Source organism: Harpia harpyja, unplaced genomic scaffold, assembly GCF_026419915.1.
Source record: "Harpia harpyja isolate bHarHar1 unplaced genomic scaffold, bHarHar1 primary haplotype scaffold_66, whole genome shotgun sequence".
Taxonomy (NCBI): Eukaryota; Metazoa; Chordata; class Aves; order Accipitriformes; family Accipitridae; genus Harpia; species Harpia harpyja.
Window position 1 is genome coordinate 48,813 of NW_026293417.1, and position 70,288 is coordinate 119,100.

The 70,288-nt window shown below is 53.5% G+C and overlaps 1 pseudogene; it reads right to left on the reverse strand.

Moving 5' to 3' along the window:
* Positions 1-8,301: 8,301 nt before the first annotated feature.
* Positions 8,302-33,134, reverse strand: LOC128138620 (olfactory receptor 14A16-like; annotated as a pseudogene).
* Positions 33,135-70,288: the final 37,154 nt, after the last annotated feature.

Sequence of the window (70,288 nt, forward strand, 5' to 3'; positions counted from 1 at the left end):
TCTTCCAATCCCCCCCGTTCTCGTCCTCTGCAGCCCTCTTCCTTCTGCTCCCACCAACCACCTCGCTTGAAGTCCCTGTGTCCCCTCCACTTGAATCCCTTTACCCCTCACTTGCATCCCACGCAGGCCTGCCCCTTCAGCACCCCCAGCCCAGTCCCTTGGGGTCCACTAATTCCCCCCAGTGCACCGTCTGGGGGCCCCCCCCCCACCCTCACCCCCATCTTCTTTGGAGGCCCTGAATTCCCCACACTATCCTTGTCTCCATCCCCACCCCTAGTCCCTGCATGAACAGGTATCCCAGGAGAAACTTGGAGGAATGGGGCTGGGGGGAGCAGAAGGGATTTTCCCGCTCACACCAGGGGGAAGCCATGGTCCTGGGGGTGCTGGGGACACCTGTGCCCCACCTACAGCCCCATCAAGGTCCAATCCAGACCACTCCTTTGCTCTCCTTCCCTAGGCACTCCTGGAAGCAAGTGGAGATGTTAACCCGGTAAGTAGTGGGGAGGACTTGGAGGGCATCCAGTCTGGGGAACTGGAGGGCACTTTGGTGCTCCCATCCCTTGCTGGGACCGGGGACATCCCAGTGAGCTTTCATGGTCTCTCTACAGGAGTCGTCAGTCGGATTTGGGAACAAGGTTCACTGAACTGAACTAGACGACTTCTGCTGGCCCCAGACCTTCTCCCTCTATGGCCACAACACTCCGGGGCATCCCAGTGTGCCCCAGTACACCCCACTGCAACCCCAGAGAACACCCCTGCACCACAGTGCTTTCCCAGGGAGGGCCCCTTCCCCAGGGCCCCCATCACATTCCCATCCATCCCAGTACACCCCAGTACACAGCCACATACCCAGGTGGGCCCCCTCCCCAGGACCCCCACTGCTTTCTGTGCACCACCATACAAGCTCATGTACCCCATTTCTCCCCGGAGTCACCTTCCCCAAGGATCCCATTGCTTTCCCTGCCTCCCAGTACACTCCAGTGCACCCAGCATGTCCCTAACCCTCCCTTTCTCCCCAGCGTGTTCTGACCGAGGAGGAGGTAAGACTTCTTCTTCTGCGCCAGAAACGCGCGCCTGTAGCTGCTGATGTCCGGGTGAGCAACATCAGGGTGTCTGCAGCCCAACGAAGGATCCTGGGCCCTGGGGGATCCCTGAGCCCTCTGGGGTGGGCAGACCTTGGGTACGGCAGAGGGAAACAGAGGGGACTGTCCCTGATGCGTGTCCCAGGGTGAGCCGGACAGAGCTGCCCCCATGCCTGTCCTTGCATGCAGTAGGGCTCTATGGAGCCAGAAGGTCACTGTGCAGGCCAGGCAGGGGGTCTGTGCCATACAGACCGCCCAGGATCACTGTGAGGGCTGGGCAGGCTTCTGGGAGATATAGGGGCATCCTGGGGTAGGGGGCTCTGGGTGCCATCTGGATCTCAGGTGAGCCAAGTCCTGTCCTGGGTATACTGAGGGCTCCAGTTCCCTTCTCCTTCCCCAGGTCTCTGCAGAGAGAGGCGGTGGGGACAAGGCTCCTCCCATGTCCCAGCGGACACTGGGGGTCACAATTTGGGCTCTGTCTTGCAGGTCTTCGAGTGATGGTGACAGCCCTGTCCTGTCCCCCTCCAGTGGCATGAGGAGATGATCATCCCTGGATGACCCCACCTGATCCCCTGGGAGCCCTGGGCCATTTCCCTCTCATGATCAATAAACCCCTTCAGCAAAGCTACGCTCTGCGTGTGTGTGTGCGCCTGCGTCCAGGTCCCGTCTCCTTGGCCAGCGCCCGGGTGCCTGGGTCCTCTCTGGCTGCACCACCACGATGAGCAGAGCAGCTGAGGGAGCGCGGGCACCTGGGGTGTCCCCTTCCCACCCACCATGTGCCCCCAGATAAGGGCAACCTGAAGTGTCCCCTCAGGAGGCTGGGAGAGGCGAGGGGCAGCCGGTGCCAGCCCTTGGGGCAGCCGGTGTTTTGGAGGCACAGCGGGAAAGAGGTTCTTACCAGGGCTCTAGTGAGCACCATCCCCCAGGCAGCACAGTTTGGTGTCGGGGCAGGAGAGGATCATGAGCAGGCAGCCCGGACCCCTGGGTCCTCTGCCCTGCTCTGGGAGGGGTGGTGGTTCCCTGCCTCACGGACTCAGCAGTCCTGGCTTCACAGGAGGTTTCAGAACCTCATGCTGGAGCCAAGTGCCTTCCTGGACCCCCAGCCCACACCCTTCTCTGGGGCACAGTCCCCATCACAGGCCAGGAAGGCAGGTCATTGTGAGAGACTGTTATCTGGAGCCATTTGTCTCCAAGATTGTTTGCTGTGAGAGACTGAACTGTGGACTAGTTATCTGGAGCCATTTGTCTCTGGGATGGCTTGTTTAAGCAGGACACTCCTCTGGCCCATAAGGACGATTACCAGGCCACTGAGGCATCCAGGGGAGGAGGCAGGCTGGAGCCGGTGAAGCATGCAGGAATGTGCAGACTACCATTGTCATGGAAGCCTTAGTCTTTGAGAAAATGTCAATCACCCAAAGATCATGTGATAGATGAAACCTGCAGCACGCGAACAGTACGTATGTGCATGCATTAGACTATGCCTTATAAAAAAACGTGGAGACAAGCCATGGTGTGCACCCATCACCAAAGAATTGAAGACTGAGGACCAACAGGACGCTGCTGGATCCATGGTGGTGACTATTCTTGCAACTCTATCCCGACTGATTGCTTCATTTCTGCTTTTTTCTTTCAGTCTATCCTATTGCTACTATTTTCTACTTTTGATAATAAAAGCTGTTTTGGGTATCCAGCATTTGACCTCGTTTGTGTCTTAATCTCACTCTTGGGATCATATCGAAACCTTCCCCGCCATTGGATCGGGACAGTCGTGAGCATCAGATGCTCGACGGACCTCCCCTCGTCCCCCGCCTTGCATGGCCCAGCTTTGCAGGACTTTGTGTTCATGATGTCGTGGCTGTGGTTTCGTCTTTCCAGGCACACACTGAATTACCACTGACTTTTACATTTGGAATTTTTCCCTCACCCCACTGCATGTGATGGTCTTAAGGGTCTTTTCCAACCTCAAAGATTCCTTGATTCTCTGATTCTATGATTTCCCGTCTTCAGCAGGGTCAGCTGCAGGGGAATATTTCTCAGGGGGCTGGGGGGACCTGAGAGTCCCCAGGGCAGCAGAATGCAAGCGGGGCTGATAGGCAGCACCACCCTGTGGCTTGTCCCTGGGCTGTGGGGTTGGGGCAGGAGCTGTCAGCTGGGAAACCAATAGAAAAAGGGGAAGCCAGGAACCCAAATTTATCAAGACACAGGCCTGGCAGAGCAACCATGGAGACAACAGAAGAAAGCAAACTTCACTGCTAGGAGTAGTTGATGGGCCATCGAGAAACCACAGGCACCACTTCCAGGAGGATCAGCCTGGACTCTGCAAGGCTGTGAACCAGGGGGACGCTGGACTGGGAGGGATGCGGGAATCCGTAGAGCTGTGCAAACCCATGAGGGACATGCAGGGGAAGGTGGAGCAGGGAGGAATAAAGATGGGGGTTGGCAGAAAAGGATACAAAAGGGGCCAGTCCCGTGTAAAATAACATCCAGTCTGAACCTTCCAAGCTGCACTTTGTGCAGGTTTCCTTTTCTTCCCACTTCACCAAGAAAAGCTCCATCATCTCTGAAGCCACCCTTCAAGTAGGTGCACTCTACTACTAGAGTGCCCTGAGCCTCCACTTCACCAGGCTAAAGAAGCCCAAGTCCCTCAGCCTCTCCAAAGAGGTTCCAATGCCCATCTTGGCAGATGTCCTCTGGGACCACTCCAGTTCTTCCCCACTCCTCCAGACCGGGCAACCCCACACCCAGACACACTAGTCCAGATGTGGCCACACCAGTGCCGAGGCCAGAGGGATGAGAACAGCCTTGCCTGGGTGGCCACGCTCCTCCTAATACAGCCCTGTATGTAGTTGGCCTTATTCACTGTTTGTAGTGTTTGCTCTCTCAAATGGCATTTTAAATGATACTGCACTGAGGCTGCGTGCCTTTCTTACTGGGGACGTAACAAACCAGAACCTCCAGGTACAGAACTACAACCAAGGCACGTGCCTGCTGCTGGCTATCAGATTCTCAGGCAGAAGCGATGTCATAGTCGACATGCCAGCCATGTGTCTGCTGATGGCCAATGACCCCAAGAGAGTGGAGATTCCAATGACCTCACACTCACCTTCATGGCCATGTGCCTCCTGCTGGCCTATGAGCTTCTCAGACATAATTGGTGTCAGAATGATAGCCTAACCCATCAGCCTTCTTGTGGCATGTCAACTGACCAGACAGAAGTAACCTCACCATGATCTTCCAAGCCACATGCCTGCTGCTGTCCCGTCACGTACTCAGGCAGAAGAGGTGTGAGAACCCATATCCGAGACCTTGTCCTGGACGGGCCTACCAGGTACTTAGGGAAAGGGATTCTCACAAGCAACGTGCTTTTGCTGGCTTGGAAGATGTGAGCATAAAAGCAGATATCCCAGTCATGAGTTGAGGGCTGACCTATCAGCCCCTTCAGAAAGAAGTGACCTCACAGTCCCTTTCCCAGCCATGTTGCTGCTGCTGGACTATCAACTCCAAGGACAGAAGGGACCTCGCAGCCACCTTCCCAGCTTTGTGCCTCCTGCTGTCCCATGAGATCCTGAGGTACAGCTGACCTCACCATAGCATTCCCACCCATCTCCTCCTTGTGGCCTATGAGCTCATCAGATACAGGTCACCTCACATTCCTCTCCCAACGCCCTGCAACTGTTCTGGGACCTCACGATCCCTGCCCCAGTCCCAAGGGACCAGACAGCTAGCTTAAAGTTGAGGAAAAGTGACCAAGATGAGGGCAGTAAGAGTGTGGGAAAGAGAGCTTCAGGGATTTGTTGTTCAGGTTGGAGTTTAGGGATTAGAGCTCACCTTGCAGGGTTGGGGTTTAGGCAAAGGCTTAGGGAGAGAGTTTGGTGTTCTGCTGAGGTTCCCTGGCTAGCATTTAAGGTGTGGGCTAGCAAGGTGGGTTAGGGTCTTGTTTAGGGCTGGGGTGAGGGCTAGGATTAAGGCCAACATGTTAATAGTAGGGGTAGAGGCTAGGGGTCAGGCTGAGCAATGAGGTAAGTGTGAGGGAAAGGGGTTATGGGTTTGGGATTTGGCTTAGATATAAGCTTTGAGGTTAGCAATAGCCTAAGCTCAGCTAGGTTAGTAACAGTGGATTACTGTCAGGGGGAGGAGGAGTATTTAGGGGTAGGGTTAGGCTTAAGTTTACTAGTTAGAGATAGTGTAAGGGCTTAACAGGAATGTTTTCACAGCAATGTCCCCTTAACCCATTTTACCTCTTCAAAATCTTTCCTGTCTGTTGGTCCAGCCCTCTTTCCTCCCGCAAATCTCCTATTTCTTTTGACCAGGCTCCTCCTGACCTCCCCAAATGTGTCATCTTGTTGACGGTGGCTTCCTGATGACCTTCATGACCTCAGAGTATCTCTCTCCCTGCTGCTGCTGACCAGTCAGGAGTGACCTCACAGCCACCATCCAAGGGGACATACTGTCTGCTGTGCTTGAGAGGCCTCTTCACAGCCTACCCAGCAGCACTGGAGGAAGGTGATGCCCTGCACCACCCCAGAGCTTCCCTGCCTGCAAACCCACTCGTACATCCGAAGGATTCCTGCATCACTTTTCCCACATGGGTGCTTCAGTTCCCACAGGGCAGCTTGGATGCCATGGCCACCTCTGTGCAGGCAACTGAACCAAGACCAGAATGTAAATTTTAGAAAAATGTTGAAGCCTATGCAGAAAAGGAAATCTATGTAATAGCAAAAAAAGTCTTAACTTCCAGCTTTTAATGATCTTTTATGAAATTTTGCTGATCATGGAGGGATGCTGCTAGTATCTGGCCCCTCAGAGGACTTTGTACCACTGATGGAATTTGATCCTGATCGTCCAGCCAACTTCCCATGCACTACATCATCCACATCTTCAGTCCAGATGTCAACAATCCGCTCTAAGGAGACTACGGGAAACCACTTCCAAGGACTTGCAGAAGTCCAGGTACACAGCATGCCCTTCTTTCCCCTCTCACATGGGTTCAGCAATCCTTTTCTTGTCCTTCAAGCGATGGAGATGGCTGAAAGAGCATTTTCCCTGTCACCTTGCTACGGACTGAGGTGAAGGTGGACGACCTGTAACACTCCCAATCCTCCTTCTTGCCCTTCTTGAAGATGGGTTTGAGATTTGCCTTTTCTGAGGATCTTGGAACCTCCCTGATCTCTCTGCCCCTTCCAAGATGTTTGAGAGAGGCCTCGTGATGATACCAGCCAGCTCCACCAGCACCTCTCTGCTGCATCGGTGTCCTGGTTTCAGCTGGGATAGAGTTAACTGTCTTCCTAGTAGCTGGTACAGTGCTATGTTTTGAGTTCAGTATGTGAAGAATGTTGATAACACTGATGTTTTCAGTTGTGGCTCAGTAGTGTTTATACTAATGTCAAGGATTTTTCAGCTTCTCATGCCCAGCCAGCGAGAAAGCTGGAGGGGCACAAGAAGTTGGCACAGGACACAGCCAGGGCACCTGACCCAAACTGGCCAACGGGGTATTCCATACCATGTGACGTCCCATCCAGTTTCGGAACGGGGAAGTGGGGGGGGGCAGGGATTCGCCGCTCGGGGACTGGCTGGGTGTCGGTCGGCGGGTGGTGAGCAATTGCACTGCGCGTCATTTGTACATTCCAACCCTTTCATTATTATTGTTGTCATTTTATTAGTGTGATCATTACCATTATTAGTTTCTTCTTTTCTGTTCTATTAAACCGTTCTTATCTCAACCCACGGGTTTTGCTTCTTTTTCCTGATTTTCTCCCCCATCCCACTGGGTGGGGGGGAGTGAGTGAGCGGCTGCGTGGTGTTTAGTTGCTGGCTGGGGTTAAACCACGACAATCGGACACCAAAAGCCGTCTTCATATCCCACACTTGCAGGTTAGTGCCCAGGACACTGCACATGCCAGTCCGGGTCCTCTGGGCTGGTTCAAAAGAGAACCAGAAGCGATCTCTTCCTGCAGGCCCACAGCTCCCATGGGGTCTCCGTTCAGCTCACAGCTTCCCTGAACATTTTTCTCAGTGTCCCCCTCCCTCAACCTTTCTAGTCCACAGGCTGTAGATAAGAGGATTGAACAGGGATGTGAGGATGATATAGATAAGGGGCTTTGTCAACCGATTTCAGGAGGGCTCTTCTGGGCATCACACACCCAAGGATGAGGGCATCATACCAAACAGTGACACTAGTGAGGCGGGAGAATCAGGTGGAGAAGTCCTTCTGCCTGCCTGCCCCGGATGGGAGATGTTCCTCAGGGTGGCAGCTCTGATGCACACAGGATGACCATGTGAACAGGAAGGGGAGGGTGGGATCTAAAAAGCAGGTCATGACAGCAAAGAGCACGAGTGTCACAGTGTCAGTGTGTGAAAGCTCCAGCAATTGGGTGAAATCACAGAAGAAGTGGTCCACTCCACTGGGGCCACAGAACTGTATCTGGGACATGACTGAAATGATTACTGTAGATGACAGAAATCCCCCTAGCAAAGGAGACAGACCTGGCAGTTCCTGAGTCCTGCAGAGAGCAGGGTGTGTCACGCAGCCCAGTACTGATCGTAGGATGTAGTCACCAGCAGTAAACACTCTGTACTTGCAAAAGCTGCAGGAAACAACTCTAAAACCATGATGAGCAGAGATGCTGCTGTCCCCGGTCATGAAGCTGGCCATCAGCTGGGGCAGGGTGGTGGATCTGTAGAAGATCTCCAGGGAAGACCAATGCCCCAAGAAGAAGCCCATGGGGGTGCACAGGTGTTGGTTTGCCACCGCCCGCATGATGATGAGGCTTTTCCCAAGCACAAACACCATGCAGGTCATGAGAGAGAGGAGGAAAAGATTTGTCTAAGGGCTGGGAACATTCCTCATTCCATAGGTGTGGGGGATTCCATGATGGCCCCATTGGCCTTTCTCCACAGAAGGTTTTAGGTCCTTCGTTTGCCCTCTAACTTGGTAGGGAACTTACGAGGAAGAACATTTGGTTTGGTTTTAGTTGCTTGGGTGTCAGACAGGTAAGTCACTGCGAGTACGTTTATTTTGTTTAATTGAAAAAGGGGTATAGCGCCCTGTTCACACAGTCGCTGGGTCACACTACTGAGGTAGATAATGAAGGAGAAGTGGGGTGTCCACATTTTTTTGTGGACAGCATTATCACAAATAAAAAAATCAAAAAAGGAAAAAACCTCACCCAACAACAACAACAACAAACACTAATAAAGGCTGGACCTGCAATGCGTTCCATTATGAGTCATATGCTGAAGAGGATGGACACTCTGCAGCTTCTGGAAAACTTTCAGTCATCAGTTTCCACGCTGCATCCCTGAGGTCCTGATTCCTCCTGTTGTAGATGAGGGGGTTCACAACTGGAGGCACCACTGAGTACAGAACTGCCAGCACCACGTCCAGGGATGGGGAGGAGATGGAGAGGGGCTTCAGGTAGGCAATCATGACAGTGCTTATAAAGAAGGAGACCATGGCCAGGTGAGGGAGGCACATGGAAAAGGCTTTGTGCCGTCCCTGCACAGAGGGGATCCTCAGCACAGCCCTGAAGATCTGCACATAGGACAGCACAATGAAAACAAAACACCCCCAAAAAGATGGAAGCACTAAACATGAGAAGCTGAAATTCCCTGAGGTAGGCATCTGAACAGGAGAGCTTGAGGATCTGGCGGACTTCACAGAAGAACTGGTCTACAGCATTGCCTTGGCAGAGGGGTAGTGAAAATGTATTGGCAGTGTGCAGCACAGCATGGAGAAACCCACAGCCCCAGGCAGCTGCTGCCCTGTGGACACAAGCTCTGCTGCCCAGGAGGGTCCCGTAGTGCAGGGGTTTGCAGATGGCAGCATAGCGGTCATAGGCCATGACAGTGAGAAGGGAATACTCTGCTGTTATCAAAAAGACTAACAGAAAAACCTGAGCAGCACATCCTGGGTAGGAGATGGCCCTGGTGTCCCAGAGGGAATTGGCCATGGCTTTGGGGAGAGTGGTGAAGTTGGAGCGCAAGTCAAGAAAAGAGAGGTTGAGGAGGAAATAGTACATGGGGGTGTGGAGGCAGTGGTTACAGGCTACGGCAGTGATGATGAGGCCGTTTCCCAGAAGGGCAGCCAGGTGGATGCCCAGGAAGAGCCAGAAGTGCAAGAGCTGCAGGTCCCACGTGTCTGCAAGCGCCAGGAGGAGGAACTCAGTGATGGAACTGCAGTTGGAAATTATGTTCCTCTGGGCATGGGGGACTGCCCAAGAGGCAAAAGACAGTTGTGGGATACTTGGAAAGTAATGGGCACATCGTGAACAATCCAGACACAATGGAACTGATTAATTTGTGAGCTAAGGACGCTTTGCAGGCACCAGGCTTCAAGGACGCTTTGCTTGTGGACACATATTTAGCTAACGGTTGCAAGAGCATTCCAGATGCTTTAGAAGGCCTTGAACAAAATAAACAAGAAGGCAAAAAAAGAAAGATGCCAATTAGAAGAACACAGACGCGCATTCAACGATAAAGGGAACTCGGCACAAAGAACCTCAATTCGGCAGCTTATCTTGACCAATTAGACTGAGACAAGTTTCGCATGTTTTAGTTAATATAACCACTTATGTCTTATGTTTATGCGCGTGTACAGTGTTAATATAACCAATCACTAGGTGTAACTAGGTGTGTAGACAGCACATGCTAACGAAACTTTAATTAGCTTATGCTTGAAGGGGAAGTAGAATGAGCATATCGACCGAGCTATTTTGGCACTAAAGGGACATCTGCTTGATCATATTGATTGTGTGCAGTGTCCGTGACTTCCGTGTCAACACTGGCCTCCTTACGCGTGCGGGAGGGGTAGACCTGGCTTCCATGCCCGCACGGGCATTGTAGATATTGCCTTCCTGCCCGCGCGGGCGGGGTAGACATGGCCGCCCTACCCGAGCGGGTGGGGTAGACCTGATCTCCTTGCCGGTGCTGGCGGCGTAGACCTGGCCTCCTATCCACGCGGACAGGGTAGAGCTGTCCTCCCTACTCGTGCATGCAGGGTAGACCTGGCCTCCCTACAGCTCTGGCAGGGTAGACCTGGCCTCTCTGTCCACGCAAGATGGGTAGACCTTGCCTCCCTATCCGCGCGGGCGGGGTAGACATGGCCTCGCTACCAGTGCGGGAGAGGTAGACCTGGCCTCCCTACCCACGCGGGCGGGGTAGACCTGGCCTCCCTACTCGTGCATGCAGGGTAGACATGGCCTCCCTACCCGAACAGGCAGGGTAGATGGTGCCTCCCTACTCACGTGGGCGGGGTAGACCTGGCCTCCCTACCTGTTCTGGCAGGGTAGACCTGGCCTCAGTGCCCGCGCGGACAAGGTAGATCTGGCCTCCATACTCGCGAGGGCGGGGTAGACCTGACTTCCCTGCTGGCGTCGGCGGAGTAGACCTGGCCTCCCTGTTCGCGCGGGTTGGGTAGATGAGGCCTCCCTACCCGCGTGGGTGGGGTAGACCTGGCCTCCCTACCCACGCGGGCGAGGTAGACCTGTCCTCCCTAACATAGTGGGCGTGGTAGACCTGGCCTCCCTACCCGCGCGGGAGGGGTAGACCTGGCCTCCTGGCACACGCAGGCCGGGTAGACCTGGCCTTTCTGCCAGCACCAGCGGGGTACACCTGGCCTCCCTACCGGCACCAGCACGGTAGACCTGGCCACCCTACCCACGCAGGCGGGGTACACTTGGCCTCTGTTTCTGCGTGGGCGGGGTAGACATCGCCTCCTTATTTGCATGGGCGGGGTAGACGTGGCCTCCCTACCCGCTTGGGCGGGGTAGACCTGGCCTCCCTAACGTCGTGGGCGCGGTACACCTGGCCTCTTTACCCACGCGGGTGGGGTACACCTGGACTCCTTATGCACGTAGGCGGGGTAGACCTGGCTTCCCTACCCACGCGGGCGGGGTAGACATTGCCCCATTGTTGGCGCCGTCAGGGTAGACCTGGCCTCTATATCCGCGCAGGCGTTGTAGACATGCCCTCCCCTCCCGTACGGGTGGGGTAGACCTGCCCTCCCTGTCCACGCGGGCAGGGTAGACATGGCTTCCCTACCCACACGGGCGGGGTAGAAATGGCCTCGCTGCCCTCCCGGGCATGGTAGACCTTCCCTACCTGACTACGAGGGCGGGGTAGACCTGGCCTACTTACCCTCGCAGGCGGAGTAGACCTGGCCTCCCTACCGGCGCCGGCGTGGAAGATCTGGCCTCCCTACCGGCGCGGGCGGTTAAGGACTAGCCTCCATACCCACATGGGCGGGGTAGAATTGACGTCCGTGCTGGCGCCAGCGGGGTAGACCTGGCGTCCCTACCCTCGCGGGCTGGGTAGACCTGGCCTCCCTGCTTGCGTGGGCGGGGTAGACTTGGCCTTCCTACCCGCGTGGGCGAGGAAGACCTGGCTTCCCTACCCGTGCAGGCGGGGTAGACCTGGCGTAACTGCCGGCGCCGGTGGGGTAGACCTGGCATCCCTATTGGCGCCGGCGAGGTAGACCTGGCCTCCCTACCCTCGCGGGCAGGTTAGACTTGGCGTCCCTGCTGGCACTGGCTAGGTAGATATTGCGTCCCTACCCACGCGGGCGGGGTAGACCTGGCCTCACTACCGGCACGGGACAAGTAGACCTGGCTTCCCTACCCGCACAGGAGGGGTAGAGCTGGCCGCACTACCCGCTAGGGCGGGGTTGACCAGGCCTCTCTACCAGCGCGGGCGGGGTAGACCTGGCCTCCATACCCGCGCGGGCCGGGTAGAACTGGCCTCCCTACCCGCACCGGCAGGGTAGACCTGGCCTCCCTACCGGCGCAAGCGGGTTACACCTGGCCTCCATAACCACGCGGGCTGGGTAGACTTGGCCTCCCTGCCCGCGCGGAAGGGGTAGACCTGCCCTCCCTGCCCGTTTAGGCGGGGTAGACCTGGCCTCCCTACCCACACGGGCAGGGTAGAACTGACCTCCCTACGCGCGCGGGCTGGGTAGACCTGGCGTCCCTTGGGTTGCTAGCAAGGTAGACCTGGCGTCCCTTCCCGCGAGGGCGGGATAGACCTGGCCTCCCTGCCTGCACCGGCGGGTTAGACCTGCCCTCCCTGCCCGTGCATGCGTGGTAGATCTGGCCTCCCTGCCTACGCGGGTGGCGTAGACCTGGTTTCCCTACCCACACGGGCGAGGAAGACCTGGCTTCCATACCCGCGCGGGCGGGTAGACCTGGCGTCCTTTCCGGTGCCGGCGAGGCAGACCTGGCCTCCCTACCCGTGCGGGTGGGATAGACATGGCCTCCCTACCCGCGCGTGGGATAGACTTGGCTGCCATACATTCGCCAGTGGGGTAGAACTGGCCTCCTTATCTGCTTAGTGGAGATAGAGCTGGCCTCGCCACCTGTGCGGGCGCGGTAGACCTGTCCTCCCTGCTGGCGCCTGAGCAGTAGACCTGACCTACCTGCCTGCGCCGCTGCTGTCGGGGGAGACCTGGCCTCCCTGCCGGCGCCGGCAGGATAGACCTGGTCTCCCTGCCCACTCTGGTGGGGTAGACCTGGCCTCCCTGCCACCGCAGGCCGGGTAGACCTGGCCTCCCTGACGGCGCTTGGGGGGTAGACCTGGCCTCCCTGCAGGCGCCGGCGGGCAAGACCTAGCCTCCCTGCCGGCGTGGGACGGGTAGACCCGGCCTCCTGTCCGGAGCTGGCGTGGTAGACCTGGCCTCCCTGCTGGCCCCTGCGTGGTAGACCTGGCCTCGCTGCCAGCATGGGCTGGGTAGACCTGGGCTCACTGCCGGTGTCAGCCGGGTAGACCTAGCCTCCCTGCTGTTGCCGGCGGGGTAGACCTGGCCTCCCTGCCGACGCGGGCCAGGTAGACCCGGCCTCCCTGTAGGCGCGAGGGTTAGACCTGGCCTTCCTGCTGGGCCCGGCAGGGTACACCTGGCCTCCCTACCCACGCCGGAGTGGTAGACCTGGTCTCTGTACCCACAGTGGCTGGTGGACCTGGCTTCCCTACCCGTGCGGGAGGGTTAGACCGGCCTCCCTGCCGGCGTCGGCAGGGTAGACATGGCCCCTCTGCTTGCGCGGGGCAGGTAGACCTGGCCTCTCTGCCGCGTCGGGCCGGGTAGACCTGGCCTCCCTGCCAGTGCCTGCGGGGTAGACCTGGCCTCCCCTGCGGTGCCGGAGGGGTAGAACTGGCTTCCCTGCCGGTGCCGGCCGGGTAGACCATACCTCCCTGTCGCCGTGGGCTGGGTAGACCTGGCCTCCCTGCCGGTGCCGGCTGGGTAGACCTGGACTCTCTGCAGGCGCGGGCCGGGTTGACCTGGCGTCCCTGCCGGCGCCGGCAGGGTAGAACTGCCATACCTTCCGGTACCGGTGAGGTAGATCTGGCCTCCTTGCCGGCTCCGGCGAGTTAGACATGGCATCTCTGCTGGCGCGGGGCGGGCAGACCTGGCTTCTCTGCCGCCGCGGGCTGTGTAGACCTGTCCACCCTGCCAACGCTGGCGGGGTAAACCTGGCCTCCCTTCTGCCGCGGGCCGGGAAGACCTGGTCTCCCTGCCGGCGTCGGAGGGGTAGATCTGGCTTCCCTGCTGGTGCCGGAGGCGTAGACCTGGCCTCCCTGTCTTCGTGAGCCAGGTAGACCTGGCTTCCCTGCTGGCGTTTTTGGGTAGACCTGGCCTCCCTGCCGGCTCCGGCGGGGTCGACCTGTTATCTCTGCCGGTGGGGGCGGGGTAGACGTGGACTCTCTGGCGGCGGTGGCGGGGTAGGCCTGGCCTCCCTGCCAGCCCTGGCAAGATAGACCTGGCCCCCCTTCCGGCGTCAGCAGGGTAGACCTGGCCACGCTGCCAGTGCCGGAGGGGTAGACCTGGCCTCCCTGCCAGCGCCGGCGGGGTAGACCTGGCCACCCTGCCAGCACCGGAGGGGTAGGCCTGGCCTACCTGCCAGCGAGGGTGCTGGCGGGGTAGACCTGGCTTCCCTGCTGGCGCCGGCGGGGTAGACCTGGCCTCACTGCCGGCGCCGGCGCGATAAAACAGACCTCAATGCCGGCGCCAGCGGATTAGACCCGGCCTCCCTGCCGCCGCGGGCCGGGTAGACCTCGACTACCTGCTGCCACGGGCTGGGTAGACCTGGCCTCCCTGCTGGCGCCGGCGGAATAGACCTGGTGTCACTGCCATTTCCGTTGGCGTAGAGCTGGCCTCCCTGCCGGCGCAGGCGGAGTAGAGCTGGCCTCCATGCCGGCGCGGGCTGGGTAGACCTGGCCTCCCTGCCGGCGCGGACGTGTAGACCTGGCTTCTCAACCCACGCGGCAGGGGTATACCTGGCCTCCCTACCCACGCGGGCAGGATAGACCTGGCCTCCTTGCCGGCGCGGGCCGGGTAGACCTGGCCTCCCTGCTGGCGATGGCGGGGTAGACATGGCCTCCCTGCCTCAGCGAGCGGGGTAGACCTGGCCTCCCTGCTTCCACGGACCGGGTAGACCTGGCCTCCCTGCCGGCGCCGGCTAGGTAGACCTGGCCTCACTGCCGGCGCCGGCGGGCAAGACCTAGTCTCCCAGCTGGCATGGGCCGGGTAGACCTGGCCTCCCTGCTGCCGCGAGCGGGGTAGACATGGCCTCTCTGTCGACGCGGTCTGTGTAGACCTGGCGTCCCTGCCGGCACCGGCACGGTAGGCCTGGCCTACCTGCCAGCGAGGGTGCTGGCAGAGTAGAACTGGCCTCCCTGCTGGCGCTGGCGAGGTAGACCTGACCTCACTGCCGGCGCCAGCTGGGTAGACCTGGTCTCACTGCCATTTCCGTCGGGGTAGACCTGCCTCCTGCTGCCACAGGCGGGGTAGACCTGAGCTCCTTGCCCGCTCTGGAGGGGTACACCTGTCCTCCATACCCACGCTGGCAGGTAGACATGGCTTCCCTACCCGCGCGGGTGGGCAAGGCCTGGCCTCCCTGCCAGCGCCAGCTGGGTAGAACTGGTCTCACTGCCATTTCCATCGGGGTAGACCTGGCTTCCTGCTGGCAGCGGCGGTGTAGACCTGGCTTCCCTACCCGTGCCAGCGGGGTAGACCTGGCCTCCTTGCCCGCACGGGCATGGTAGACCTGGCCTCCCTGCCGATGCCGGCGGGGTAGACCTGGCCTCCCTGGCGGCGCCGTCTGGGTAGACATGGCCTCCCTGCCAACGCCGGCTGGGTAGACCTGTCCTCCCTGCCATCGCTGGTGGGGTAGACCTGGCATCCCTGCTGGTGCCAGCGCCGGAGGGGTAGACCTCACTGTCGACGCGGGCCGGGAAGACCTGGTCTCCCTGCCAGCGCCGGCGGGGTAGACCAGGCCTCCCTGCTGCGCCGGCAGGGTAGACCTGTCCTCCCTGCTGGCGCTGGCGGGGTAGACCTGGCATCCCTGCTGGCGCCAGCACCAGAGGGGTAGACCTGGTCTCCCTGCTGGCGCTGGCGGGGTAGACCGGGCCTCCCTGCCGGTGCCGGCGTGGTAGATCTGGCCTCCCTGCCGGCACTGGCATGGTAGAATCATAGAATCATAGAATCATTTCGGTTGGAAAAGACCTTCAAGATCATCGAGTCCAACCATTATACATGCCCTGGAGTACTCTGTCCAGTCGCTTTTTGAATACCTCCAGGGATGGTGAATCAACCACTTCCCTGGGCAGCCCTTTCCAATGTTTGACAACCCTCTCACTAAAAAAATTTTTCCTAATATCTAAGCTAAATCTCCTTTGCCTCAACTTGAGGCCATTTCCTCTTGTCCTATCTCCAGACACCTGACAGAAGAGACCAACACCCACCTCACTACAACCCCCTTTCAGGTAGTTGTAGAGAGCGATAAGGTCTCCCCTCAGCCTCCTCTTTTCTAGACTGAACAACCCCAGATCCCTCAGCCGCTCCTCATAAGACTTGTGCTCAAGGCCCCTCACCAACTTGGTTGCCATACCTGACCTTCTTTCCAAACTACTACTGCCTTTCCTGTTTTTCCACTGCCATCCGTAAATACTGTAGGACCAGCAGTAGGTAACTCTGCACACAATTCTTTTTCTTCTAGTTGTATATTTTGTAGCAAGGAAAACATTTTGTGTGCAGGAAGATGAATATCTTTCCTTCGAAATCTGCAAAAGCAATTTGTAAAGTTAGACTATTCTGTAGACACCATTGTAAATATCCTTGAGTCAAAGGAACGACAATCATGTGTGGTTCTTGTCCACAAATCTCAATAATCCGACGTCTCCCCTTTATAATTAATTCTGAAATCATTTCAATTCGAGAAAATATGGTTTTTCGGGCCTGGTGAACTAAAAAGATCCATTCTATTATTAACAAGTCTTTGTGACTTCCCTCCCATTGATATATGATCCCGAGGGGTTGTTTTTCTCGGTTTAAAATGCTAAGTTAATGTCAAGATTTTCTTTAATTCTAAAAGCCTGACTCTGGGATATTATATCTGCTATCTTTTGTAATGCTTGTTTACCTTGAGGAGTCAATTGTCGAGGTGCCGTTAAGGTAGTGTCGCCTCGTAACATTTCAAATAAAGGGGTCAGAAGCTCATTATCTATTCCCAACAGTGTTCGAACCCAATTGATTGTCCCCAGTAATTTTTGCACAGCATTCAATGTTTCAATCTTGTCTGTAATTTCCAGTTTTTGTGGAACTATAGTTTTTTCTAAAATCTTCCAGCCTAAATATTTCCATGGTTGCATTTTTTGTACCTTTTCTGGTGCTATTTTTAAACCAAAATCAGACAGTTGTGTAGTCAATTCTTTGAGCTTTTCGGATAACTCTCTTTTCCCTGCTCTCGAGATATCATCCATATAGTGATACATAATCAAGTCTGGATTTTGTTGTCTAAACCCTTTTAGAGCTTGGGATACATAGGATTGGCATATGGTTGGAGAATTTGTCATTCCTTGCGGCAGAACTACCCAATGGTAACGTTCCATGGGTTCCTGTTTGTTTATGGTGGCGATAGAAAAGGCAAATTTTTCCGCATCTTTTGGGTCTAAATATATTGTAAAGAAACAATCCTTTAAATCAATAATCAAAATGTTCCATCCTTGTGGAATCATGGTAGGCGTGGGTAATCCTAATTGAAGGGCTCCCATATTTTCCATTACTTCATTTATTTTTCTTAAATCATGCAATAGTCTCCATTTCCCAGATTTTTTTGGAATGACAAAAACTGGTGTATTCCAAGGGCTTGTGGTATTCACCAAGTGCCCTTGTTCCAATTGCTCCTATGCTAACTGTTTCAAGATGGCAACCTTAGATTCAGTCAGGGGCCATTGATCTACCCAAATCGGTTCCTCTGTTTTCCATTTCAGTTTTAGGCATGGTCGCCCGTCAATGGCCGCGCCACAAAATTGTCTCCTGTACTAAGCACACATCCCATTTGACTTAATGCATCCCTGCCTATCAGGTTCATAGGGATATTGGTTACATAAGGTTTGCTATAAGAAACTGAATTTTGACAAATCAATTGAATCATATATTTGCTTTGTCGAGATTTTGATAATCCTCCCACACCGACCAGTTTCGAATCCATCTCAGAAAGCTCCCAAGTAACAGGCCAGTCCTCCCACGACAGAACTGTTACATCTGCTCCAGTGTCCACTAATGCTTGTAATTTTATTTTTTCTGGCCTGTTCTTTGCATTTTGTAACTCTGCTGATATACTAGGTTTTGTTTTATTGATCTCCATTGACCACATAATTTGACCTTCTAATCCCGTAGATCCAAACCCTGCATTGCCACGCTGTTGATTAACCTTACATGGTACATTTGCTTTAAAAGGGACTAGCTGTGCAATTCTGCTTCCTTCCTGTATCGATACTGGTGGAGACGGCGTCCAAATCATAGCATAAATGCGGCCTGTGTAGTCCACATCAATCACCCCGGGAAGCACAAAAATTCCTTGTAATGTTATACTAGACCGTCCCAACAACAGGGCACTAAGCCCATTACCTAATGGTCCTTGTGCGTTTACTGGCACACGGTGTACCTGAGAGTTCCATAGTAGAATGGTTTCTATTGTTGAGACATCCACTCCGGCACTTCCAGCTGTTCGGGCTGGCAATTCTGCCAGACATCCTTCTTGGCGCCGTTCTGGGATCCTTTCGGAGCTGTTGGGGTCATCGCACCGCTCCTCGCACTTTTCTTATAGTTTCCCGGCGATGGGGTACCTTGAGGTGGCAGAGCTACACCTTCATTTGTGAAAGGAGATCTACATTGGTTAGCATAACGTCTCCCTTTATGACAACGAGGGCATATATTAGGCCCAGCTTCCACTTTGTTTCGCCCTTCTTTACACTGAAATTGCAAATGTCCCGGTTGTCCACATTTATAGCATTTCTTAACATTTTTTGTATCCATTCGCAAGGCTACAGCAAAAGCATTGGCCATTAATGTAGTTTTATGCTCCAAAGACCCAACTTTGTTACAGGCCTCTATCATATCTACTAGCGTCACTCTTCCTGGCATTGATTGTAGTATTTTTTTACAGTCTGCATTTGCATTTTCCACAGCCAATTTTATTATCAATGCTTCTTTGGCATCAGCATTATCTATTTGCTTTTCTATAGCATCTCGCAGACGATCAATAAAGGACAGATAAGGTTCCGTATCACCCTGCCTTATACTTGTAAATGATTGTTCTGGCTTTCCAGCTTCAGGCAAGGTTACCATTGCCTTCAGAGCTAAGGAAGCTGATTCTTGTAATACTTCCACGGGTAGCCTCACTTGCCTATTAACATCTGCAAAGTCACCAGTCCCCATCATTTGTGCAGAAGTGATCATATACCTCGGATCTCCTTCTGGGCGGTCCAAATTTCTTAGTGCCGCTAAATCACATAATTCTGCCCATTTCACCTTCCATAATAGATGCTGAGTCGGGGTTAAAATCATTGTAGCCAATTGTGTACAGTCAAAGCCCGTTAAAATTTGACCAGAAAATATATTCTCCAATAACGCCTGACTAAACGGAGCAGACAGTCCATTAGCCATTACTGTTTTCTGTACTTCTTTTATTAAATCCTAATTGAAAGGTTGCCACACGTTTGGGGCATTCTGCCTGACTGTAACTGGAAAAGCCGCAGGATTTAGACCTTCGGTTAACATTTTATCATTTATGTCCTTCCATCGCTTTTTTATAGCTTCTCCTGGGGATGTATCTGTCTCATAGGCAGGTGCAGAGGGGATAGGTCTCTGCTCGAGAGGCAGGTTACTTAAAGGTTGATCGTTGCCTCCATTAATAACATCTCCCTCGGTGTTTAATTCCTCATCACTGTCCGAATTATTCACCACCTCGCCACACACACTTCTCTATTTTTCCGGGGTATCTTCAATTGAAATTTTTACAGAAGCAGCCACCTCCTTTTCTGCTTTAAGGGCTTTCAACATTTCCAGCACCAATCTCCACGTAGCGGAGATTTTCTGAGCCTTCACGTCCCCACGCGATACAAAGTCCCAAATTACTTTTCCCATTTCTTCCCAATTTTTAACTTCAAAGACTTCTACATTCGAAGTGGGGGCACCATGGTCCTTAAGCCACTTCAGCATCATACGTAAAGTATTTGAATCATACTTAATCCCTCTCTCGGAGAGTATATGCGAAAGCATTTGTACAATTGCCCCTTCTTCCACAGACATCTGGGCACCCATTTTAATCCTCTTAGCCGCTCACCTTACTTCCAAACGAGCAGGGTGATTGATCTCCCGGGAGAAGGTTGCCCGCTCAGTCCAGCTGGCTAGACGATCGTTTGGCTAGAGTCTCCTCCGGACGCACTTCCAGCAATTCCAGCGTTTTCTTGGCCCGCAATCACGTCGGGGTCACCATCTGAGGAGATTGAAGTAGACGGACGCCTGTAATCTTGAGAGCAGACAGCAGACGACTCTTTATTGCTAAAACACACACATACTTATAGTCACATATTCTGCAAAGTCACTGTACACGCGCACAAACATAAAATATGATTGGTTATATCAACGCTGTACACGCGCATAAACATAGGACACAATTGGTTATATTAACTAAAACACGCGAAAGTTGTCTCAGTCTAATTGGTCAAGATAAACTGCCGAATTGCTTTTCTTTGTGCCAAGTTCCCTTTATCTTGGAATGTGCACCTGTGTTCTTCTAATTGGTATCTTTCTTTTTTTGCCTTCTTGTTTATTCTGTTCAAGGTCTTCTAAAGGCATCTGGAATGATCTTGCAACCGTTAGCTAAATATGTGTCCACACTACCCCACCTGCGCAAGTAGGGAGGCCAGGTCTACCCCGCCGGCACGGGTAGGGAGGCCAGGTCTACCCCGTGGGCGCCGGCAGGGAGGCCAGGTCTACCCAGCCGGCGCCGGCAAGGGAGGCCAGGTCTACCCCGCCGACGCCGGCTAGGAAGAAAATGTTTACGCAGCGGGCGCCAGCTAGGGAGGCCAGGTCTATGGCGCCGGCGCTGGCTTGGGAGGCCAGGTCTATCCCGCCGGGGCCAGCTAGGGAGGCCAGGTCTACCCCGCCGGCACCGGCTAGGGAGGCCAGGTCTACCCCGCCGGCGCCGGCTAGGGAGGCCAGGTCTATCCCGCCGGAGTCAGCTAGGAAGAAAAAGTTTACGCAGCCGGTGCCAGCTAGGGAGGCCAGGTCTAAGCTGCCGAAGTGGGCTTGGGAGGCCAGGTCTACCCCGCCGGCACGGCTAGGGAGGCCAGGTTTATCCCGCCGGCGCCGGCAGGGAGGCAAGGTCTACCCTGCCGGCGCCGGGTAGGGAGGCCACGTCTACAGCGCCGGCGCTGGCTAGGGAGGTCAGGTCTACCCCGCCACACCGGCACGGAGGCTAGGTCTACCCCGCCGGCGCCGGCAGGGAGGCCAGGTCTACACCGCCGGCACCGGCTAAGGAGGCCAGGTCTACGCCGCCGGAGCTCGCAGGGAGGCCAGGTCTATCCCGCCGTCGCCAGCTAGGAAGACAATGTCTACGCCGCCGTCGCCAGCTAGGGAGACCAGGTATACGTCGCCGGCGCCGGCTTGGGACGCTAGGTATACCCCGCCAGCGCTGGCAGGGTGGCCAGGTCTTCCCCGCCGGCACCGGCTAGGGAGGTCAGGTCTACCACGCCAGCGCCGGATAGGGACGCCAGGCCTACCCCGGAGCATCAGGTAGGGATACCACGCCTAAACCCGAGGGTCAGGTAGGAAGGGCGGGTCTAACGCCGAGCGCCAGAAGGGACATCAGGTGTCACCCGGAGTACCGCTTGGGGGTTCTGGTACTACCCCGGAGTAACGGCGGTGGTATCGGTACTACCCCGGGCTACCAGTGGTGAGTACTGGTACTAACCCGGAGTACCACTGGGGGTACCGGTACTACACCGCAGGATCAGGTACTGGACGCCAGGCCTACCCCGGAGCATCAGGAAGGGATACCAGGCCTACCCCGGAGCATCAGGAAGGGATATTCGGCCTATCTCAGAGGGTCAGGTAGGGAGGTCAGGCCTACCTCCGATCGCCTTTAGGGATAGCAACTGTTCCCCAGTCTACCGGTGGGGGTACCGGTGCTACCCCGGAGTACCGGTGACGGTACCGGTGCTACCCCGGAGTACTGGCGGGGGGTACCGTTACTACCCTGGAGTACCGGTGGGCGTACCGGTACTACACCGGATTACTAGCGCGGGTTATCGCTACCACTCCGGAGTACTAGGTGGGGGGCGGGGGTGGGGTACCGGTACTAGCCCGGAGTACCGGCAGGCAGTAGCGATGCTAGACCGGATTACCGCTGTGGGTAGAGGTACTACACCGGAGGATCAGGTATGGGATGCCAGGCCTACCCTGGACAATCACTTAAGGATACCAGGTCTACCCCGCCCGCGCTGGATAGGGAGGCCAGGTCTACACCGCCGGCGCCGGTTAGGGGGGCCAGGTCTACCCCGCCGGCGCTGGCAGGGAGGCCAGGTCAACCTCGCAGGCGCCGGCTAGGGAGGCCAGGTCTACCTCTCTGGCGCCACCTAGGGAGGCCAGGTCTACCCCGCCCGCGCCGGCTAGGGACGCCAGGCCTAACCCGGAGCATCAGGTAGGGATAGCCGGCCTATCCCAGTGGGTCAGGTAGGGAGGTCGTGCCTACCTCTGATCGCCCGTAGGGATAGCAAGTGTACCCCGGAGTACCGGTGGGGGTACCGGTGCTACACCGGAGTACCGGCGGGGGGGTACCGGTATTTCCCTGGAGTACCGGTGGGCGTACCGTTACTACGCCAGATTACCGGCGCGGGTTATCGCTACCACCCCGGAGTACCGGGCGGGGGGGGGTACAAGTACTAGCCCGGAGTACCGGCAGGTGGTACCGGTACTAGACCGGATTACCGGTGTGGGTAGAGGTACTACACTGGAGGGGTATGGGTTTGTTAAGCCTACCCTGGAATATCACGTAAGGATACCAGTCCTACCCCGCCGGCACCGTCTAGGGAGGCCAGGTCTGCCCCGCCGGCGCCAGCAGGGAGGCCAGGTCTACCCCGCCGGCGCCTGCTTGGAGGCAAGGTCTACCCTGTCGGTGCCGGGTAGGGAGTCCAGGTCTACAGCACCAGCGCTGGCTTGGGAGGGTAGGTCTACCCAGCCACGCCAGCACGAAGGCTAGGTCTACCCCACCGGCGCCGGCTACGGAGGCCAGGTGTACTCCGCCGGCGCCACCTAGGGAGGCAATGTCTACGCTGCCAACGCCGGCTAGGGAGGCCAGGTCTACCCTGCCGGCGCCGGCTAGGGAGGCCAGGTGTACCGCGCCGTCGCCGGCAGGGAGGCCAGGTCTATCCCGCCGGCGCCGGCTTGGGAGGCCAGGTCTACTCCGCCGGCGCCGGCTTGGGAGGCCAGTTGTACCCCGCCGGCGCTGGCATGGGAAGCCAGGTCTACCATGCCGGCGCCGGCTTGGGAGGCAATGTCTACCCCGCCGGTGCCAGCTAGGGATGCCAGGTCTACGCCACCGGTGCCGGACTGGGAGGCCAGGTCTACACCGCCGGCGCCGGCTTGGAGGCCAGGTTTACCACGCCGGCAAGGCTAAGGAGGCCAGGTCTACTCCACCGGCGCCGGCTAGGGAGGCCAGGTCTACCCCATCGGCGCCGGCAGGGAGGTCAGGTCTACCGTGCCGGAGCCGGCAGGGAGGCAAGGTCTACCTTGCCCGCGCTGGTAGTGAGGCCAGGTCTACCCCACCGGCGCGGGTAGGGAGTCCAGGTCTACCCTGCCCACGTGTGTAGGGAAGCCAGGTCTACCCCGCCGGCTCCAACAGGGGGGCCAGGTCTACCGCGCCCGTGTGGGTAGGGAAACCAGGTCTATCCCTCCTGTGCCGGTAGTGATGCCAGGTCTACCCCGCCCACGCGGGTAGGGCAGCCAGGTCTACGCAGCCCACGCTGGTAGGCAGGCCAGGTCTACCCCACCCGAGCGGGCAGGGAGGCCAGGTCAACCCCGCCCACGCGGGTTGGGAGGCCAAGTCTACCCCGCCCACGCGGGTAGTGAGCTCAGCTCTACCCCTCTTGCACGGACAGGGAGGCCAGGTCTACCCCGCCCGCCCGGGTAGGGAGATCTAGTCTACCTCTCCCGTGCAGGTAGTGAGGCCAGGTCTCTCCCGCCCACGCTGGTAGGCAGGGCAGGTCTACCCCGCCCGAGCGGGCAGGGAGGCCATGTCTACCCCGCCCACGTGGGTATGGAGGGCAGGTGTACCCTGCCAGCCGCGGGTAAGGAGGCCAGGTGTACCCCGCCCACGCGGGTAGGGAGGCCAGGTCTATAACGCCACTGCCGGCAGGGATGCCAGGTCTACCCCTTCCGCGCGGGTACAGAGGCCAGGTCAACCGTGCCCACGTGGGTAGGGAGGCCAGATGTACCCCGCCCACGCGGATCGTGAGGCCAGGTCTACCTCGCCCTTGTGGGTAGGGAGGTCAAGTCTACCTCTCCCATGCCCCTAGTGAGGCCAGGTCTACCCTGCCCAAAGGGGTAGGGAGGGCAGTTCTACCCAGCCGGCACCGGCAGGGAGGCGAGGTCTACCCCCCTGCTCCGGTAGGGAGGCCAAGTCTACCTCTCTCTGGCGCGCGGCGGCAGAGAGGCCAGGTCTAACCCTCCGGTGCCGGCAGGGAGGCCAGGTCTACCCCGACCGCGCCGGCAAGGAGGCCAGGTCTACCCGGCCAGCGCCGGCAGGGAGGCCAGATCTACCTCGCTAGCCCAGCAGGGAGGCGACGTCTACCCCGCCGGTGTTGCCGAAATCCAGAATAAAACTCCTTAACAGCAATGAGAAGTTAAGAAGCAGGCACTCCTTTATTACAGCACTGGGCACACGGGGGATCGCTCCACCTATCGTGTGCACCTGTCTTGTCTAACGATACAGTTAAATACACACCTGTTATACATATTCATTAAGTTTCTGGGAAATGTTATACATAATCATCAACTTTCCAGTAAATCATTAGCATATGTATATGTCTCTTCACGCAGGCGCAGCAAAGGTCTCTGGTGGTCTTCAGAAGCCCTCTGGTGGTCTTTCATAGTCTTCCTCACTTGTCCGCTTCTTGACCTCCTTTAGCTGATTCTGCGCAGTATGATTCTCATCACTATCTATATTAGTTTGCATAAAAATGTATACTATGTTCTCTTTTGAAATCCAACCTTTTCAATGATTGGTCTTTCAGTTTGTTATCAAAATGGGAAAGGTAGGGAGTTTTCAAGAAGCGAATCTTCTTGGCTTCTTAAAAGAAAATATAAGCCAACGATAATCAGCTAAAAGTACAGTACTGCACATTCTTTAAGTTCTTTATCTACTATGGTTACACCCCACAACTCTATATTCCTAATATTTCAGTTGTAATCAGATTTGATTTCTTTTAAAATGTAACAATGACAGGACTCTCGAGTCCATTCTGTGTTTCTGCAGTCAGACAGGGCAGACTCGGTGCCATCACACTCTACAGCAAACATCCAAATGGGGCCAGGTCCTGGCCCAAAGCTTGCTTCCTGTTGAGTTTCAAGAGCAGATCCACAGCCCAGCTGCTTACAAACCACTGCAGCATCACTCATGTTCCAGAAGATATCACCACACACGGTCTCCACTGGCCCTGTTGTTTCACCTCCACTCTTCCAGCACAGCGCCAGCTGCCACCCTCCAGCCTCACCTCCGCAGCTCCTTCAAACACCAACATGGGACCAGTCAGAAGAGCACCGAGTCCCAGACTCCAGGTCGGGGAGCCCCCCTTCCCACGTGGAGTCACAGGCACCGGCATGGGACCCCTCCCCCTTCCACGCTGTCCCCGGGCCGCTGTGGGAGCCCCTCCTCTCCCCACGGGCTGTGCAGGCTGGGGGTGCCCAACGCCAGCCCTGCTGGGCCATTCACCATCTCACAGCCCTTGGCACCTCCTTCCACTCCAACAGCCCCATGCCCACCTCCACACTGTGCCCCCAGGCCCTGCCCAGGGCACCATCTCCTCCCCAGCCCAGCACACCCTGCACAGCCCCGTGCCCCCAGGCCCACAGCTTCCCCTGCCCACCACCTGCCCTGGCACCACCCAAACCCACACCACACCCTGAGCTTTCCATGTCCTCAGGGAGCACCGAGACAACCCCAAGGATAACCCCAACGCATGTCCCCTCCTCGCCCTTGACATCAGCCCAGCCCCCGTGCTTGGCCAGGGCCCCTAGGAAGGAAACTTCTCTGCCACCTGTGGGTGCAGACAGCCCCATCCCCTTCTCTCTGTGGGGCACAAACTGCCTTCCTGGGGTCGGGGCTCCCCTGGAGCCTGGGGGCAGCGAGCAGCACACAAACCCTCCAGGGCACCCTAGAGATTGGCTGTGCCCGGGGGATCGCTGAGTGCTGCCATCACCAGCTGAGACACTGCGAGCCTCAGGAGTACAGCACCGGGGAACAAGGGGTGCCAAAAAGGTAACCCAGGATGAGGTGTCTATAAATGCAGCCAGGCACGGGCTGCCATAAACACAGACAGGCCCAGGGAAAGGCAGAAGGTCCATGGGCTTAAACATCTTCTGACCCTTGTCTCAGAGGAGCCTGGAAAGGAACCTCATTCCCAGAGGGATCCCCATGATCCCACTGGCCCCAGGAAGTAGGATGAGGGAACCGGCAATTACCCCTGCACATCTGCACCCAGAGGAGAAGCCACAGCACCTGAGGGAACACCAGTCCCTCTCTCCCCATCCTGAGAGTCCTGCCCTGTTGGCACAGCCCTGCTACACCCCACTCCCTGCCACGGCTCCTGGGGACTCATGGGGACAACAGCGATGGGAGAGTTATATATCTCTGCAGATGCTGACGCAGCTACAGGAGGAGCCAATTGAAGCAGCAGCACCTTTTTAGACATTATCGGGAGCCATCTCCCCTCCGACACAGCCCAGCCCTCCAATGAACTTCTCCAGCGCCATTCATGACCATATATGAGAGATGGCTCCGCTACAGGTGTCACGTCGCTGTGGTGGGGGGCCGTCACAAGACAGGGCCAGTTGTGGAGGGGCATCAGGTTTTTCACCCCCTGAACCCTGCTGTGTTGACTAGGAGCACTGAGCATCTCCTATACTGGGCACATCCAAGACCCTCAGGTGCGAGTGTCCAGCCACCCCTTTGCCATGGGAATCACAGGGCTGAGACTGCACCAGGGGTTGTGTCAGGAAGGGAAGGAAACAGCCCCTGCCCCTGCTTCAGACCCCACTCTGCTGGGAGCAGCAGCTAGGAAAGGGCCTTGGCTAGGGGAAGAGCTCCATTCCACGAGTGCCGGCTCGTTCGTCCCTCCCCGGAGAGCCCCAAGGTGGGTCCCTCGCAGAAGCCAGAGACGGAGCTGGGACACGTCTCTGTCCCAGCAGCAGACATGCAGCCCAGAGGCTCAGACATATCCCTGACTCTTGGCATGTCACTGAGGGGCCGTTATTCCCCGCGGGTGGCTCGGGACCTGCAGCCTGCAGGTGCACAAACCACAGCCCATGTGACCTCGCAGCGCTCCCCGCGCTCCGGAGGAAGTCTGTGGTTTCCTCCTGGCGCCGTGCCCAGGCACATCCCTGCGGTGCCCCCGAGCCACCCCTACCCCGACTGCTCCAGCCAGGGCTGCAGGGGCTGCTCCTTCGGCCTCGCAGACAAGGGGCCGGGCGGATCCCATCCCTCATGATGCCCCTGTGATGTATACGGCCACTCTTCACCGAGCCCCATGGCCACAGGGTGCCATTGAGGATGTGACCTCACACCCTCCCACAGCCATCGCTGTGTGCTCACGAGTTACACTGTCACACATGTGTGTGTGTGCGCCACTGTTTATGGGCTTCCACTGACAATGATTCTTCCAAAAAGCCACATTTGGGTGAGGCCTAAATATTACTTCGATGACATCAGAAGCACGCACACAAGCCATATGCCTACTCTTTGCCTAAAAGCTACTCCTGCACCAGTGAAATCCCAAGCTCATACACAAGCCATGTGCCTGCTCCTGGTCTAGCCGCCACTCAGTCACAGGTGATGTCATAACATCTACAACTCCCACGTACCTCTTCCTGGCTTATCAGGTATTCAGGCACTGCTGACATCACAAAGACGTTCACCAGCCATGTGCCAGCTCCTGGCCTATCATCTACTCAGGCACCAGTAGCCTCACAAGCACCTACACAATCTATAAGCCTGCTCCTGCCCTATTAGCGACTCAGGCCTGAGTGACCTTATAAGAACCTGTACAAACCATGGGCCTTCTCCTGGCCTATGAAGTATTCAGGCACTATGATCTCCCAACACCCTACACAAGCTTTTGGCCTTCACCTGGCCTATCAGCTACTCGGGAGTCAGTGACCTCCCAGCCACCCACACAAACCACATAGAATCATAGTATAAGGTAGGTTGGAAAGACCTTCAAGATCATCGAGTCCAACCATCATCCATGCCCACTAAACCATGTTATGGAGTACCCCGTCTACGCACTTTTTGAGTACCTCCAGAGATGGCAACTCAACCACTTCCCTGGGCAGACTATTCCAATGTCTGACAGCCCTCTCAGGAAAGAAATTTTTCCTAATATCTAACCTAAATCTCCCTTGCTGCAACTTGAGGCCATTTCCTCTCGTCCACGTTCCTGCTCCAGCCCTGTCAGCTATTCAGGAAGCAGTGACCTCACAAGAACCTACAGTCCATGGGCCTGCTCTGGGCCTATCAGCTACTCTAGCCAAGAGTGACCTCCCAAGCACATATCCCCCTATTTGCCATCTACTGGTTGTTGAGGTATTCAGTCTCCAGGGACCTCACAAGCACCTATACAAGCCATGAGCCTACTCTTGGCCTATCAGTTACTCAGGCAGCAGTGACCTCACAAGCTCATACTAACCTGTTTGCTATGTGCTCATGTTGTGCAGTGACCCCAGCCGGCAGCTAAACCCCACCCAGTCACTCACTCACTCCCCCACAGCAGGATAGGGGAGAAAACTGGGAGGGCAAAAGTGAGAGCAAAACTCATGGCTGATGAGAAACATAGTTCAGTAAGTGGAGGGGAAAAAAGGAAAGGAAACAAGGGATGGAGAAGCAATCATTCACAGCAGCAGACTGAGGCCCAGCCAGTCTCTCAGCAATGGCTACTTTGGAGAAAGTCTCCTCCCAGTTTTATTTCTCAACAAGACACCATATGGCATGGAATAGCTCTTTGGTCAGTTGGGGTCAGCTGTCCTGACTTTGTCCCCTCCTAGCCTCTTGCCCAGCCCCAGCCTCCTCGCTGGGGGGTCAGAATGAGAAACAGAGAAGGCCGTGGCATTATGCCAGCACTGATCAGCAACAGCTATTACATCAGTGCGTTATCAATGCTGGTTTAGCCACCAGCACAACACACGGCACCATACAATGAACTCCATCCCAGCCAGACCCAGGACAATCTCCACCCCTTCTTCCACACCATTTGCATCCTTCTCGGTTCCTGCAGTATTCAATGCACTTCTGTCAACCACCACCCCCCCCCCATCCTTTGACATGATATACACAGAGTGTACTGGGTTTGGCTGGTGTGGCTCAGGTGGACCTGGACAAGTCCCAGCCCACTCCTGATTTCTCCCCTCCCTCAGTCATCTGGAGTTTTTTGAAACATCCAATCAGGTCATCAACCTAAGGACAAGGCAAAACATGTAGCACCAGACCGTACCCTGCAAGAGTCTTACAGGTAGCTCTGAGATCCCCTACAACCATGGGGAAAGGGAGCTCACCAACACCACTCATCTTCTGAGTGCGATACCTCAAAATGAAATTTGCAGTTCACAGGCCCATTGGCTGCTCTTTCTCGTTCATGTGGTTCTTCCTGGGGATTCCCTTCAGGTCTTTTCCTCTTTGTCCCCATGCACATGTTCTTCTGAGGTTGGCATTTGGTCCTGGTTTTCTATTTTCACAGCTCACAAGGCCTGTGTCTTGCTGCACCGTGCAAAGCCCAGACTCTGCCCCAGTAACCCTGCATGGCCACCCTGCAGGGCTGGGCTGGGATGCGGGAGCCTGCCTTCTGTGCCCTTCTTTGCACGTGACAGGATTTGTTATGGGGGCCCCTTGGAGGCGTCCTAGAAAGGGGCCATAGTCTTTGGGCATGTTCCAGCTTGTCCATGCCCCACCACCTTCCAGGCACCCTTCCACCCTCTTGAAGTGTCCCCGCACACACACCAGACCAGCCAGGGCTCATTCTGCAGCCTGGTGAAGTGGGCGACCCCAGCCCGGCCTTTTCCTTTTGTTTCTATTCACACTTATAATTCTTCACTCCATTAGATCTTATTAAAGAAGGTTTTATCCATTTCATATCTATGCTTTTGTGGCTATATTAACTTGATTTCTATAGCTTTATAAATGTTGTCTCTCTCTATATAAATAATAAGTTGAACCTTGCCATCAAACTTACTGAACCTTGTCAAACCAGTGTTAAAACTTTGTTAAATTCCATTCAAATTATTATTTTACCTCAATACAACATACTGCTGCTGCTCTCTTTTGAATGAGGTGCATTCCGCTCTTCTGCGACACTGTGGGAGGCTAAGGTCCTTCTTGTCCACTCTCTCCTAATAGGACACCTATGAGGAAGAACCTTTTTCTTCTTTGGTCATTGCTGAAAGAAATGGTGAAGGAAGTTCAGAGAGGTGAAACATGGAGGGGTGTGCTTCTGAGTGTATTAAAAGTCCCTAGATGTGCTCTGTGCCTTCTGAAAGGGGAGAAATGCCGCCTTCTAGAGGGCAATCTCCCTGATGCTTGCGGAACCCCTTCTGACTACACAGGTGAGATGCTCCACAGGCATGCTTCTGCCATGCTGTGTATTTGAAGGCACAGGCCAGAAAGCCAAGGATGGGTATCATAGCAGACAGAGGAACTGGCAATGAGCCTTTCCAAGATGAGTTGGACGAATCTCACTGTGATAGTGGGAGTTGTTCCTGGAGTCACTGTTGCGGTAAAGGGTAAAGGAATTTGGCAGAAAATAAACCCCCTTGCGTTCCAGCTTGTCCTCAGATGTCAGAGGCACTGGGGGTGGCTAGGTTTAGTTTCTGAGTAATGTCCGATTCAGCACTATAAGCCCGGTCGCGTAACTGTCACGATGACGGAGGTACTTATAGCACACTGCACTCTCGGCTTAGCCACATTCAATGCACAAGAATTACCAGACTTAAGGAGTTTGGTTGCATTAAGGAATTATCATGACTAGATTAATGAGCAGCGCAGTTTATTAAAGTGACAGTACAGGTTGTTGTGGATTGCCGGTGATAAATACGCTGTCTGCAAAGCACGTGCAAATGTTGAATACAGTGCACGAAATCAAAAAATAAAGTGACTCTCTATATAGAGATTTCTAAGTTTCCTGGGGAAGCACTTGGTACAGCCGAGTGTTCAAATCTCACCCAGTAGGCTTCCTTATGGAAGCCTTTGGGCTATAGACTTCCTATGGGACCAGTCGACTGGTCGCAGAAGTCAGCGATGTCCTTCTGACTTGTCTATGATGGTATCTTCCCTAATGGTCTTCCTCTTTTGGGGTCTTTTTGTACGATTTTTCTTTTAGGTGGAGCTTGAGTGACTCTAGTCATACATATCTTTACTTTGATTGGTATAAAGTTCTCTTGCTTTGCTTTTAAAGGTATATGCTAGAAAAAATTCAGAGCACATGCTCCGTGGGGGGGGTGGTTGCACCTTGGAGGTGGGTAAGTTTGGGGATGGAGGTGTGTTTTGGTAGTATAATGATATTATATAAACAAAGTTCACCCAGAGGACATGATTTAGCATGTCACTACTCCAGAACTGGGCACTTATGATATAAATCAGAAGTAAGGCCATAGCGTTGACAGAACCCCCATTGTTTCACCTCCTTGCTTCAGTGGATCCAATGCAGGGACCTTCCATTCTTGTTCCAGTAGTTCCAGTTCCCTGTCCCTGCAGTGATATCATAGAGCCTGGCCGTGGTGTCTCCACTCTGCTCCACCCTCCGTGTTGTTTCTCTTAGAGTCAGCATACCAAGCTCCCCTGGTGTTGCTAACATCTAAGCTTGCAGGTTATGTTGCTGAGGGAATTATTATGGAACAGATCTCTTGCATATCCACTGCATTCCACCCTGGAGGTTTCCCTTCCCTTAAGGGGGGACACATATCAGTAAGTCACCTCCAGCAATCACTCCATAGTCACAGACAGAAATGTCAGGGCTCTGTGAGGTGTCCACATCTGAGCTGTCCTCACGCACTCCTCATACACACAGGGTGTTCAGAGACACGGGTCCTACGCTTGCACACGCACAGATGGTGCATTTCAGCAGTCATAGTGTCTCTCTGGCCTCCTCTTGACACTCCCAGAGGCTGGCAGGTGCCTCAGCCCTGCGGTGTATTGCCCTGCTCTGCACTCATCGGAGATGCCCCAAGGCATGAGGAATGGACACGGGGACCTCAGGTCAAGGAAGCACATCCCAGCGCTGCATTCTGTTGGTTTCCCAGGGGACGTTACTCTCAAAGTGAAGTGACTTCAGGACACTGACATTCATGGGATCCCCAGGAATAGCTGATGGCATTTGTGCTCACTCAGGTTCGTCTCCCCACACGCACGCGTTTTGCACGCTTACAACTCATCTGTATAATGCAAGCATGGACAACATTATCAGAATTAAAAAAAACAAAATAAAAAAAATAAATCAACACTAACATCAACAACTACAAAACATATAAATGATAGGTTGGGCCTGTAATGAATTACGTTATGAGTGATATGTAGAAGAAGATGGGCAGTATATTGCTACTAAAAAAACTTCTGGTCATCAGTTTCTGAACTGCATCCTTGAGCTCCTGCTTCCTCATGCTGTAGATGAGAGGGTTCACTGCTGGAGGCACCACCGAATACAGAACTGCCAGCATAGGTCCTGGCGTGGGGAGGAGATGGAGAGGGGCTTCAGGTAGGTAAACATGCCCGTACTGATAAACAAGGAGACCACGGCCAGGTGAAGGAGGCACATGGAAAAGGCTTTGTGCCGCCCCTGTTCAGAGGGGATCCTCAGCACGGCCCTGAAGATGTGCACGTAAGACAGCACAATGAAAACAAAACACCCAAATGCCACACAGAAACTAACCACAATAAGCCCATCCTCCCTGAGGTAAGCATCAGAACAGGAGAGCTTGAGGATCTGGGGAACTTCACAGAAGAACTGGTCCACAGCATTGCCCTTGCAGAATCATAGTGAAAATGTGTTGGCCGTGTGCAGCACAGCGTTGAGAAACCCACAGCCCCAGGCAGCTGCTGCCATGTGGACACAAGCTCTGCTGCCCAGGAGGGTCCCGTAGTGCAGGGGTTTGCAGATGGCAACATAGTGGTTATAGGCCATGACAGTCAGAAGATAAAACTCTGCTGACATCAGAATAAAAAAGAAAAAAACCTGAGAAGCACATCCTTGGTAGGAGATGGCCCTGGTGTCCCAGAGCGAGTTGGCCATGGATTTGGGGACAGTGGTGGAGATGGAGCCCAGGTCGAGGAGGGCGAGGTTGAGGAGGAAGAAGTACATGGGGGTGTGGAGGCAGTGGTCACAGGTTACAGCAGTGATGATGAGGCCATTGGCCAGGAGGGCAGCCAGGTAGATGCCCAGGAAGAGCCAGAAGTGCAAGAGCTGCAGCTCCTGTGTATCTGCAAATGCCAAGAAGAAGAACTCGCTCATGGAGCTGCCATTGGACATTTGCTGGTTCTTGAAATGGGGGTGCTGTCCTAAGAAAGAAAAGACAGGGGAGAATTTCAACAGTCTTCTCTGAGCAAAGCCACGCTATTCTTCCTAGAAATCCACCCCCACATGAATTCCAGCGCATTTCCTTTCTTTGCTTTGTGCTGGCTGAGTGTGCTTTGAGGAGCAGGACCTCTGCCTGTACACTGCCAAGTAGTCAGCTCTGCCCTGCTGGATTGTGACAGCAACCAACGTCAGATGTAATCCAACTTTAATGGAAAAGTTCAATATTTGCACTTGGGACTTGCAAGAATGTGGGCTGCAGAAGAGAGGCTTAGCATGTCTTTATGATAATTTTTCGTCTGTTTTTTTTTTTTTTCCAGCATCACAGCTGGCGAGTACTGTTTTTAGGGGTAGAAGTCCTCATTTTTGTGACTGAAAGTGTGGAGTCTTAAGACAAAACAGGCAAAAGGGCTCAGTGCTCTGTGGCTCAGCGCAGTCAAGAGAGCTGCAGTGTCCATTCGTCTTGTTCCCAGCTGCCCTGCGCTTTCACTTTGCTACCTCGAGGATGACTGTGAGACAAGGCGAGTCAAAAGAATCTCAATAGACATAATAAAGGGGGATGAGAGATGATGTTTAGCGCTTACATTGTTGAAATTAGCTGAGGCAGAGACACTCTTTGATAAGAAGAGCTGGCCCGAAGAACTAGCCAATGAGGTAGAGATAGTTCCTGATAAGAAGCAGGAGCAGGCCCCAAGAATCAGCTAAGACTGGTCTTGCAGCTTGGGTGAATACCAAGAAACCACTGAGCCTGCACAAGAAAAGAGGTTACTAGCGGTGACAGAGTCATCTATTTTCATCTCTGTGACCACCAGACGATCACCATAAAGAGGCACTGCGCAAGGGCAGTTGAGAGGAGACTATGGAAATGACCTCTCGGAGCGAATTTTAATATGAAGCGGGGATAGGTCATGCATATGTATAGGCGTATTGTGAATATGTAACACTTGACTGTATAAACTTGAGACAAACTGCCGAGTCGGGCGTGCACGACTTTGGTGGCACTACCCCCCGTGCTGCCCAGCGCTGAATGAACATACCTACTTTACAGTCTCACTGATTGTGGAATCTGTTTCCGCACGTCAAGGTAGGGAGGCCAGGTGTAGCCCACACGCGTGGGTAGGGAGGCCAGGTCTACCCAGCCCACATTGGTAGAGAGACCAGGTCAACCCTGCCCTTGCAAGTAGGGAGGTCAGGTCTACCCTGGCATGGTTAAGGACACCAGGCCTACCCTGGAGCATCAGGTAGGGATAGCAGTCCAACCCCAGAGGTTCAGGAGGGGAGGTTGGATCTTCCCCCACAAACCTGGAGGGACAGCAGGTGTACCCTGGAGTACCGGTACGACTGCGCAGGATGAGGTAGGGATCCAGGCCTACCCAATAGCATCAGGTAGGGATGCCAGGCCTCCCACAGAGGGTTAGGTAGGGACAGCGGGTCTACCCCACGCGCGTCCATAGGGACAGGAGGTGTACCCTGGAGAACGAGTAGGGGTACCCATATTACTCTGGAGTACCAGTAGGGGTAACGGTACTACTGGGCAGGGTCAAAAAAAGGATGCCAGGCCTAACCGGAAGAATCAAGTAGGGATAGCAGGGCGAGCCAAGAGCATCAAGTAGGGAGGGCGAGTCTGGCCCACTGGCTCCGGCAGAGAGGCCAGGTCTTGCCCGCCGCTGCCAGCAGGGAGGCCAGGTCTACCCAGCCGGCGCCAACAGGGAGGCCAGGTCTACCCTGCCGCAGACAGCAGGGAAGCCAAGCCTACCCGTCCGGCGCAGGCAGGGAGGCCAGGTCTACCCAGCTCACGCCGGCAGGCAGGCCAGCTGTAACACGCCGGCGCCGGCAAGGAGGCCAGGTCTACCCGGCCCACACCGGCAGGGAGGCAAGGTCTACACGGCCCGCCCGGGCAGGGAGGCCAGGTCTACCCAGCCCGCGAAGGCAGGGTGGCCAATTCTACCGCCCTGCGCCATCAGGGAGGCACGGTCTACCCCACCAGCGCCAGCAGGGAGGCCAGGTCTACCCGGCCCACGCCGTCAGGGAGGCCAGGTCTACCCAGCCGGTGCCAGCAGGGAGGCCGGGACTACTTGACCAGCGGCAGCAGTGAGGCCAGGTCTATCCCGCCAGCGCCGGCAGGGAGGCCGGGTCTTGCCCAGCGACGCCGGCAGGAAGGCCAGGTCTACCTTGCCGGCGCCGGCAGGGAGGCCAGGTCTACCCCCTGCGCTGTCAGGGACGCACGGTCTACCCCGCCAGCGCTAGCAGGGAGGCCATGTGTACATCGCCGGCGCCGGCGTGGGCAGCGAGGCCAGGTCTACCCCGCCAGCACCAACAGGGAGTTCAGGTCTACCCCGCAGGTGCCGGCAGGGAGGCCAGGTCTACCCGGACCGCGCTGGCAGAGAGGCCAGGTCTACCCCGCTGGCGCCTGCAGGGTGGCCAGGTCTACCCCGCCGGCGCTGGCAGGGAGGCCAGATCTACTCCTCGCGTGCCGGCAGGGAGGCCAGGTCTACCCCGCCCGTGCAAGCAGGGAGGTCAGGTCTACCCGGGCCGTGCCGGCAGAGAGGCCAGGTCTACCCGGCCCGTGCTGGCATAGAGGGCAGGTATACCCCGCCGGCGCCGGGAGACAGGCCAGGTCTACCCCTCCGGCACTGGCAGGGAGGCCAGGTCTAACTCGCCGGCGCCGGCAGGGAAGCCAGGTCTACCCCGCTCGCAGCAGCAGGGAGGCCAGGTCTACCCCGCTGGCGCCGGCAGGGAGGCCAGGTCTACCACGCCCGCGCCGACAGAGAGGCCAGGTCTACCCCGATTGTGCGGGTATGGAGGTCAGGTGTATCTCGCCGGCGCCGGCAGGGAGTCCAGGTCTACCCCTCCCGCGTGCGTAGGGAGGCCAGTGTTGATACGGAAGTCACGGACACTGCACACAATCAATATGATCAAGCAGATGCCCCTCTATTGCCAAAATAGCTCGGTTTATATGTTCATTCTACTTCCCGTTCACACATAAGCTAATTAAATATTCATTAGCATGTGCTGTCTACGCACCTAGTTACACCTAGTGATTGGTTATATTAACACTGTACACGCGCATAAACATAAGACATAATTGGTTATATTAACTAAAACATGCGAAACTTGTCTCAGTCTAATTTGTCAAGATAAGCTGCCGAATTGAGGTTCTTTGTGCCAAGTTCCCTTTATCGTGGAATGCGCACCTGTGTTCTTCTAATTGGTATCTTTCTTTTTTTGTCTTCTTGTTTATTCTGTTCAAGGCCTTCTAAAGGCGTCTGGAATGCTCTTGCGACCGTTAGCTAAATATGTGTCCACAAGCAAAGCGTCCTTGAAGCCTGGTGCCTGCAAAGCATCCTTGGCTCACAAATTGATCAGTTGCATTGTATCTGGATTGTTCACTATGTGCCCTTTACTTTCCAAGTATCCCACAACTGTCTTTTGCCTCTTGGGCAGTCCCCCATGCCCAGATGAAGCAGATGTCCAACGACAGCTCCATCACTGAGTTCCTCCTCTTGACATTTGCAGACATGCAGGACCTGCAGCTCTTGCACTTCTGGCTCTTGCTGGACACCTACCTGGCTGCCCTCCTGGCCAACGGCCTCATCATCACCGCCGTAGCCTGCGACCACCACCTCCACACACCCATGTACTTCTTCCTCCTCAACCTCGCCCTCCTCAACTTGGGCTCCATCTCCACCACTGTCCCCAAATCCATGGCCAATTCCCTCTGGGACACCAGGGCCATCTCCTACCAAGGATGTGCTGCACAGGTCTTTCTGTTTCTCTTTTTGATCTCAGCAGAGTTTTATCTTCTCACTGTCATGGCTTATGACCGCTACGTTGCCATCTGCAAACCCCTGCACTACGGGACCCTCCTGGGCAGCAGAGCTTATGTCCACATGGCAGCAGCTGCCTGGGGCAGTGGGTTTCTCAATGCTGTGCTGCACACTGCCGATACATTTTCACTACCCCTCTGCCACGGCAATGCTCTGGACCAGTTCTTCTGTGAAGTCCCCCAGATCATCAAGCTCTCCTGCTCAGATGCCTACCTCAGGGAAGTTGGGCTACTTGTGGTTAGTGTCTCTTTTGCATTTGGTTGTTTTGTTTTCATTGTGCTGTCCTATGTGCAGATCTTCAGGGCTGCGCTGAGGATCCCCTCTGAGCAGGGACAGCACAAAGCCTTTTCCACGTGCCTCCCTCACCTGGCTGTGGTCTCCTTGCTTGTAAGCACTGGTATTTTTGCCTACCTGAAGCCCCCCTCCATCTCCTACCCACCCCTGGACCTGGTGGTGGCAGTTCTGTACTCAGTGGTGCCTCCAGCCGTGAATCCCCTCATCTACAGCATGAGAAACCATGAGATCAAGGGTGCCCTGAGACAACTTTGGAGATTCGAAACAGCCATTTGGAGAGCTTTGGGGCTTCGAAACAGCCATTTGGGGAGCTTTGGGGCTTCGAAACAGCCGTTTGGGGAGCTTTGGGGCTTCAAAACAGGAATTTGGACAGCTTTGGGGCTCTAAAATGCTGATTTGGGGAGATTTGGGGCTTTGAAACGGTGATTTTGGGAGCTTTGGGGCTTTGAAACAGCCATTTAGGGAGCTTCGGGACTTCGAAACAGCCATTTCGGGAGCTTTGGGGCTTCGAAACAGCCATTTGGGGAGCTTCAGGGCTTTGAAACGCTGATTTGGGGAGCTTTGGGGCTTCGAAACCGCCATTTGGTGAGCTTCGGGGCTTCGAAAAAGCCATTTGGGGATTTTTGTGGCTTCAAAAGAGTCATTTGGGGAGCTTCTGGGCTCTAAAATGCTGTTTTGGGGAGCTTTGGGGCTTCGAAACAGCCATTTGGGGAGCTTCGGGTCTTGGAAACAGCCATTTGGGGAGCTTCGGGGCTCTAAAACGCTGATTTGGGGAGCTTTGGGGCTTTGAAACACCCATTTGGGGAGTTTCGGGACTTCGAAACAGCCTTTTGGGGATTTTTGGGCTTCGAAACAGCCATTTGGGGACCTTCAGGGCTCTAAAACACTGTTTTGGGGAGCTTTGGGGTTTCAAAACAGCCATTTGGGGAGCTTTGGGGCTCTATAACACTGATTTGGGGAGCTTCGGGTCTTGGAAACAGCCATTTGGGGAGCTTCGGGGCTTTGAAACGGTGATTTGGGGAGCTTCGGGACTTCGAAACCGCCTTTTGGGGAGCTTTGGGGCTATAAAACGTTGATTTAGGGAGCTTCGGGGCTCGAAACAGCCATTTGGTGAGATTTGGGGCTCTAAAACGTTCATTTGGGGAGCTTTGGGTCTTCGAAACAGCCATTTGGGGATTTTTGTGGCTTTGAAAGAGCCATTTAGGGAGATTTGTAGCTTCAAAACAGCCATTTGGACAGCTTTGGGGCTTTGAAACAGCCATTTGGAGAGCTTTGGGGCTTCTAAACAGCCATTTGGGGAGCTTTGGGGCTCTAAAACGTTGATTTGGGGAGCTTTGGGGCTTGAAACAGCCATTTGGGGATTTTTGTGGCTTCGAAAGAGCCATTTAGGGAGATTTGTAGCTTCGAAACAGCCATTTGGACAGCTTTGGGGCTTTGAAGCAGCAATTTGGAGAGCTTCGGGACTTCGAAACAGCCATTTGGGGATCTTCGGGGCTTCGAAACTGCCATTTGGGGAGCTTTGGAGCTTTGAAACAGCTATCTGGGGAGCTTCGGAGCTGCGAAACAGCCACTTCCGGAGATTCGGGGCTTTGAAACCCTGATTTGGGGAGCTTCGGGGCTTTGAAACAGCCATTTGTGGAGCTTCGGGACTTCGAAACAGCCATTTTGGGATTTTTGGGGCTTCGAAAGAGCCATTTGGGTAGCTTTGTGGCTTCGAAACAGCCATTTGGGGAGCTTTGGGGCTTCGAAACAGCCATTTGGTGAGCTTTGGGGCTTTGAAACAGCCATTTCGGGTGATTTGGGGGTTTGAAACAGCCATTTCGGGAGATTTGGGGCTTTGAAACAGCCATTTGGGGAGCTTTGGGGTTTTGAAACAGCCATCTGGGGAGCTTCAGAGCTGCGTAACAGCCATTTGGGGAGCTTTGGGGCTTCGAAACAGCCATTTGGGGAGATTCGGGGCTCTAAAATGCTGATGTGAAGAGCTTTGGGGCTTCGAAGCAGCCATTTGGGGAGCTTCAGGGCTCTAAAACACTGTTTTGGGGAGCTTCGGATCTGCGAAACAGCCATTTGGGGAGCTTTGGGGCTTCGAAAGAGCCATTTGGGGAGCTTTGGGCCTTTGAAAGGCTGATTTGGGGAGCTTTGGGGCTTCGAAACAGCCATTTGGGGAGCTTTGGGGCTTCGAAACAGCCATTTGGGGAGCTTCGGGTCTTGGAAACAGCCATTTGGGGAGCTTCGGGGCTCTAAAACGCTGATTTGAGGAGCTTTGGGGCTTCGAAACAGCCATTTGGGGAGCTTCGGGACTTCGAAACTGCCATTTGGGGATTTTGGGGGCTTCGAAAGAGCGATTTAGGGAGCTGTGGGGCTTCGAAACAGCCATTTGGGGAGCTTTGGGGCTGCGAAACAGCCATTTGGGGAGCTTTGGGGCTTTGAAACTCTGATTTGGGGAGCTTTGTAGCTTCGAAACAGCCATTTGGACAGCTTTGGGGCTTTGAAACAGCTATCTGGGGAGCTTCGGAGCTGCGAAACAGCCACTTCCGGAGCTTTGGGGCTTTGAAACCCTGATTTGGGGAGCTTCGGGGCTTCGAAACAGCCATTTAGGGAGCTTCGGGACTTTGAAACAGCCATTTGGGGATTTTAGGGGCTTCGAAAGAGCCATTTGGGGAGCTTCAGGGCTCTAAAACAGTGTTTTAGGGAGCTTCGGGGATTTGAAGCAGTCATTTGTGGAGCTTTGGGTACTAAAACGTTGATTTGGGGAGCTTCGGTGCTTCAAAACAGACATTTGGGGATTTTTGTGGCTTCGAAAAAGCCATTTGGGGACGTTCAGGGCTCTAAAACGCTGTTTTGGGGAGCTTTGGGGCTTCGAAACAGCCATTTGGGGAGCTTCGGGTCTTGGAAACAGCCATTTGGGGAGCTTCGGGGCTCTAAAACGCTGATTTGAGGAGCTTTGGGGCTTCGAAACAGCCATTTGGGGAGCTTCGGGACTTCGAAACCGCCATTTGGGGATTTTGGGGGCTTCGAAAGAGCGATTTAGGGAGCTGTGGGGCTTCGAAACAGCCATTTGGGGAGCTTTGGGGCTGCGAAACAGCCATTTGGACAGATTTGGGGCTTTGAAACAGCTATCTGGGGAGCTTCGGAGCTGCGAAACAGCCATTTAGGGAGCTTTGGGGCTGCGAAACAGCCATTTGGGGAGCTTTGGTGCTTCAATAAAGCCATTTGGAGAGCTTTGGGGCTTCAAAATAGCCATTTGTGGAGCTTTGGGACTTCGAAACAGCCATTTGGGGAGCTTCGGGGCTTTGAAAGGCTGATTTGGGGAGCTTTGGGGAGCTTCGAAACAGCCATTTCGGGAGCTTTGGGACTTCGAAACAGCCGTTTGGGGAGCCTTGGGGCTTCGAAACATCCGTTTGGGGATCTTTCGGGCTGCGAAACAGCCATTTGGGGAGCCTTGGGGCTTCGAAACAGCCGTTTGGGGATCTTTCGGGCTGCGAAACAGCCATTTGGGGAGCTTTGGGGCTCAAAAATGCTGATTAGGGGACCTTTCGGGCTTTGAAACGGTGGTTTCGGGAGATTCGGGGCTTCGAAAGAGCCATTTCGTGAGCTTTGGGGCTTCGATACAACCGTTTGGGGAGCTTTGGGGCTGCGAAACAGCCATTTGGGGAGTTTTGGGGCTTTGAAAGTCTGATTTGGGGAGCTTCGGGACTTCGAAACTGCCTTTTGGGGAGCTTTGGGGCTATAAAACGTTGATTTGGGGAGCTTCGGGGCTCGAAACAGCCATTTGGGGAGCTTTGGGGCTCTAAAACGTTGATTTGGGGAGCTTGGGGTCTTCAAAACAGCCATTTGGGGATTTTTGTGGCTTCGAAAGAGCCATTTAGGGAGATTTGTAGCTTCAAAACAGCCATTTGGACAGCTTTGGGGCTTCTAAACAGCCGTTTGGGGAGCTTTGGGGCTCTAAAACGTTGATTTGGGGAGCTTTGGGGGTTGAAACAGCCATTTGGGGAGCTTTGGGGCTCTAAAACTTTGATTTGGGGAGCTTTGGGGCTTCGAAACAGCCATTTGGGGAGCTTTGGGGCTTTGAAACTCTGATTTGGGGAGCTTTGTAGCTTCGAAACAGCCATTTGGACAGCTTTGGGGCTTTGAAACAGCTATCTGGGGAGCTTCGGAGCTGCGAAACAGCCACTTCCGGAGCTTCGGGGCTTTGAAACCCTGATTTGGGGAGCTTCGGGGCTTCGAAACAGCCATTTAGGGAGCTTCGGGACTTTGAAACAGCCATTTGGGGATTTTAGGGGCTTCGAAAGAGCCATTTGGGGAGCTTCAGGGCTCTAAAACAATGTTTTGGGGAGCTTCGGGGCTTTGAAGCAGTCATTTGGGGAGCTTTGGGTACTAAAACGTTGATTTGGGGAGCTTCGGTGCTTCGAAACAGACATTTGGGGATTTTTGTGGCTTCGAAAAAGCCATTTGGGGACGTTCAGGGCTCTAAAACGCTGTTTTGGGGAGCTTTGGGGCTTCGAAACAGCCATTTGGGGAGCTTCGGGTCTTGGAAACAGCCATTTGGGGAGCTTCGGGGCTCTAAAACGCTGATTTGAGGAGCTTTGGGGCTTCGAAACAGCCATTTGGGGAGCTTCGGGACTTCGAAACCGCCATTTGGGGATTTTGGGGGCTTCGAAAGAGCGATTTAGGGAGCTGTGGGGCTTCGAAACAGCCATTTGGGGAGCTTTGGGGCTGCGAAACAGCCATTTGGGGAGCTTTGGGGCTTTGAAACTCTGATTTGGGGAGCTTTGTAGCTTCGAAACAGCCATTTGGACAGCTTTGGGGCTTTGAAACAGCTATCTGGGGAGCTTCGGAGCTGCGAAACAGCCATTTAGGGAGCTTTGGGGCTTCGAAACAGCCATTTGGGGAGCTTTGGGGGTCTAAAATGCTGATTTAGGGAGCTTTGGGGCTTTGAAATTCTGATTTTTGGAGGTTTGAGGCTTCGAAAGAGCCATTTGGGGAGCTTTGGGGCTTCGAAAGAGCCATTTGGGGAGCTTCGGGACTCTAAAACGCTGATTTAGGAAGCTTTTGGGCTTTGAAACAGCCACTTCGGGAGCTTCGGGGCTTTGAAACCCTGATTTGGGGAGTTTCGGGACTTCGAAACCGCCATTTGGGGATTTTTGTGGCTTCAAAAGAGCCATTTAGGGAGCTTTGGGGCTTTGAAACTCTGATTTGGGGAGCTTTGTAGCTTCGAAACAGCCATTTGGACAGCTTTGGGGCTTTGAAACAGCTATCTGGGGAGCTTCGGAGCTGCGAAACAGCCACTTCCGGAGCTTCGGGGCTTTGAAACCCTGATTTGGGGAGCTTCGGGGCTTCGAAACAGCCATTTAGGGAGCTTCGGGACTTTGAAACAGCCATTTGGGGATTTTAGGGGCTTCGAAAGAGCCATTTGGGGAGCTTCAGGGCTCTAAAACAATGTTTTGGGGAGCTTCGGGGCTTTGAAGCAGTCATTTGGGGAGCTTTGGGTACTAAAACGTTGATTTGGGGAGCTTCGGTGCTTCGAAACAGACATTTGGGGATTTTTGTGGCTTCGAAAAAGCCATTTGGGGACGTTCAGGGCTCTAAAACGCTGTTTTGGGGAGCTTTGGGGCTTCGAAACAGCCATTTGGGGAGCTTCGGGTCTTGGAAACAGCCATTTGGGGAGCTTCGGGGCTCTAAAACGCTGATTTGAGGAGCTTTGGGGCTTCGAAACAGCCATTTGGGGAGCTTCGGGACTTCGAAACCGCCATTTGGGGATTTTGGGGGCTTCGAAAGAGCGATTTAGGGAGCTGTGGGGCTTCGAAACAGCCATTTGGGGAGCTTTGGGGCTGCGAAACAGCCATTTGGGGAGCTTTGGGGCTTTGAAACTCTGATTTGGGGAGCTTTGTAGCTTCGAAACAGCCATTTGGACAGCTTTGGGGCTTTGAAACAGCTATCTGGGGAGCTTCGGAGCTGCGAAACAGCCATTTAGGGAGCTTTGGGGCTGCGAAACAGCCATTTGGGGAGCTTTGGTGCTTCAATAAAGCCATTTGGAGAGCTTTGGGGCTTCAAAATAGCCATTTGTGGAGCTTTGGGACTTCGAAACAGCCATTTGGGGAGCTTTGGGGCTTTGAAAGGCTGATTTGGGGAGCTTTGGGGAGCTTCGAAACAGCCATTTCGGGAGCTTTGGGACTTCGAAACAGCCGTTTGGGGAGCCTTGGGGCTTCGAAACATCCGTTTGGGGATCTTTCGGGCTGCGAAACAGCCATTTGGGGAGCCTTGGGGCTTCGAAACAGCCGTTTGGGGATCTTTCGGGCTGCGAAACAGCCATTTGGGGAGCTTTGGGGCTCAAAAATGCTGATTAGGGGACCTTTCGGGCTTTGAAACGGTGGTTTCGGGAGATTCGGGGCTTCGAAAGAGCCATTTCGTGAGCTTTGGGGCTTCGATACAACCGTTTGGGGAGCTTTGGGGCTGCGAAACAGCCATTTGGGGAGTTTTGGGGCTTTGAAAGTCTGATTTGGGGAGCTTCGGGACTTCGAAACCGCCTTTTGGGGAGCTTTGGGGCTATAAAACGTTGATTTAAGGAGCTTCGGGGCTCAAAACAGCCATTTGGGGAGCTTTGGGGCTCTAAAACGTTGATTTGGGGAGCTTTGGGTCTTCAAAACAGCCATTTGGGGATTTTTGTGGCTTCGAAAGAGCCATTTAGGGAGATTTGTAGCTTCAAAACAGCCATTTGGACAGCTTTGGGGCTTTGAAACAGCCATTTGGAGAGCTTTGGGGCTTCTAAACAGCCGTTTGGGGAGCTTTGGGTCTCTAAAACGTTGATTTGGGGAGCTTTGGGGGTTGAAACAGCCATTTGGGGAGCTTTGGGGCTCTAAAACTTTGATTTGGGGAGCTTTGGGGCTTCGAAACAGCCATTTGGGGAGCTTTGGGGCTTTGAAACTCTGATTTGGGGAGCTTTGTAGCTTCGAAACAGCCATTTGGACAGCTTTGGGGCTTTGAAACAGCTATCTGGGGAGCTTCGGAGCTGCGAAACAGCCACTTCCGGAGCTTCGGGGCTTTGAAACCCTGATTTGGGGAGCTTCGGGGCTTCGAAACAGCCATTTAGGGAGCTTCGGGACTTTGAAACAGCCATTTGGGGATTTTAGGGGCTTCGAAAGAGCCATTTGGGGAGCTTCAGGGCTCTAAAACAGTGTTTTGGGGAGCTTCGGGGCTTTGAAGCAGTCATTTGGGGAGCTTTGGGTACTAAAACGTTGATTTGGGGAGCTTCGGTGCTTCGAAACAGACATTTGGGGATTTTTGTGGCTTCGAAAAAGCCATTTGGGGACGTTCAGGGCTCTAAAACGCTGTTTTGGGGAGCTTCGGGGCTTTGAAACCCTGATTTGGGGAGCTTCGGGTCTTGGAAACAGCCATTTGGGGAGCTTTGAGGCTCTAAAAGTCTGATTTGGGGAGCTTCGGGGCTTCGAAACAGCCATTTGGGGATTTGGGGGGCTTCGAAACAGCCATTTGGGGAGCTTTGGGGCTCTAAAATGCTGATTTAGGGAGCTTTGGGGCTTTGAAATTCTGATTTTTGGAGGTTTGGGGCTTCGAAAGAGCCATTTGGGGAGCTTTGGGGCTTCGAAAGAGCCATTTGGGGAGCTTCGGGACTCTAAAACGCTGATTTAGGAAGCTTTTGGGCTTTGAAACAGCCACTTCGGGAGCTTCGGGGCTTTGAAACCCTGATTTGGGGAGTTTCGGGACTTTGAAACCGCAATTTGGGGATTTTTGTGGCTTCAAAAGAGCCATTTAGGGAGATTTGGGGCTTTGAAACTCTGATTTGGGGAGCTTTGTAGCTTCGTAACAGCCATTTGGACAGCTTTGGGGCTTTGAAACAGCTATCTGGGGAGCTTCAGAGCTGCGAAACAGCCACTTCCGGAGCTTCGGGGCTTTGAAACCCTGATTTGGGGAGCTTCGGGGCTTCGAAACAGCCATTTAGGGAGCTTCGGGACTTTGAAACAGCCATTTGGGGATTTTAGGGGCTTCGAAAGAGCCATTTGGGGAGCTTCAGGGCTCTAAAACAGTGTTTTGGGGAGCTTCGGGGCTTTGAAGCAGTCATTTGGGGATTTTTGTGGCTTCGAAAAAGCCATTTGGGGACGTTCAGGGCTCTAAAACGCTGTTTTGGGGAGCTTTGGGGCTTCGAAACAGCCATTTGGGGAGCTTCGGGTCTTGGAAACAGCCATTTGGGGAGCTTCAGGGGTCTAAAACGCTGATTTGAGGAGCTTTGGGGCTTCGAAACAGCCATTTGGGGAGCTTCGGGACTCGAAACTGCCATTTGGGGATTTTGGGGGCTTCGAAAGAGCGATTTAGGGAGCTGTGGGGCTTCGAAACAGCCATTTGGGGAGCTTTGGGGCTGCGAAACAGCCATTTGGGGAGCTTTGGGGCTTTGAAACTCTGATTTGGGGAGCTTTGTAGCTTCGAAACAGCCATTTGGACAGCTTTGGGGCTTTGAAACAGCTATCTGGGGAGCTTCGGAGCTGCGAAACAGCCACTTCCGGAGCTTCGGGGCTTTGAAACCCTGATTTGGGGAGCTTCGGGGCTTCGAAACAGCCATTTAGGGAGCTTCGGGACTTTGAAACAGCCATTTGGGGATTTTAGGGGCTTCGAAAAAGCCATTTGGGGAGCTTCAGGGCTCTAAAACAGTGTTTTAGGGAGCTTCGGGGCTTTGAAGCAGTCATTTGGGGAGCTTTGGGTACTAAAACGTTGATTTGGGGAGCTTCGGTGCTTCAAAACAGACATTTGGGGATTTTTGTGGCTTCGAAAAAGCCATTTGGGGACGTTCAGGGCTGTAAAACACTGTTTTGGGGAGCTTTGGGGCTTCGAAACAGCCATTTGGGAGCTTCGGGTCTTGGAAACAGCCATTTGGGGAGCTTCGGGGCTCTAAAACGCTGATTTGAGGAGCTTTGGGGCTTCGAAACAGCCATTTGGGGAGCTTCGGGACTTCGAAACCGCCATTTGGGGATTTTGGGGGCTTCGAAAGAGCGATTTAGGGAGCTGTGGGGCTTCAAAACAGCCATTTGGGGAGCTTTGGGGCTGCGAAACAGCCATTTGGGGAGCTTTGGTGCTTCAATAAAGCCATTTGGAGAGCTTTGGGGCTTCAAAATAGCCATTTGTGGAGCTTTGGGACTTCGAAACAGCCATTTGGGGAGCTTTGGGGCTTTGAAAGGCTGATTTGGGGAGCTTTGGGGAGCTTCGAAACAGCCATTTCGGGAGCTTTGGGACTTCGAAACAGCCGTTTGGGGAGCCTTGGGGCTTCGAAACATCCGTTTGGGGATCTTTCGGGCTGCGAAACAGCCATTTGGGGAGCCTTGGGGCTTCGAAACAGCCGTTTGGGGATCTTTCGGGCTGCGAAACAGCCATTTGGGGAGCTTTGGGGCTCAAAAATGCTGATTAGGGGACCTTTCGGGCTTTGAAACGGTGGTTTCGGGAGATTCGGGGCTTCGAAAGAGCCATTTCGTGAGCTTTGGGGCTTCGATACAACCGTTTGGGGAGCTTTGGGGCTGCGAAACAGCCATTTGGGGAGTTTTGGGGCTTTGAAAGTCTGATTTGGGGAGCTTCGGGACTTCGAAACCGCCTTTTGGGGAGCTTTGGGGCTATAAAACGTTGATTTAAGGAGCTTCGGGGCTCAAAACAGCCATTTGGGGAGCTTTGGGGCTCTAAAACGTTGATTTGGGGAGCTTTGGGTCTTCAAAACAGCCATTTGGGGATTTTTGTGGCTTCGAAAGAGCCATTTAGGGAGATTTGTAGCTTCAAAACAGCCATTTGGACAGCTTTGGGGCTTTGAAACAGCCATTTGGAGAGCTTTGGGGCTTCTAAACAGCCGTTTGGGGAGCTTTGGGTCTCTAAAACGTTGATTTGGGGAGCTTTGGGGGTTGAAACAGCCATTTGGGGAGCTTTGGGGCTCTAAAACTTTGATTTGGGGAGCTTTGGGGCTTCGAAAGAGCCATTTGGGGAGCTTTGGGGCTTTGAAACTCTGATTTGGGGAGCTTTGTAGCTTCGAAACAGCCATTTGGACAGCTTTGGGGCTTTGAAACAGCTATCTGGGGAGCTTCGGAGCTGCGAAACAGCCACTTCCGGAGCTTCGGGGCTTTGAAACCCTGATTTGGGGAGCTTCGGGGCTTCGAAACAGCCATTTAGGGAGCTTCGGGACTTTGAAACAGCCATTTGGGGATTTTAGGGGCTTCGAAAGAGCCATTTGGGGAGCTTCAGGGCTCTAAAACAGTGTTTTGGGGAGCTTCGGGGCTTTGAAGCAGTCATTTGGGGAGCTTTGGGTACTAAAACGTTGATTTGGGGAGCTTCGGTGCTTCGAAACAGACATTTGGGGATTTTTGTGGCTTCGAAAAAGCCATTTGGGGACGTTCAGGGCTCTAAAACGCTGTTTTGGGGAGCTTCGGGGCTTTGAAACCCTGATTTGGGGAGCTTCGGGTCTTGGAAACAGCCATTTGGGGAGCTTTGAGGCTCTAAAAGTCTGATTTGGGGAGCTTCGGGGCTTCGAAACAGCCATTTGGGGATTTGGGGGGCTTCGAAACAGCCATTTGGGGAGCTTTGGGGCTCTAAAATGCTGATTTAGGGAGCTTTGGGGCTTTGAAATTCTGATTTTTGGAGGTTTGGGGCTTCGAAAGAGCCATTTGGGGAGCTTTGGGGCTTCGAAAGAGCCATTTGGGGAGCTTCGGGACTCTAAAACGCTGATTTAGGAAGCTTTTGGGCTTTGAAACAGCCACTTCGGGAGCTTCGGGGCTTTGAAACCCTGATTTGGGGAGTTTTGGGACTTTGAAACCGCAATTTGGGGATTTTTGTGGCTTCAAAAGAGCCATTTAGGGAGATTTGGGGCTTTGAAACTCTGATTTGGGGAGCTTTGTAGCTTCGTAACAGCCATTTGGACAGCTTTGGGGCTTTGAAACAGCTATCTGGGGAGCTTCAGAGCTGCGAAACAGCCACTTCCGGAGCTTCGGGGCTTTGAAACCCTGATTTGGGGAGCTTCGGGGCTTCGAAACAGCCATTTAGGGAGCTTCGGGACTTTGAAACAGCCATTTGGGGATTTTAGGGGCTTCGAAAGAGCCATTTGGGGAGCTTCAGGGCTCTAAAACAGTGTTTTGGGGAGCTTCGGGGCTTTGAAGCAGTCATTTGGGGATTTTTGTGGCTTCGAAAAAGCCATTTGGGGACGTTCAGGGCTCTAAAACGCTGTTTTGGGGAGCTTTGGGGCTTCGAAACAGCCATTTGGGGAGCTTCGGGTCTTGGAAACAGCCATTTGGGGAGCTTCAGGGGTCTAAAACGCTGATTTGAGGAGCTTTGGGGCTTCGAAACAGCCATTTGGGGAGCTTCGGGACTCGAAACTGCCATTTGGGGATTTTGGGGGCTTCGAAAGAGCGATTTAGGGAGCTGTGGGGCTTCGAAACAGCCATTTGGGGAGCTTTGGGGCTGCGAAACAGCCATTTGGGGAGCTTTGGGGCTTTGAAACTCTGATTTGGGGAGCTTTGTAGCTTCGAAACAGCCATTTGGACAGCTTTGGGGCTTTGAAACAGCTATCTGGGGAGCTTCGGAGCTGCGAAACAGCCACTTCCGGAGCTTCGGGGCTTTGAAACCCTGATTTGGGGAGCTTCGGGGCTTCGAAACAGCCATTTAGGGAGCTTCGGGACTTTGAAACAGCCATTTGGGGATTTTAGGGGCTTCGAAAAAGCCATTTGGGGAGCTTCAGGGCTCTAAAACAGTGTTTTAGGGAGCTTCGGGGCTTTGAAGCAGTCATTTGGGGAGCTTTGGGTACTAAAACGTTGATTTGGGGAGCTTCGGTGCTTCAAAACAGACATTTGGGGATTTTTGTGGCTTCGAAAAAGCCATTTGGGGACGTTCAGGGCTGTAAAACACTGTTTTGGGGAGCTTTGGGGCTTCGAAACAGCCATTTGGGAGCTTCGGGTCTTGGAAACAGCCATTTGGGGAGCTTCGGGGCTCTAAAACGCTGATTTGAGGAGCTTTGGGGCTTCGAAACAGCCATTTGGGGAGCTTCGGGACTTCGAAACCGCCATTTGGGGATTTTGGGGGCTTCGAAAGAGCGATTTAGGGAGCTGTGGGGCTTCAAAACAGCCATTTGGGGAGCTTTGGGGCTGCGAAACAGCCATTTGGGGAGCTTTGGTGCTTCAATAAAGCCATTTGGAGAGCTTTGGGGCTTCAAAATAGCCATTTGTGGAGCTTTGGGACTTCGAAACAGCCATTTGGGGAGCTTCGGGGCTTTGAAAGGCTGATTTGGGGAGCTTTGGGGAGCTTCGAAACAGCCATTTCGGGAGCTTTGGGACTTCGAAACAGCTGTTTGGGGAGCCTTGGGGCTTCGAAACATCCGTTTGGGGATCTTTCGGGCTGCGAAACAGCCATTTGGGGAGCCTTGGGGCTTCGAAACAGCCGTTTGGGGATCTTTCGGGCTGCGAAACAGCCATTTGGGGAGCTTTGGGGCTCAAAAATGCTGATTAGGGGACCTTTCGGGCTTTGAAAGGGTGGTTTCGGGAGATTCGGGGCTTCGAAAGAGCCATTTCGTGAGCTTTGGGGCTTCGTTACAACCGTTTGGGGAGCTTTGGGGCTGCGAAACAGCCATTTGGGGAGTTTTGGGGCTTTGAAAGTCTGATTTGGGGAGCTTCGGGACTTCGAAACAGCCATTTGGGGATTTTTGTGGCTTCGAAAGAGCCATTTGGGGAGCTTTGGGGCTTCGAAACAGCCGTTTGGGGAGCCTTGGGGCTTCGAAACAGCCGTTTGGGGATCTTTCGGGCTGCGAAACAGCCATTTGGGGAGCTTTGGGGCTCTAAAACGTTGATTTGGGGAGCTTTGGGTCTTCAAAACAGCCATTTGGGGATTTTTGTGGCTTCGAAAGAGCCATTTAGGGAGATTTGTAGCTTCAAAACAGCCATTTGGACAGCTTTGGGGCTTTGAAACAGCAATTTGGAGAGCTTTGGGGCTTCTAAACAGCCGTTTGGGGAGCTTTGGGGCTCTAAAACGTTGATTTGGGGAGCTTTGGGGGTTGAAACAGCCATTTGGGGAGCTTTGGGGCTCTAAAACTTTGATTTGGGGAGCTTTGTAGCTTCGAAACAGCCATTTGGACAGCTTTGGGGCTTTGAAACAGCTATCTGGGGAGCTTCGGAGCTGCGAAACAGCCACTTCCGGAGCTTCGGGGCTTTGAAACCCTGATTTGGGGAGCTTCAGGGCTTCGAAACAGCCATTTAGGGAGCTTCGGGACTTTGAAACAGCCATTTGGGGATTTTAGGGGCTTCGAAAGAGCCATTTGGGGAGCTTCAGGGCTCTAAAACAGTGTTTTGGGGAGCTTCGGGGCTTTGAAGCAGTCATTTGGGGAGCTTTGGGTACTAAAACGTTGATTTGGGGAGCTTCGGTGCTTCAAAACAGACATTTGGGGATTTTTGTGGCTTCGAAAAAGCCATTTGGGGACGTTCAGGGCTCTAAAACGCTGTTTTGGGGAGCTTTGGGGCTTCGACACAGCCATTTGGGGAGCTTCGGGTCTTGGAAACAGCCATTTGGGGAGCTTTGGGGCTCTAAAAGTCTGATTTGGGGAGCTTCGGGGCTTCGAAACAGCCATTTGGGGATTTGGGGGGCTTCGAAACAGCCATTTGGGGAGCTTTGGGGCTCTAAATGCTGATTTAGGGAGCTTTGGGGCTTTGAAATTCTGATTTTTGGAGGTTTGGGGCTTCGAAACAGCCATTTGGGGAGCTTTGGGGCTTCGAAAGAGCCATTTGGGGAGCTTCGGGACTCTAAAACGCTGATTTAGGAAGCTTTTGGGCTTTGAAACAGCCACTTCGGGAGCTTTGGGGCTCTAAAACGTTGATTTGGGGAGCTTTGGGGCTTGAAACAGCCATTTGGGGATTTTTGTGGCTTCGAAAGAGCCATTTAGGGAGATTTGTAGCTTCGAAACAGCCATTTGGACATCTTTGGGGCTTTGAAGCAGCCATTTGGAGAGCTTCGGGGCTTCGAAACAGCCATTTGGGGATCTTCGGGGCTTCGAAACTGCCATTTGGGGAGCTTTGGAGCTTTGAAACAGCTATCTGGGGAGCTTCGGAGCTGCGAAACAGCCACTTCCGGAGATTCGGGGCTTTGAAACCCTGATTTGGGGAGCTTCGGGGCTTTGAAACAGCCATTTGTGGAGCTTCGGGACTTCGAAACAGCCATTTTGGGATTTTTGGGGCTTCGAAAGAGCCATTTGGGTAGCTTTGTGGCTTCGAAACAGCCATTTGGGGAGCTTTGGGGCTTCGAAACAGCCATTTGGTGAGCTTTGGGGCTTTGAAACAGCCATTTCGGGTGATTTGGGGGTTTGAAACAGCCATTTCGGGAGATTTGGGGCTTTGAAACAGCCATTTGGGGAGCTTTGGGGTTTTGAAACAGCTATCTGGGGAGCTTCAGAGCTGCGAAACAGCCACTTCCGGAGCTTCGGGGCTTTGAAACCCTGATTTGGGGAGCTTCGGGGCTTCGAAACAGCCATTTAGGGAGCTTCGGGACTTTGAAACAGCCATTTGGGGATTTTAGGGGCTTCGAAAGAGCCATTTGGGGAGCTTCAGGGCTCTAAAACAGTGTTTTGGGGAGCTTCGGGGCTTTGAAGCAGTCATTTGGGGATTTTTGTGGCTTCGAAAAAGCCATTTGGGGACGTTCAGGGCTCTAAAACGCTGTTTTGGGGAGCTTTGGGGCTTCGAAACAGCCATTTGGGGAGCTTCGGGTCTTGGAAACAGCCATTTGGGGAGCTTCAGGGGTCTAAAACGCTGATTTGAGGAGCTTTGGGGCTTCGAAACAGCCATTTGGGGAGCTTCGGGACTCGAAACTGCCATTTGGGGATTTTGGGGGCTTCGAAAGAGCGATTTAGGGAGCTGTGGGGCTTCAAAATAGCCATTTGTGGAGCTTTGGGACTTCGAAACAGCCATTTGGGGAGCTTCGGGGCTTTGAAAGGCTGATTTGGGGAGCTTTGGGGAGCTTCGAAACAGCCATTTCGGGAGCTTTGGGACTTCGAAACAGCTGTTTGGGGAGCCTTGGGGCTTCGAAACATCCGTTTGGGGATCTTTCGGGCTGCGAAACAGCCATTTGGGGAGCCTTGGGGCTTCGAAACAGCCGTTTGGGGATCTTTCGGGCTGCGAAACAGCCATTTGGGGAGCTTTGGGGCTCAAAAATGCTGATTAGGGGACCTTTCGGGCTTTGAAAGGGTGGTTTCGGGAGATTCGGGGCTTCGAAAGAGCCATTTCGTGAGCTTTGGGGCTTCGTTACAACCGTTTGGGGAGCTTTGGGGCTGCGAAACAGCCATTTGGGGAGTTTTGGGGCTTTGAAAGTCTGATTTGGGGAGCTTCGGGACTTCGAAACAGGCATTTGGGGATTTTTGTGGTTTCGAAAGAGCCATTTGGGGAGCTTTGGGGCTTCGAAACAGCCGTTTGGGGAGCCTTGGGGCTTCGAAACAGCCGTTTGGGGATCTTTCGGGCTGCGAAACAGCCATTTGGGGAGCTTTGGGGCTCTAAAACGTTGATTTGGGGAGCTTTGGGTCTTCAAAACAGCCATTTGGGGATTTTTGTGGCTTCGAAAGAGCCATTTAGGGAGATTTGTAGCTTCAAAACAGCCATTTGGACAGCTTTGGGGCTTTGAAACAGCAATTTGGAGAGCTTTGGGGCTTCTAAACAGCCGTTTGGGGAGCTTTGGGGCTCTAAAACGTTGATTTGGGGAGCTTTGGGGGTTGAAACAGCCATTTGGGGAGCTTTGGGGCTCTAAAACTTTGATTTGGGGAGCTTTGTAGCTTCGAAACAGCCATTTGGACAGCTTTGGGGCTTTGAAACAGCTATCTGGGGAGCTTCGGAGCTGCGAAACAGCCACTTCCGGAGCTTCGGGGCTTTGAAACCCTGATTTGGGGAGCTTCAGGGCTTCGAAACAGCCATTTAGGGAGCTTCGGGACTTTGAAACAGCCATTTGGGGATTTTAGGGGCTTCGAAAGAGCCATTTGGGGAGCTTCAGGGCTCTAAAACAGTGTTTTGGGGAGCTTCGGGGCTTTGAAGCAGTCATTTGGGGAGCTTTGGGTACTAAAACGTTGATTTGGGGAGCTTCGGTGCTTCGAAACAGACATTTGGGGATTTTTGTGGCTTCGAAAAAGCCATTTGGGGACGTTCAGGGCTCTAAAACGCTGTTTTGGGGAGCTTTGGGGCTTCGACACAGCCATTTGGGGAGCTTCGGGTCTTGGAAACAGCCATTTGGGGAGCTTTGGGGCTCTAAAAGTCTGATTTGGGGAGCTTCGGGGCTTCGAAACAGCCATTTGGGGATTTGGGGGGCTTCGAAACAGCCATTTGGGGAGCTTTGGGGCTCTAAATGCTGATTTAGGGAGCTTTGGGGCTTTGAAATTCTGATTTTTGGAGGTTTGGGGCTTCGAAAGAGCCATTTGGGGAGCTTTGGGGCTTCGAAAGAGCCATTTGGGGAGCTTCGGGACTCTAAAACGCTGATTTAGGAAGCTTTTGGGCTTTGAAACAGCCACTTCGGGAGCTTTGGGGCTCTAAAACGTTGATTTGGGGAGCTTTGGGGCTTGAAACAGCCATTTGGGGATTTTTGTGGCTTCGAAAGAGCCATTTAGGGAGATTTGTAGCTTCGAAACAGCCATTTGGACATCTTTGGGGCTTTGAAGCAGCCATTTGGAGAGCTTCGGGGCTTCGAAACAGCCATTTGGGGATCTTCGGGGCTTCGAAACTGCCATTTGGGGAGCTTTGGAGCTTTGAAACAGCTATCTGGGGAGCTTCGGAGCTGCGAAACAGCCACTTCCGGAGATTCGGGGCTTTGAAACCCTGATTTGGGGAGCTTCGGGGCTTTGAAACAGCCATTTGTGGAGCTTCGGGACTTCGAAACAGCCATTTTGGGATTTTTGGGGCTTCGAAAGAGCCATTTGGGTAGCTTTGTGGCTTCGAAAGAGCCATTTGGGGAGCTTTGGGGCTTCGAAACAGCCATTTGGTGAGCTTTGGGGCTTTGAAACAGCCATTTCGGGTGATTTGGGGGTTTGAAACAGCCATTTCGGGAGATTTGGGGCTTCGAAACAGCCATTTGGGGAGATTCGGGGCTCTAAAATGCTGATTTGAAGAGCTTTGGGGCTTCGAAGCAGCCATTTGGGGAGCTTCAGGGCTCTAAAACACTGTTTTGGGGAGCTTCGGATCTGCGAAACAGCCATTTGGGGAGCTTTGGGGCTTCGAAAGAGCCATTTGGGGAGCTTTGGGCCTTTGAAAGGCTGATTTGGGGAGCTTTGGGGCTTCGAAACAGCCATTTGGGGAGCCTTGGGGCTTCGAAACAACCGTTTGGGGAGCTTTGGGGCTGAGAAACAGCCATTTGGGCAGCTTTGGGGCTTTGAAAGGCTGATTTGGGGAGCTTTGGGCTTCGAAACAGCCGTTTGGGGAGCTTTGGGGCTTTGAAACAGCCATTTCGGGTGATTTGGGGGTTTGAAACAGCCATTTCAGGAGCTTTGTGGCTTCTTAACAGCCATTTGGGGAGCTTTGGGACTTCAATAAAGCCATTTGGAGAGCTTTGGGGCTTCAAAATAGCCATTTGTGGAGCTTTGGGACTTCGAAACAGACATTTGGGGAGCTTCGGGGCTTTGAAAGGCTGATTTGGGGAGCTTTGGGGAGCTTCGAAACAGCCATTTCGGGAGCCTTGGGGCTTCGAAACAGCCGTTTGGGGATCTTTTGGGCTGCGAAACAGCCATTTGGGGAGCTTTGGGGCTCAAAAATGCTGATTAGGGGACCTTTCGGGCTTTGAAACGGTGATTTCGGGAGATTCGGGGCTTCGAAAGAGCCATTTCGTGAGCTTTGGGGCTTCGAAACAACCGTTTGGGGAGCTTTGGGGCTGCAAAACAGCCATTTGGGGAGCTTTGGGGCTTCAAAACAGCCATTTGGAGAGCTTTCGGTCTTCGAAACAGCCATTTGGAGAGCTTTGGGGCTTCTAAACAGCCGTTTGGGGAGCTTTGGGACTTCGAAACAGCCATTTGGGGAGCTTCGGGGCTTTGAAAGGCTGATTTGGGGAGCTTTGGGGAGCTTCGAAACAGCCATTTCGGGAGCCTTGGGGCTTCGAAACAGCCGTTTGGGGATCTTTTGGGCTGCGAAACAGCCATTTGGGGAGCTTTGGGGCTCAAAAATGCTGATTAGGGGACCTTTCGGGCTTTGAAACGGTGATTTCGGGAGATTCGGGGCTTCGAAACAACCGTTTGGGGAGCTTTGGGGCTGCAAAACAGCCATTTGCGGAGCTTTGGGGCTTCAAAACAGCCATTTGGAGAGCTTTCGGTCTTCGAAACAGCCATTTGGAGAGCTTTGGGGCTTCTAAACAGCCGTTTGGGGAGCTTTGGGGCTCTAAAACTTTGATTTGGGGAGCTTTGGGGCTTCGAAACAGCCATTTGGGGAGCTTTGGGGCTCTAAAACTTTGATTTGGGGAGCTTTGGGGCTGCGAAACAGCCATTTGGGGAGCTTTGGGGCTTTGAAACTCTGATTTGGGGAGCTTTGTAGCTTCGAAACAGCCATTTGGACAGCTTTGGGGCTTTGAAACAGCTATCTGGGGAGCTTCGGAGCTGCGAAACAGCCACTTCCGGAGCTTCGGGGCTTTGAAACCCTGATTTGGGGAGCTTCGGGGCTTCGAAACAGCCATTTAGGGAGCTTCGGGACTTTGAAACAGCCATTTGGGGATTTTAGGGGCTTCGAAAGAGCCATTTGGGGAGCTTCAGGGCTCTAAAACAGTGTTTTGGGGAGCTTCGGGGCTTTGAAGCAGTCATTTGGGGAGCTTTGGGTACTAAAACGTTGATTTGGGGAGCTTCGGTGCTTCGAAACAGACATTTGGGGATTTTTGTGGCTTCGAAAAAGCCATTTGGGGACGTTCAGGGCTCTAAAACGCTGTTTTGGGGAGCTTTGGGGCTTCGAAACAGCCATTTGGGGAGCTTCGGGTCTTGGAAACAGCCATTTGGGGAGCTTCGGGGCTCTAAAACGCTGATTTGAGGAGCTTTGGGGCTTCGAAACAGCCATTTGGGGATTTGGGGGGCTTCGAAAGAGCCATTTGGGGAGCTTTGGGGCTCTAAAATGCTGATTTAGGGAGCTTTGGGGCTTTGAAATTCTGATTTTTGGAGGTTTGGGGCTTCGAAACAGCCATTTGGGGAGCTTTGGGGCTTCGAAAGAGCCATTTGGGGAGCTTCGGGACTCTAAAACGCTGATTTAGGAAGCTTTTGGGCTTTGAAACAGCCACTTCGGGAGCTTCGGGGCTTTGAAACCCTGATTTGGGGAGTTTCGGGACTTCGAAACCGCAATTTGGGGATTTTTGTGGCTTCAAAAGAGCCATTTAGGGAGCTTTGGGGCTTTGAAACTCTGATTTGGGGAGCTTTGTAGCTTCGAAACAGCCATTTGGACAGCTTTGGGGCTTTGAAACAGCTATCTGGGGAGCTTTGGAGCTGCGAAACAGCCACTTCCGGAGCTTCGGGGCTTTGAAACCCTGATTTGGGGAGCTTCGGGGCTTCGAAACAGCCATTTAGGGAGCTTCGGGACTTTGAAACAGCCATTTGGGGATTTTAGGGGCTTCGAAAGAGCCATTTGGGGAGCTTCAGGGCTCTAAAACAGTGTTTTGGGGAGCTTCGGGGCTTTGAAGCAGTCATTTGGGGAGCTTTGGGTACTAAAACGTTGATTTGGGGAGCTTCGGTGCTTCGAAACAGACATTTGGGGATTTTTGTGGCTTCGAAAAAGCCATTTGGGGACGTTCAGGGCTCTAAAACGCTGTTTTGGGGAGCTTTGGGGCTTCGAAACAGCCATTTGGGGAGCTTCGGGTCTTGGAAACAGCCATTTGGGGAGCTTCGGGGGTCTAAAACGCTGATTTGAGGAGCTTTGGGGCTTCGAAACAGCCATTTGGGGAGCTTCGGGACTTCGAAACCGCCATTTGGGGATTTTGGGGGCTTCGAAAGAGCGATTTAGGGAGCTGTGGGGCTTCGAAACAGCCATTTGGGGAGCTTTGGGGCTACGAAACAGCCATTTGGGGAGCTTTGGGGCTTTGAAACTCTGATTTGGGTGCTTTGTAGCTTCGAAACAGCCATTTGGACAGCTTTGGGGCTTTGAAACAGCTATCTGGGGAGCTTCGGAGCTGCGAAACAGCCATTTAGGGAGCTTTGGGGCTGCGAAACAGCCATTTGGGGAGCTTTGGTGCTTCAATAAAGCCATTTGGAGAGCTTTGGGGCTTCAAAATAGCCATTTGTGGAGCTTTGGGACTTCGAAACAGCCATTTGGGGAGCTTCGGGGCTTTGAAAGGCTGATTTGGGGAGCTTTGGGGAGCTTCGAAACAGCCATTTCGGGAGCTTTGGGACTTCGAAACAGCCGTTTGGGGAGCCTTGGGGCTTCGAAACATCCGTTTGGGGATCTTTCGGGCTGCGAAACAGCCATTTGGGGAGCCTTGGGGCTTCGAAACAGCCGTTTGGGGATCTTTCGGGCTGCGAAACAGCCATTTGGGGAGCTTTGGGGCTCAAAAATGCTGATTAGGGGACCTTTCGGGCTTTGAAACGGTGGTTTCGGGAGATTCGGGGCTTCGAAAGAGCCATTTCGTGAGCTTTGGGGCTTCGATACAACCGTTTGGGGAGCTTTGGGGCTGCGAAACAGCCATTTGGGGAGTTTTGGGGCTTTGAAAGTCTGATTTGGGGAGCTTCGGGACTTCGAAACTGCCTTTTGGGGAGCTTTGGGGCTATAAAACGTTGATTTGGGGAGCTTCGGGGCTCAAAACAGCCATTTGGGGAGCTTTGGGGCTCTAAAACGTTGATTTGGGGAGCTTTGGGTCTTCAAAACAGCCATTTGGGGATTTTTGTGTCTTCGAAAGAGCCATTTAGGGAGATTTGTAGCTTCAAAACAGCCATTTGGACAGCTTTGGGGCTTCTAAACAGCCGTTTGGGGAGCTTTGGGGCTCTAAAACGTTGATTTGGGGAGCTTTGGGGGTTGAAACAGCCATTTGGGGAGCTTTGGGGCTCTAAAACTTTGATTTGGGGAGCTTTGGGGCTTCGAAACAGCCATTTGGGGAGCTTTGGGGCTTTGAAACTCTGATTTGGGGAGCTTTGTAGCTTCGAAACAGCCATTTGGACAGCTTTGGGGCTTTGAAACAGCTATCTGGGGAGCTTCGGAGCTGCGAAACAGCCACTTCCGGAGCTTCGGGGCTTTGAAACCCTGATTTGGGGAGCTTCGGGGCTTCGAAACAGCCATTTAGGGAGCTTCGGGACTTTGAAACAGCCATTTGGGGATTTTAGGGGCTTCGAAAGAGCCATTTGGGGAGCTTCAGGGCTCTAAAACAGTGTTTTGGGGAGCTTCGGGGCTTTGAAGCAGTCATTTGGGGAGCTTTGGGTACTAAAACGCTGTTTTGGGGAGCTTCGGTGCTTCGAAACAGACATTTGGGGATTTTTGTGGCTTCGAAAAAGCCATTTGGGGACGTTCAGGGCTCTAAAACGCTGTTTTGGGGAGCTTTGGGGCTTCGAAACAGCCATTTGGGGAGCTTCGGGTCTTGGAAACAGCCATTTGGGGAGCTTTGGGGCTCTAAAAGTCTGATTTGGGGAGCTTCGGGGCTTCGAAACAGCCATTTGGGGATTTGGGGGGCTTCGAAACAGCCATTTGGGGAGCTTTGGGGCTCTAAAATGCTGATTTAGGGAGCTTTGGGGCTTTGAAATTCTGATTTTTGGAGGTTTGGGGCTTCGAAAGAGCCATTTGGGGAGCTTTGGGGCTTCGAAAGAGCCATTTGGGGAGCTTCGGGACTCTAAAACGCTGATTTAGGAAGCTTTTGGGCTTTGAAACAGCCACTTCGGGAGCTTCGGGGCTTTGAAACCCTGATTTGGGGAGTTTCGGGACTTCGAAACCGCCATTTGGGGATTTTTGTGGCTTCAAAAGAGCCATTTAGGGAGCTTTGGGGCTTTGAAACTCTGATTTGGGGAGCTTTGTAGCTTCGAAACAGCCATTTGGACAGCTTTGGGGCTTTGAAACAGCTATCTGGGGAGCTTCGGAGCTGCGAAACAGCCACTTCCGGAGCTTCGGGGCTTTGAAACCCTGATTTGGGGAGCTTCGGGGCTTCGAAACAGCCATTTAGGGAGCTTCGGGACTTTGAAACAGCCATTTGGGGATTTTAGGGGCTTCGAAAGAGCCATTTGGGGAGCTTCAGGGCTCTAAAACACTGTTTTGGGGAGCTTCGGGGCTTTGAAGCAGTCATTTGGGGAGCTTTGGGTACTAAAACGTTGATTTGGGGAGCTTCGGTGCTTCGAAACAGACATTTGGGGATTTTTGTGGCTTCGAAAAAGCTATTTGGGGACGTTCAGGGCTCTAAAACGCTGTTTTGGGGAGCTTTGGGGCTTCGAAACAGCCATTTGGGGAGCTTCGGGTCTTGGAAACAGCCATTTGGGGAGCTTCGGGGCTCTAAAACGCTGATTTGAGGAGCTTTGGGGCTTCGAAACAGCCATTTGGGGAGCTTCGGGACTTCGAAACCGCCATTTGGGGATTTTGGGGGCTTCGAAAGAGCGATTTAGGGAGCTGTGGGGCTTCGAAACAGCCATTTGGGGAGCTTTGGGGCTGCGAAACAGCCATTTGGGGAGCTTTGGGGCTTTGAAACTCTGATTTGGGGAGCTTTGTAGCTTCGAAACAGCCATTTGGACAGCTTTGGGGCTTTGAAACAGCTATCTGGGGAGCTTCGGAGCTGCGAAACAGCCATTTAGGGAGCTTTGGGGCTGCGAAACAGCCATTTGGGGAGCTTTGGTGCTTCAATAAAGCCATTTGGAGAGCTTTGGGGCTTCAAAATAGCCATTTGTGGAGCTTTGGGACTTCGAAACAGCCATTTGGGGAGCTTTGGGGCTTTGAAAGGCTGATTTGGGGAGCTTTGGGGAGCTTCGAAACAGCCATTTCGGGAGCTTTGGGACTTCGAAACAGCTGTTTGGGGAGCCTTGGGGCTTCGAAACATCCGTTTGGGGATCTTTCGGGCTGCGAAACAACCATTTGGGGAGCCTTGGGGCTTCGAAACAGCCGTTTGGGGATCTTTCGGGCTGCGAAACAGCCATTTGGGGAGCTTTGGGGCTCAAAAATGCTGATTAGGGGACCTTTCGGGCTTTGAAACGGTGGTTTCGGGAGATTCGGGGCTTCGAAAGAGCCATTTCGTGAGCTTTGGGGCTTCGATACAACCGTTTGGGGAGCTTTGGGGCTGCGAAACAGCCATTTGGGGAGTTTTGGGGCTTTGAAAGTCTGATTTGGGGAGCTTCGGGACTTCGAAACTGCCTTTTGGGGAGCTTTGGGGCTATAAAACGTTGATTTGGGGAGCTTCGGGGCTCAAAACAGCCATTTGGGGAGCTTTGGGGCTCTAAAACGTTGATTTGGGGAGCTTTGGGTCTTCAAAACAGCCATTTGGGGATTTTTGTGTCTTCGAAAGAGCCATTTAGGGAGATTTGTAGCTTCAAAACAGCCATTTGGACAGCTTTGGGGCTTCTAAACAGCCGTTTGGGGAGCTTTGGGGCTCTAAAACGTTGATTTGGGGAGCTTTGGGGGTTGAAACAGCCATTTGGGGAGCTTTGGGGCTCTAAAACTTTGATTTGGGGAGCTTTGGGGCTTCGAAACAGCCATTTGGGGAGCTTTGGGGCTTTGAAACTCTGATTTGGGGAGCTTTGTAGCTTCGAAACAGCCATTTGGACAGCTTTGGGGCTTTGAAACAGCTATCTGGGGAGCTTCGGAGCTGCGAAACAGCCACTTCCGGAGCTTCGGGGCTTTGAAACCCTGATTTGGGGAGCTTCGGGGCTTCGAAACAGCCATTTAGGGAGCTTCGGGACTTTGAAACAGCCATTTGGGGATTTTAGGGGCTTCGAAAGAGCCATTTGGGGAGCTTCAGGGCTCTAAAACAGTGTTTTGGGGAGCTTCGGGGCTTTGAAGCAGTCATTTGGGGAGCTTTGGGTACTAAAACGCTGTTTTGGGGAGCTTCGGTGCTTCGAAACAGACATTTGGGGATTTTTGTGGCTTCGAAAAAGCCATTTGGGGACGTTCAGGGCTCTAAAACGCTGTTTTGGGGAGCTTTGGGGCTTCGAAACAGCCATTTGGGGAGCTTCGGGTCTTGGAAACAGCCATTTGGGGAGCTTTGGGGCTCTAAAAGTCTGATTTGGGGAGCTTCGGGGCTTCGAAACAGCCATTTGGGGATTTGGGGGGCTTCGAAACAGCCATTTGGGGAGCTTTGGGGCTCTAAAATGCTGATTTAGGGAGCTTTGGGGCTTTGAAATTCTGATTTTTGGAGGTTTGGGGCTTCGAAAGAGCCATTTGGGGAGCTTTGGGGCTTCGAAAGAGCCATTTGGGGAGCTTCGGGACTCTAAAACGCTGATTTAGGAAGCTTTTGGGCTTTGAAACAGCCACTTCGGGAGCTTCGGGGCTTTGAAACCCTGATTTGGGGAGTTTCGGGACTTCGAAACCGCCATTTGGGGATTTTTGTGGCTTCAAAAGAGCCATTTAGGGAGCTTTGGGGCTTTGAAACTCTGATTTGGGGAGCTTTGTAGCTTCGAAACAGCCATTTGGACAGCTTTGGGGCTTTGAAACAGCTATCTGGGGAGCTTCGGAGCTGCGAAACAGCCACTTCCGGAGCTTCGGGGCTTTGAAACCCTGATTTGGGGAGCTTCGGGGCTTCGAAACAGCCATTTAGGGAGCTTCGGGACTTTGAAACAGCCATTTGGGGATTTTAGGGGCTTCGAAAGAGCCATTTGGGGAGCTTCAGGGCTCTAAAACACTGTTTTGGGGAGCTTTGGGGCTTTGAAGCAGTCATTTGGGGAGCTTTGGGTACTAAAACGTTGATTTGGGGAGCTTCGGTGCTTCGAAACAGACATTTGGGGATTTTTGTGGCTTCGAAAAAGCTATTTGGGGACGTTCAGGGCTCTAAAACGCTGTTTTGGGGAGCTTTGGGGCTTCGAAACAGCCATTTGGGGAGCTTCGGGTCTTGGAAACAGCCATTTGGGGAGCTTCGGGGCTCTAAAACGCTGATTTGAGGAGCTTTGGGGCTTCGAAACAGCCATTTGGGGAGCTTCGGGACTTCGAAACCGCCATTTGGGGATTTTGGGGGCTTCGAAAGAGCGATTTAGGGAGCTGTGGGGCTTCGAAACAGCCATTTGGGGAGCTTTGGGGCTGCGAAACAGCCATTTGGGGAGCTTTGGGGCTTTGAAACTCTGATTTGGGGAGCTTTGTAGCTTCGAAACAGCCATTTGGACAGCTTTGGGGCTTTGAAACAGCTATCTGGGGAGCTTCGGAGCTGCGAAACAGCCATTTAGGGAGCTTTGGGGCTGCGAAACAGCCATTTGGGGAGCTTTGGTGCTTCAATAAAGCCATTTGGAGAGCTTTGGGGCTTCAAAATAGCCATTTGTGGAGCTTTGGGACTTCGAAACAGCCATTTGGGGAGCTTTGGGGCTTTGAAAGGCTGATTTGGGGAGCTTTGGGGAGCTTCGAAACAGCCATTTCGGGAGCTTTGGGACTTCGAAACAGCCGTTTGGGGAGCCTTGGGGCTTCGAAACAGCCGTTTGGGGATCTTTCGGGCTGCGAAACAGCCATTTGGGGAGCCTTGGGGCTTCGAAACAGCCGTTTGGGGATCTTTCGGGCTGCGAAACAGCCATTTGGGGAGCTTTGGGGCTCAAAAATGCTGATTAGGGGACCTTTCGGGCTTTGAAACGGTGGTTTCGGGAGATTCGGGGCTTCGAAAGAGCCATTTCGTGAGCTTTGGGGCTTCGATACAACCGTTTGGGGAGCTTTGGGGCTGCGAAACAGCCATTTGGGGAGTTTTGGGGCTTTGAAAGTCTGATTTGGGGAGCTTCGGGACTTCGAAACCGCTTTTGGGGAGCTTTGGGGCTATAAAACGTTGATTTAAGGAGCTTCAGGGCTCGAAACAGCCATTTGGGGAGCTTTGGGGCTCTAAAACGTTGATTTGGGGAGCTTTGGGTCTTCAAAACAGCCATTTGGGGATTTTTGTGGCTTCGAAAGAGCCATTTAGGGAGATTTGTAGCTTCAAAACAGCCATTTGGACAGCTTTGGGGCTTTGAAACAGCCATTTGGAGAGCTTTGGGGCTTCTAAACAGCCGTTTGGGGAGCTTTGGGGCTCTAAAACGTTGATTTGGGGAGCTTTGGGGGTTGAAACAGCCATTTGGGGACGTTCAGGGCTCTAAAACTTTGATTTGGGGAGCTTTGGGGCTTCGAAACAGCCATTTGGGGAGCTTTGGGGCTTTGAAACTCTGATTTGGGGAGCTTTGTAGCTTCGAAACAGCCATTTGGACAGCTTTGGGGCTTTGAAACAGCTATCTGGGGAGCTTCGGAGCTGCGAAACAGCCACTTCCGGAGCTTCGGGGCTTTGAAACCCTGATTTGGGGAGCTTCGGGGCTTCGAAACAGCCATTTAGGGAGCTTCGGGACTTTGAAACAGCCATTTGGGGATTTTAGGGGCTTCGAAAGAGCCATTTGGGGAGCTTCAGGGCTCTAAAACAGTGTTTTGGGGAGCTTCGGGGCTTTGAAGCAGTCATTTGGGGAGCTTTGGGTACTAAAACGTTGATTTGGGGAGCTTCGGTGCTTCGAAACAGACATTTGGGGATTTTTGTGGCTTCGAAAAAGCCATTTGGGGACGTTCAGGGCTCTAAAACGCTGTTTTGGGGAGCTTTGGGGCTTCGAAACAGCCATTTGGGGAGCTTCGGGTCTTGGAAACAGCCATTTGGGGAGCTTCGGGGCTCTAAAACGCTGATTTGAGGAGCTTTGGGGCTTCGAAACAGCCATTTGGGGATTTGGGGGGCTTCGAAACAGCCATTTGGGGAGCTTTGGGGCTCTAAAATGCTGATTTAGGGAGCTTTGGGTCTTTGAAATTCTGATTTTTGGAGGTTTGGGGCTTCGAAACAGCCATTTGGGGAGCTTTGGGGCTTCGAAAGAGCCATTTGGGGAGCTTCGGGACTCTAAAACGCTGATTTAGGAAGCTTTTGGGCTTTGAAACAGCCACTTCGGGAGCTTCGGGGCTTTGAAACCCTGATTTGGGGAGCTTCGGGACTTCGAAACCGCCATTTGGGGATTTTTGTGGCTTCGAAAGAGCCATTTAGGGAGATTTGTAGCTTCGAAACAGCCATTTGGACATCTTTGGGGCTTTGAAGCAGCCATTTGGGGAGCTTTGGGGCTTCAATAAAGCCATTTGAAGAGCTTTGGGGCTTCAAAATAGCCATTTGTGGAGCTTTGGGGCTGCGAAACAGCCATTTGGGGAGCTTCGGGGCTTTGAAAGGCTGATTTGGGGAAGCTTTGGGGAGCTTCGAAACAGCCATTTCGGGAGCTTTGGGGCTTCGAAACAGCCTTTTGGGGAGCCTTGGGGCTTCGAAACAGCCGTTTGGGGATCTTTCGGGCTGCGAAACAGCCATTTGGGGAGCTTTGGGGCTCAAAAATGCTGATTAGGGAACCTTTCGGGCTTTGAAACGGTGATTTCGGGAGATTCGGGGCTTCGAAAGAGCCATTTGGGGAGCTTCGGGGCTATGAAAGGCTGATTTGGGGAGCTTTGGGGCTTTGAAACAGCCATTTTGTGAGCTTTGGGGCTTCGAAACACCCGTTTGGGGAGCTTTGGGGCTGCGAAACAGCCTTTTGGGGAGCTTCGGGGATTCTAAACAGCGATTTGGGGAGCTTTGGGGCTCTAAAACGTTGATTTGGGGAGCTTTGGGGCTTGAAACAGCCATTTGGGGAGCTTTGGGGCTCTAAAACTTTGATTTGGGGAGCTTTGGGCCTTCGAAACAGCCATTTGGGGAGCTTTGGGGCTTTGAAACTCTGATTTGGGGAGCTTTGTAGCTTCGAAACAGCCATTTGGACAGCTTTGGGGCTTTGAAACAGCCATTTGGACAGCTTTGGGGCTCTAAAACGTTGATTTGGGGAGCTTTGGGGCTTGAAACAGCCATTTGGGGAGCTTTGGGGCTCTAAAACTTTGATTTGGGGAGCTTTGGGTCTTCGAAACAGCCATTTGGGGATTTTTGTGGCTTCGAAAGAGCCATTTGGGGAGCTTTGTAGCTTCGAAACAGCCATTTGGACATCTTTGGGGCTTTGAAGCAGCCATTTGGAGAGCTTCGGGGCTTCGAAACAGCCATTTGGGGATCTTCGGGGCTTCGAAACTGCCATTTGGGGAGCTTTGGAGCTTTGAAACAGCTATCTGGGGAGCTTCGGAGCTGCGAAACAGCCACTTCCGGAGATTCGGGGCTTTGAAACCCTGATTTGGGGAGCTTCAGGGCTTTGAAACAGCCATTTGTGGAGCTTCGGGACTTCGAAACAGCCATTTTGGGATTTTTGGGGCTTCGAAAGAGCCATTTGGGTAGCTTTGTGGCTTCGAAACAGCCATTTGGGGAGCTTTGGGGCTTCGAAACAGCCATTTGGTGAGCTTTGGGGCTTTGAAACAGCCATTTCGGGTGATTTGGGGGTTTGAAACAGCCATTTCGGGAGATTTGGGGCTTTGAAACAGCCATTTGGGGAGCTTTGGGGCTTTGAAACAGCCATCTGGGGAGCTTCAGAGCTGCGTAACAGCCATTTGGGGAGCTTTGGGGCTTCGAAACAGCCATTTGGGGAGATTCGGGGCTCTCAAATGCTGATTTGAAGAGCTTTGGGGCTTCGAAGCAGCCATTTGGGGAGCTTCAGGGCTCTAAAACACTGTTTTGGGGAGCTTCGGATCTGCGAAACAGCCATTTGGGGAGCTTTGGGGCTTCGAAAGAGTCATTTGAGGAGCTTTGGGGCTTCGAAAGAGCTATTTGGGGAGCTTCAGGGCTCTAAAACGCTGTTTTGGGGAGCTTTGGGGCTTCGAAACAGCCATTTGGGGAGCTTCGGGTCTTGGAAACAGCCATTTGGGGAGCTTCGGGGCTCTAAAACGCTGATTTGAGGAGCTTTGGGGCTTCGAAACAGCCATTTGGGGAGCTTCGGGACTTCGAAACCGCCATTTGGGGATTTTGGGGGCTTCGAAAGAGCGACTTAGGGAGATGTGGGGCTTCAAAACAGCCATTTGGGTAGCTTTGGGGCTGCGAAACAGCCATTTGGGGAGCTTTGGTGCTTCAATAAAGCCATTTGGAGAGCTTTGGGGCTTCAAAATAGCCATTTGTGGAGCTTTGGGACTTCGAAACAGCCATTTGGGGAGCTTCGGGGCTTTGAAAGGCTGATTTGGGGAGCTTTGGGGAGCTTCGAAACAGCCATTTCGGGAGCTTTGGGACTTCGAAACAGCTATCTGGGGAGCTTCGGAGCTGTGAAACAGCCACTTCCGGAGATTCGGGGCTTTGAAACCCTGATTTGGGGAGCTTCGGGGCTTTGAAACAGCCATTTGTGGAGCTTCGGGACTTCGAAACAGCCATTTTGGGATTTTTGGGGCTTCGAAAGAGCCATTTGGGTAGCTTTGTGGCTTCGAAAGAGCCATTTGGGGAGCTTTGTGGCTTCGAAACAGCCATTTGGTGAGCTTTGGGGCTTTGAAACAGCCATTTCGGGTGATTTGGGGGTTTGAAACAGCCATTTCGGGAGATTTGGGGCTTTGAAACAGCCATTTGGGGAGCTTTGGGACTTTGAAACAGCCATCTGGGGAGCTTCAGAGCTGCGAAACAGCCATTTGGGGAGCTTTGGGGCTTCGAAACAACCGTTTGGGGAGCTTTGGGGCTGAGAAACAGCCATTTGGGCAGCTTTGGGGCTTTGAAAGGCTGATTTGGGGAGCTTTGGGCTTCGAAACAGCCGTTTGGGGAGCTTTGGGGCTTTGAAACAGCCATTTCGGGTGATTTGGGGGTTTGAAACAGCCATTTCGGGAGCTTTGGGGCTTCTTAACAGCCATTTGGGGAGCTTTGGGACTTCAATAAAGCCATTTGGAGAGCTTTGGGGCTTCAAAATAGCCATTTGTGGAGCTTTGGGACTTCGAAACAGCCATTTGGGGAGCTTCGGGGCTTTGAAAGGCTGATTTGGGGAGCTTTGGGGAGCTTCGAAACAGCCATTTCGGGAGCCTTGGGGCTTCGAAACAGCCGTTTGGGGATCTTTTGGGCTGCGAAACAGCCATTTGGGGAGCTTTGGGGCTCAAAAATGCTGATTAGGGGACCTTTCGGGCTTTGAAACGGTGATTTCGGGAGATTCGGGGCTTCGAAAGAGCCATTTCGTGAGCTTTGGGGCTTCGAAACAACCGTTTGGGGAGCTTTGGGGCTGCAAAACAGCCATTTGGGGAGCTTTGGGGCTTCAAAACAGCCATTTGGAGAGCTTTGGGTCTTCGAAACAGCCATTTGGAGAGCTTTGGGGCTTCTAAACAGCCGTTTGGGGAGCTTTGGGGCTCTAAAACGTTGATTTGGGGAGCTTTGGGGCTTCGAAACAGCCATTTGGGGAGCTTTGGGGCTCTAAAACTTTGATTTGGGGAGCTTCGGTGCTTCGAAACAGACATTTGGGGATTTTTGTGGCTTCGAAAAAGCCATTTGGGGACGTTCAGGGCTCTAAAACGCTGTTTTGGGGAGCTTCGGGGCTTTGAAACCCTGATTTGGGGAGCTTCGGGTCTTGGAAACAGCCATTTGGGGAGCTTTGGGGCTCTAAAAGTCTGATTTGGGGAGCTTCGGGGCTTCGAAACAGCCATTTGGGGATTTGGGGGGCTTCGAAACAGCCATTTGGGGAGCTTTGGGGCTCTAAAACTTTGATTTGGGGAGCTTTGGGGCTTCGAAACAGCCATTTGGGGAGCTTTGGGGCTTTGAAACTCTGATTTGGGGAGCTTTGTAGCTTCGAAACAGCCATTTGGACAGCTTTGGGGCTTTGAAACAGCTATCTGGGGAGCTTCGGAGCTGCGAAACAGCCACTTCCGGAGCTTCGGGGCTTTGAAACCCTGATTTGGGGAGCTTCGGGGCTTCGAAACAGCCATTTAGGGAGCTTCGGGACTTTGAAACAGCCATTTGGGGATTTTAGGGGCTTCGAAAGAGCCATTTGGGGAGCTTCAGGGCTCTAAAACACTGTTTTGGGGAGCTTCGGGGCTTTGAAGCAGTCATTTGGGGAGCTTTGGGTACTAAAACGTTGATTTGGGGAGCTTCGGTGCTTCGAAACAGACATTTGGGGATTTTTGTGGCTTTGAAAAAGCCATTTGGGGACGTTCAGGGCTCTAAAACGCTGTTTTGGGGAGCTTTGGGGCTTCGAAACAGCCATTTGGGGAGCTTCGGGTCTTGGAAACAGCCATTTGGGGAGCTTTGGGGCTCTAAAAGTCTGATTTGGGGAGCTTCGGGGCTTCGAAACAGCCATTTGGGGATTTGGGGGGCTTCGAAACAGCCATTTGGGGAGCTTTGGGGCTCTAAAATGCTGATTTAGGGAGCTTTGGGGCTTTGAAATTCTGATTTTTGGAGGTTTGGGGCTTCGAAACAGCCATTTGGGGAGCTTTGGGGCTTCGAAAGAGCCATTTGGGGAGCTTCGGGACTCTAAAACGCTGATTTAGGAAGCTTTTGGGCTTTGAAACAGCCACTTCGGGAGCTTCGGGGCTTTGAAACCCTGATTTGGGGAGCTTCGGGACTTCGAAACCGCCATTTGGGGATTTTTGTGGCTTCGAAAGAGCCATTTAGGGAGATTTGTAGCTTCGAAACAGCCATTTGGACATCTTTGGGGCTTTGAAGCAGCCATTTGGGGAGCTTTGGGGCTTCAATAAAGCCATTTGAAGAGCTTTGGGGCTTCAAAATAGCCATTTGTGGAGCTTTGGGGCTGCGAAACAGCCATTTGGGGAGCTTCGGGGCTTTGAAAGGCTGATTTGGGGAAGCTTTGGGGAGCTTCGAAACAGCCATTTCGGGAGCTTTGGGGCTTCGAAACAGCCTTTTGGGGAGCCTTGGGGCTTCGAAACAGCCGTTTGGGGATCTTTCGGGCTGCGAAACAGCCATTTGGGGAGCTTTGGGGCTCAAAAATGCTGATTAGGGAACCTTTCGGGCTTTGAAACGGTGATTTCGGGAGATTCGGGGCTTCGAAAGAGCCATTTGGGGAGCTTCGGGGCTATGAAAGGCTGATTTGGGGAGCTTTGGGGCTTTGAAACAGCCATTTTGTGAGCTTTGGGGCTTCGAAACACCCGTTTGGGGAGCTTTGGGGCTGCGAAACAGCCTTTTGGGGAGCTTCGGGGATTCTAAACAGCGATTTGGGGAGCTTTGGGGCTCTAAAACGTTGATTTGGGGAGCTTTGGGGCTTGAAACAGCCATTTGGGGAGCTTTGGGGCTCTAAAACTTTGATTTGGGGAGCTTTGGGCCTTCGAAACAGCCATTTGGGGAGCTTTGGGGCTTTGAAACTCTGATTTGGGGAGCTTTGTAGCTTCGAAACAGCCATTTGGACAGCTTTGGGGCTTTGAAACAGCCATTTGGACAGCTTTGGGGCTCTAAAACGTTGATTTGGGGAGCTTTGGGGCTTGAAACAGCCATTTGGGGAGCTTTGGGGCTCTAAAACTTTGATTTGGGGAGCTTTGGGTCTTCGAAACAGCCATTTGGGGATTTTTGTGGCTTCGAAAGAGCCATTTGGGGAGCTTTGTAGCTTCGAAACAGCCATTTGGACATCTTTGGGGCTTTGAAGCAGCCATTTGGAGAGCTTCGGGGCTTCGAAACAGCCATTTGGGGATCTTCGGGGCTTCGAAACTGCCATTTGGGGAGCTTTGGAGCTTTGAAACAGCTATCTGGGGAGCTTCGGAGCTGCGAAACAGCCACTTCCGGAGATTCGGGGCTTTGAAACCCTGATTTGGGGAGCTTCAGGGCTTTGAAACAGCCATTTGTGGAGCTTCGGGACTTCGAAACAGCCATTTTGGGATTTTTGGGGCTTCGAAAGAGCCATTTGGGTAGCTTTGTGGCTTCGAAAGAGCCATTTGGGGAGCTTTGTGGCTTCGAAACAGCCATTTGGTGAGCTTTGGGGCTTTGAAACAGCCATTTCGGGTGATTTGGGGGTTTGAAACAGCCATTTCGGGAGATTTGTTGCTTTGAAACAGCCATTTGGGGAGCTTTGGGGCTTTGAAACAGCCATCTGGGGAGCTTCAGAGCTGCGTAACAGCCATT